Below are 66,538 nucleotides of genomic sequence, written 5' to 3' on the forward strand. Positions count from 1 at the left end.
GAGCCTTTCAAATTTGAAGAAATCCATAACAAAAATCTTTGTAGTTTTATCTCTTTAAGTTCAAAAAGTTCAAAAAAGTAAATTCTGGTATCAGGCTTTCACTTCCAAATATGAAGAGACATTTTACAACCAAAACTTCTTGCAGTTAACAATTTTAGTTCAAACAAGCATCTCTGCAACTTTCATTCTTGAGTCAGAGACCTTCTTAGGTACAGTATTATTCTAAACCACACCGTTTTTTATGTTAGCTCAGGTTTTTCTGTGTTGCATTGATTTTCCATGGATCTCAGCTGCGGATGCCTTGTACTGGTTCTGGTGTCCACCATTCTTAGCTTCTTAGCGGTTTCTGAAGCATTTGAAACCATTCAGACTGCCTACTTTGCAGTCTACCGGGACACTACCTTCTGTGTCTCAGGTTCTTTCACCATATACATTAAGAATAGACTCACATTTGACATTTACACTTTTTTACAAACTCACATATAACATTAACATCTACTTATTTATACTTCTTAAGAAAACTATAGAAGTACTTTAGCAAATATATTTCTTATTTACTTCTTATATTCATTCCATCTTCTTTCTTAAACTTACATTTACAACTAGCATCTTTACTTCTTACAAGCTTATTACTACATGTCTTAAAAGACTACCTTAGATAATTCTTCCAAGCTTATATTCTTAAAGGAACTCTATAGATCTATTTTACAAACTTAAATATATGCTAATGGCAGCCCTATATAACTTAGCAAACACCTAAAAATTTCTAACAAAACAGAATTTCTACAAACTCACATCTTATTTTCATTTTTCTACTTCTTATTCTTAATTATTGTCACTATCTCTATTAGAAAGATTCTCTTGACAGGATCTAAAATACATCATTTCTAAAGCTTAGAGTTTATAGTCAGCTTTGCTATACAACATTGGGATTTTGTGAGTGTTGTCATTATAGAGTTGTGATACTTGTTGCTAGAGAACTGTAACATTCTCGGGTCAAACAAAGCCACACCCCAAAACTGAGTTCTCTCAGCCATTCGGGAACCCGCAGGGATGCACTGTCAGCAGCAAACGGTTTTTAACTAGAGGCTGTCCCTTCACCCAAATTCATAATAGCTCCCTTAAGTGCTTCAATTCAGACAAACATTTTATTACAGTAATACTTTTGGTTTGTTCTACCAAAAAACTTCACTTCATGCTGATGGTGAAATTAATGTATTTAGCTGCTGTAAAGCTCTTTGCCAAATACTGCACAGCTATTAGGTGATATAAAGTATTTCTCTAAAGGAGCTAGTAAAACCAAAAGCGGCACAGCTCTGAACTCTATTTCCACAGTTTGCATTAACCAGTGACAAAACGTCAGAAACACTAATTGAACCACTTTCATTCTGGTTCCTTTATAAGAACGTCATTGGAGCTGACCTTCCTTAGTTCCACGCTTCTTACCAAACACTCCGGTAACCACCGAGCTTCATTCTCCTCTTGTGAAAAAAAAAACACAAACGAGTCCTCGACCCCATATTAAAACAGGATCGGGACCCTTCCATAATCCCGAGCAGGGATCTTTCCATTTCACTTGAGCAAAAGTCACTTGGGTGCCACTGTGCCAAAATGTATCTGCAGCAGGCTGTTCATAGACATCCACATTCAACAAGTTCAGAACAAAAAGAGCATGATTTAATGCATTATGTGGTGATTGAGGGTAAATTTCTTCCCTTTCTATTTTTATTTTTTGAAGTTGTATTTTAAGACTGCTATGAGCCTTTTCCACAATACCTTGTCCCTGAGGGTTATAAGAAATACCTGTTTTATGTACGATTTCCCATTGGGTACAAAATTGTTGAAATTCCTTACTACCATATCCAGAACCATTATCAGTTTTAATTTTTGGTATACCCATATACGAAAAACACTTCAAGCAGTGCATAATTACATGTTTTGTAGCTTCCCCAGGTTGTGCACTAGCCATTAAAAATCCTGAATAAGTGTCAATGGTCACATGTACATAATTTGCCAAATTCTGCAATATGAGTAACATCCATTTGTCATAGATGATTGGGAAGAAGACCGAGGGTTTACCCCTAAGTGAGGGACAGAAAAATATTTTGGACATACCCCACATCGTTTAACTATTTGACGAGCTGCTTCTTTGATAAGATTGAATTGCTTTCTTAAGCTTTTACTATTTTGATGATAAAAGCAGGTGACTGTTGAGCCATTTTCACTTGGGATAATGCCGCCATCTTTGTTAGCTTATCAGCCATTTCATTACCCTCAGCTCAAGGACCAGGAAGATTGGAGTGAGCTCTAATATGGCCCACAAAGCATGGCAGCTTTCTTTTGTGGAGTAGCGTCTTGAATTTGGTGAAACATTTTGACTTGATTGTTGTTAGTTCCAATATTTTCACCAAAACTGTTACTATTCAAAGGAGTCAAGAACATAGATGTTCTTTCATGAAACATATCCTTCATTAGCTTACTCTGAGAAAAAGCATTTTCAGGATTTAGTATTTTCACTTCATTAGCTTTAACTCCTGATATTATTAGCAGCTGTGATATTTAGCATTGATTTCTTATAAGGAACTTTCAGGTGAAGCAACTCTTTTGTAAGACAGCTCGATTTTCTGAAGTTTGTTTCCCATCTATAAAGCAGTCATCTTTTTGAATGCCTGTTTCCTTGTCTCCTTATTAGATTTGCAAAGGAATTACTCATTGCAGTTAGTTTGTTGAAAAGGCAAAGAATTTTTAATTTCAACATGTTTCTTCATATCTAAGGCAACGTTCAGTGTATAAACTGCTTTCTTAAGGATTTTTAAAGTGGCTTGTTTGCTCTAAAAGGTAGCTTTTTGTCATCCTACTACCATAAAAACTTTGCACAGCTATTAAGGTAAATAAGGCATTTTACCAACAGAGCCCCAAACAGCGAAGCACCTAGTTCCATATCCTTTCAATTTTTCATTGGAACTGACACTTAAACTCTTAGACGATTTTCCTCATTATTTTAAAAGCTGTATTTTAAGTTTACCATGAACGTATTTTCGAGCTGACAAGTGTTTCAGGTCAATGTCACCGTCTTAAATGGAAAAACTAACTTTCCCAGAATGCATTTCCCTTATATCAGTCCCTTATTGCAAGCTAGCTTTTGGACTTCATTTCCCATAGTTCTTTTCAGATCTGAGAGTCAACTGGTTGTTTTACCAGACTTGCTTACAAATTCTTGCCTGGGAGGTTTGAACAAAGTTTTTTGCTTTTGCAACGGGAGATTTGAACAAGCATTTTACATTTTAAACTATGGCACATTGGGAGATTTCTATTCTCTTCTCAGCTGGCTTTAACAGGTGTTTCTCCTTCATCAGACACTGGCCCCAAATCAGAACTGCATCTGCCTCATTAGCGGGCATTGAGGCTGGCATTTCTGATAGCAACTTTCCTTGGGGCTTGTGCTTGCCTTAACTAGTCAGTGAAAAACAAAAACATTTACAACAGCTTTTCCATAGCTCCTTCAGAGAGATTTTCTCCCACTGATTTTATTCTCATTTTGCTTGTTCCTTCCCCATCCACCTCCCCCCCACTCCCCCCCCCCCCCCAGATGCAGAGCTTCAGGTATCTGTCTGCGGCTCTATACTTCTGCTGGCTGCCTTTGGAGGTAGGGGCTTTTTCTCCCCTCTGCTGGCTGCCTTTGGAGGTAGGGGCTTTTTTTTTCTCCCCCCAAATCTGCGTCAAATTCTAGCAACTTTTTCAGGTCATGCATTTTCTGTGGAGGATTATGTCTCTTCTCTTTTTGTCTGTTTCTGTTTTCAGGGTCTGTGGACTTTGCCTACAGACTGAAAATCTAACAAGGGAGGTTTTTGCCATTTCTAAACTCCCATTAGGACAGGTGCTTTGCCTCATCAGGCCTTCACCTGGCCCAGCCCCCCAGTGGCTTGTATTTGCTTGTCTGGGTGCTCAAGGAGAGAGCTTATGCCTGAGGCAATCACCCCTTAGGGCTACACTCCCTCATCTCACTGGGAGTCAGTTGAAACAAAGCTTTTCTCAAAGAGATGCTTTCTCTGACAGCAAAGAAAGCTTTACTCCTGGATAGTTCTGTTTTGCCCTGGCTGGGCTCTTTCCCCAGACAGCGTTCTGACTCAGCAGCACAACTGCTTCAGACACAGTAAAGTTTAGCTTTACTGTTTTCCCAGAAAGGCCCTTTCTCTGATAGGAAAGCTTTTTCTCAGATTTCTTTTTGCAGCTATGGACCTATCAGCCCGGGACTTGTAGGAAAGCGGACAACTGTGCCGTTGCCACCGGCTTTAGCTTTGTTTGTTCATTAGTAATCTTTTCCCCGGTCCTGTATCTTCCTGCCTCAGCTCTGTGCTCCAGGAAGTTTACAACTGCAGGAACCCTAGTATCCCCGAAATGCACTCCAACTCAGATGCTGGCCAGTCACCTCTGGGTTTTTGGTCAGAAGCGAGGATACAATGCTTCAGGGGATCTTTGCATTAGGACGATTAGGAGCACCTTTTCATAGCTCACTCAAACAAAACCCTTGATGCCTCAGCTCGGCTGTAACTGAAAAGTCTTGACTTTTTTGCTTTTCCTACAAATAGTTTTCCTGTCCCTTTGGGCTCTGTAGCTCTTCACCCACACTCTCCCAAGCGTTTCCCTCAGGGGACTTTGACCCACTGTCTTTTACTAGCTTGAAGAGACAGAGCTTAAAGAGGTTTTTAGGAACTTGTCCCTGCCTCCTGTATTGCAGGAAGGATTTTTAAAGTTTGAAAGAGAACTTAGAGAGGTTTTGCTGTCTTAAGAGGTTTGTTGTTTTCCCTTAGAGCTAATCACAGGTGGCCCCCATACTAATATCTTCAGGTGATTCTAATTTTGTCCTTCTGAGAGAGTTAAAGGCTTTAGTTTTTAAGTTTGAGAGCTTTTGAGAAAGATTAAGGCTTTTTAGAGATCCCCCCGCCAAGTTTTCCAAGAAAAGCTTTGTTTAAGAGAGAGATATTTTTCCCCCAAGAGAGAAAGACCAACTTTTCCCAAAACTTTTGAATTTTAACCTTTTTGGCTTCTTACACCCACATTTTTTCCTCAGGGAGAAATCACTTTCTCCTTCCACTTGGACTTAGCATTTCAGCTGTCCCCAGGTCAAAAGCTTCCACAGGAAACTTTTTCATCCCCATAAGCTCAAAGAGCTTTTTTACTACCCGTGAAGCTCAAAGAAATATTTTCCCCAGTTTGTGTTCATAGCCCCCAAGTTAGAAAATTGAAGAGTTTTTCTGTCTAGTTGCCTTACTTGTTTTTTCTTCTACACAATCTTACACTTCTAAGTTTTTACTACGCTATGTTACTACACTATGCCTTACTTATTTTTCAGATAGAAATTGAGAAAGGGATAGAAGACAGAAAATTTTGACAGAAGAGAATTTTACGCTGCAGCATCGGACATCCTTCCAGTCCGTTTTCCTTTTCTCTCAAGGATAAAACCCCTGCCCCTCAATAATATGGAATATACATATATATATATATATATATATATATATATGTATATTCCATAACACTGGCATGCCACTTTCCACTGGCAGGGCTGACTCACATTTTTGCCAAAAACTGTAATAAAACTTTTTTGCCTTTAGTCCCCCCTTTTTTCTCTTTTGCCTTTAGTCCCCCCTTTTTTCTCTTTTGCCTTTAGTCCCCCCCTTTTTCTCTTGTCTTTAGTCCCCCCCTTTTTCTCTTGTCTTTAGTCCCCCCCTTTTTCTCTTGTCTTTAGTCCCCCCTTTTTCTCTTGTCTTTAGTCCCCCCTTTTTCTCTTTTGTCTTTAGTCCCCCCTTTTTCTCTTTTGTCTTTAGTCCCCCCTTTTTCTCTTTTGTCTTTAGTCCCCCCTTTTTCTTTAGTCCCCCCTTTTTCTTTAGTCCCCCTTTTTTCTTTTTTAGTCCCTGTTCATGGCACCATTCTGTGGGGCATTTACCCACCAACCCCACAACTCCCCAGAGTTTTCTTGAGTTCGAGCAGCAGGAAATATTAGATAGAAGGATTTAGATTGTGGAGATGAAGAGATAGAAAATAAAGGATAGCCTTGAGAGGGCCTGGAACCTATTCCAATGGGCCCCAACTGTCTCTGCCCTAGGGTATTTATAAAGATGCCAAGGGGTGGAGCAAAAGACCTCCTCCCCCAGCACAGCCCAGTGCAGATCATCTCAGACACCTGCACTCAGGCCCGTGGCCCTAATCATCCTCTATGTAGACCTGCTGGGTAAAGCCACGAGGAACCTGAAAACGGGCTCCCACACACAGCACACAAACAGCTCCATTTTTCTATCTTTCCCACCTCTCCATCGCATATTTGTTCATCATAGTGCCCCCCCCCACACACACACACACACACTTTGAGGCCTGGCTGACTTCTGCCGCCTGTCCGTTTGTGTTGTCCTAGCACTCATAATTAATAATAGAAATACACATCTTTATTACTACCTCTATGCTCACAAATTAAAAAAGTCTATCTTTTTTCTGTAAGCAAAAGTTAGTCATGTCCTGGTCTACAGTTATCCATAAAGTGCTGGAGCACTGGTTCTCAACCTTGCTAATGAGGTGACCTTTTAATACAGTTCCTCATGCTGTGCTGACCCCCAATCATAAAATTATTTTTCTTGCTACTTCATAAGTGTAATTTTGCTACTGTTATGAATCAGAATGTAGATATCTGATATGTGACTCCCATGAAAAGGTCATTTGACCTTTCATGCCAGCCTGTTCTTCAAGATTTTTCTTTAAGACATCATGGGAAAAACTTCCAGGTGCACATGAAGAAGATAAGACATGATCACAGAATGAAAATACCACAATTAGAAGCATTGATGTCTGTCAGGTAATGTTGAAACTGAAGCTTGGGGAATTTGGCATGATACAGGAGAATGGATTGGGCTAGACAGTGGTGATGCACACCTTTAACCCCGTGGGAGACAGAAGCAGGCAATCTCTTTGAGTTCAAGGTCAGCCAAGGCTACACACAAAAAAACCCTGTCTTGAAAAACCAAACACCAAAGAGAGAGAGAGAGAAAGAGAGAGAGAGAGAGAGAGAGAGAGAGAGAGAGAGAGAGAGAGAGAGAATGGATAGCTAGATATCCTCTCCTTCTTTCCCACCCTCTCCTTCAACAGAATCCACACCAACCTCATTGTTCTTCTCTATGGCAGCCATGTCCTCACAGGCCTCAGAGAACTTCCCCTCTTCCATGCATTCACCCACATACCAATGAACAAAGGCACACTTGGCATACATCAGATTAAACTTGTGTTCTAGGTGAGCCCAGGTCTCAGCTATGGCTGTATTGTTACTCAGCATGCACACAGCTCTCTGGACCTTGGTCGGGTCTCCACTAGGTACTAGAGTGAGAGGCTAGTAATTAATGGCAACCTTGAAGCCAGTGAGGCACGAGTCCACGAACTGGATGCTGTGCTTGGTCTTGATGGTGACAATAGCAGCATTGACATCTTTGGGAACCACATCATCTTGGTACAGCAGGCAGCAAGCCATGTGTTTACTATGACAAGTATCACATTTCAACATCTGGTTGGCTGGCTCAAAGCAGGCATTGGTGATTTCTGCTACAGAAAGCTGCTCATGGTAGCCTTTTTCAGCAGAGAAGACAAGGGTCTATGTGGCCATAGAGAAGCAGGTGTGGAGTTATGGCACCAGGTTTGTTTGGAATTCTGTCAGGTCAACATTTAGGGCCCCATCAAATCTCAGAGAAGCAGTGGTGGAAGACACAGCCTGGCTAATAAGGTAGTTAAGGTTAGTGTAGTTTGGGTGCTCAATATGGAGGTTTCTATGACAGATGTCATATATGACCTCATTGTCTACTATGAAGGCACAATCAGGGTGCTCCAGAGTGGTGTGGGTGGTGAGGGTGGAATTGTGGGTCTCAACCACATCAATGGAAACCTGGGGTCTGAGTAAATAGAGAACTCCAGCTTGGACTTCCCTCCATAATCAACAGAAGGCCGCTCTATCTGCAGGGAGGTAAACCCAGTTCTCCCATATCAGTTGTGGAAAAACAAGAACCCCTGAAAACCTGTGCACTTGTCAGCCAATCTTTGAATTCAGTCCAAAACAAGGTCAATAACCTCCTTGCCAATGGTGTAGTGACCACAGGTATAGTTAGTGGCAGCATCTTCATTGATTGCGATGAGCTGCTCAGGGTAGAAGAGCTGGCAGCATCCAGTGCCAACTTTATCAGTAACTGTGGGTTCCAGGTCTATGAACACTGCCCAGGGCACTTGCTTGCCAACAATGGTCTCACTTAAGAAGGTGCTGAAGGAGTCATGTCCTCCCCCAATGATCTTGTCACCTGCATCTGGCCATCAGCTTGGATGCCATGTTCCAGGCAGTAGATCTTCCAGCAGGCATTGCCAATCAGAACACTAGCCTGGCCAACGTGCATGGACATGTACTCCTGTGTAGTGGTATTGTGTTCCCCAAAATATTGTGCACTCTAATAAACTTATCTGGGGTCAGAGACAGAAGAGCCACAATATTAAACATAGAGGTTAGGCAGTGGTAGCACACGCCTTTAATCCTAGCATTCTAAAGGCAGAGATCTACCTGGATCTCTGTGTGTTCAAGGATACAGCCAAGCATGGTGACTCACACCTTTAATCCCAGAAAGTGAGACTTTAATCCCAGGAAGTGATGTCATAAAGCAGAAAGGCATATAAGACGTGAAAACCAGGAACTAGAAGCATTTGGCTGGATAAGCCTTTAGGCTTTGAGCAGCAGTTCAGCTGAGACACATTTGGATGAGGACTCAGAAGCTTCCAGTCTGAGGAAACAGGATCAGCTGAGGAACTGGTGAGGTGAGGTAGCTGTAGCTTGTTCTGCTTCTCTGATCTTCCAGCATTCACCCTAACAACTGGCCTCAGGTTTGATTTTATTAATAAGACCTGTTAAGATTCCTGCTACACTCCTGCATGGTAGCTTTGGGTTAGAAGGTGAGGGTGACAGAAGCAGACACTGGGTCCCCAGTTACCATTCCCAACAGCCAAGAGTCGGGGTAAGTAATACAATGAAACCTAGATAATTTCTTAAAATAGTAACTCTTCAAATTTACCGCTTATCCCTTACCAGATCTCCCATCTTTCTGTTCTTATACTCCCTTGTCTAGCTAAGCTTTCTTCTTTGGGAATGTGTATGTAGGTAGGTAGACAGACAGATTTTTCCCACACAGCAGATTGAACTGCCTCTGACAGTTCTTTGCTATCTTGAAAGAGAGGTGTTAAGCATGGTCATGCTGTTTTGTTTCATACAACCTACAAAGCTGTGACAGATCCTTGACTTTCTTGGAGGCAGCATCCTGGAGTGTGGGCTCTGTGACTGACTATGAAGTGTGGAACTTGTCCCTGAGTCCCTCCCATTCACCGAGCCACTTTTGGGCTAACCATGGGGCAATTGAAGGCAAGAAGCCACCACAAGTGCTGTCTTCATTCCTAGGCAGTCAGTGTTTAGCTATGTTTTTCTCTTGTGTTTGGTCTCAGATTCCAGGTTGTTTGTCCAACTGTTTAAAAGAAAAGAAATCAAGCTAGGCATGGTGGTACACGCCTTTAACCCCAGCACTCGGGAGGCAGAGGCAGGCAGATCTCTAAATTCAAGGCCAGCCTGGCCTACTGAGTGAGTTCCAGGACAGCCAGGGCTATTACACAGAGAAACTCTGTCTCAAAAAAAAAATAATAATAATAATAATAATTGAATTCCTTGATCAGTAGCAGAGGAAGCCATGAAAAGAAAAACCAGCGTTGTGTGGTACTGTTGTGCTGGCAGTGGAGACAGACTTAGGCATCAGCCTGCATCGCCTCAGCTGTCAGACCTGTTACTCCCACCTCCAGCCCCTTCAGCCAAGCCTTGTCAATCTGTTTCGTCCCAATTCCTGATTAAAACTCACATGATTCTTGAACTGACTGGGTTTGTGTGTCAGCTTGACACAAGCTAGAGTCATCTGAAAGGAGGAAAACTCATTTGAGAAAATACCTATGTCAACTCCAGCTGTGAGGTATTTTCTTAATTAGTGATCAATGAGGGAGGGTCCAGCCCACTGTAGGTGGTGCCACCCCTGAGCTGTTGGTCCTGGGTTCTATAAGGTAGACTGAGCAAACAATGGTAAGCAAGCCAGTTAGCAGCTCCCCTTCATGGCCTCTGTATCAGCTCCTACCTGCAGGATCATACCCTGCTTGGGTTCCTGTCCTGACTTCCTTCAGGGGTGAACAGTGATGATGAAGTATCAGCCCTTTCCTCCCCAACTTGCTTTTTGGTCATGGTGTTTCATCGCAGCAATAGAAACCCTAACAAAAACTTTTTTTTTATTTAACCTGTCTTTTATTACTTCCCGAATACATCTCTCTCTTCTCTCCAATCTACTTTCCCTTCTCTTTGTAATTATGAACTTATAGTATTACTAATATCATTCTTCAATTTCATTTCCCTATTTCTTCCTTAACACCTTTGTCCATACTTGGCCAATCAAAGTAAATATATACTTAATAAATAAATGATATAGAAATGTAATGCACTGGATCTTTCAGAGTTTATTATTATTATTATTAAGATAAAAGTTAAGGGAAGTAATTTTAGTGGGGGTGAGGAAACTGTCTTATTACGAAGGGGCACAATAATAGCAGAGTGGTGGCACAGGCCCTTAATTCCAGCATGGGGAGGCAGGTTGATTTCTGAGTTCAAGGACAGCCTGGTTGACAGAGTGAGTTCCAGGATAGCCAGGGCAACACAGAGAAACCCTGTCTCAAAAAACAAAAGCAAAAGCAAAGCAAAGTATTGTTGGTTGAGGTTTTTTTTTTTTTTTTTTTTTTTTCTTTTTGGTTTGGGGACTTTGTTTGTTTGTTTGGCTTGGGTTTTTTTGTTTGTTTTTTGTTTTTTGTTTTTTTTTTGTTTTTGTTTTTTTACTCTTTTGGGGGGCCTACCACCCAGCTCCCAAATAAACCACACACAAAGCTTATTCTTAATTATAAACGCCCAGCCTTAGCTTGGCTTGTTTCTTGCCAGCTTTCCTTACTTTCAATTATCCCATCTACCTTTTGCCTCTAGGATTTTTCCTTTTTTTTACCTCTGTTTATCTTACTTTTACTCTTACTCCATGGCTGGCTGTGTGGCTGTGTGGCTGGCCTCTAGCATCCTCTTCTGTGGTGATATATTGTGTCCCCTAATATGTTGTGCACAATAAAGCTTATCTGAGGAGCAGAGGAAAAAGATAGCCACTATATTAAACATAGAAGTCAGACAGTGATAGCACACACCTTTAAGAGGCAGAGATCCATCCAGTGAGTTCAGGACCACACTGGAAACAGAGCCAGGCATGGTAGCATATGCCTTTAATCCCAGCACAAACCATAGAGGTCTGGAGGTCTGTACAGACAGATGGGAAGTGATGTAACTGAGCAGAGACAGGAAGTGAGATGCAGAACAGAAAAGCATATAGGTGTGGGTATACAAGAAGTAGGTCTCTTTGGAAGCTGAGGGTTGGTAAGGTCAGGTTGGCTGTGGCTTATCCTATTCCTCTGATCTCTCAGTTTTAACCCCAATATCCAGCTCCATGTTTTTATTAATAAGACCATTTAGCAATTTGTCTTACACTCCTCTCCTTATTCTCTTGCTCTTTCTTCTTTTCCTCCCAGATTTCTCCTTCTATTTATTCTTTCTGCCTGCTAGCCCCACCTATCCTTCCTCCTATTGGCTGTTTGTGGTGATATTGTGTTCCCCAAAATATCGTGCACCCTAATAAACTTATCTGGGGTCAGAGAACAGAACAGCCACTAGATAGACATAGAGGCCAGAAAATGGTGGCACACAGGCCTTTAATCCTATCACTTGGGAGGCAGAGATCCCTCTGGGAACAGCCAGGCATGGTGACTCACGCCTTCAATCCCAGGAAGTGATGGCAAAAAGCAGAAAGGAATATAAGGTATAAAAACCAGGAACTAGAGCAGTTTAAGCTTTTAGGCTTTTTTTTTTTTTTTTTTTTTTTTGGTTTTGGTTTTGGTTTTTTTGGGGGGGGGGTGTCTCGAGACAAGGTTTCTCTGTGTAGCTTTGTGCCTTTCCTAGATCTCGCTCTGTAGACCAGCTTTTAGGCTTTTGAGCAGCAGTTCAGCTGAGATTCATTTTTTGGATGAAGACTCAGAGGCTTCCAGTCTAAGGAAACAGGATCAGCTGAGGAATTGGCAAGATGAGATGGCTGTGGCTTATTCTGTTTCTCTGATCTTCCAGCGTTTACCCCAATACCTGGCTCCAGATTTGTTTTTATTAATAAGAACTTTTAAGATTTGTGCTACAGCTGTTCAGCTTTGTTTGTTTGTTTGTTTGTTTGTTTGTTTGTTGAGACAGGGTTTCTCTGTGTAGTTTTGGTGCCTGTCCTGGATCTCACTCTGTAGATCAGGCTGGCCTGGAACTCACAGAGATCCACCTGGCTCTACCTCCCCAGTGCTGGGATTCAAGGCATGTGCCACTGCTGCCGCTCGGCGCCTGTTCAGCTCCTTATTAGACCATCAGGCACTTTAGACAGGCAAAGAATCACAGCTTCACAGAGTTAAACAAATGCACCATAAAAAAAAAAAAAGGCAACACATCTTTGCTCCATTAAAGCAAATGTTCCACAACATAAATGAATGTAACACCTCTTAAAGTAATATTCTACAACAGCAAAGGGGCACAATGAACTGTGGTGTTACACACTTTTACTCCCATCACTCAGGCAGAAGTAGGCAGATTTTTGTGAGTTCAAGGCTAGCCTGGTCTACAAAGTGAGGTTCAGGATATGCAGGGCTACATAGTAAGATCCCGTCTCAAAAGCAAAGAAGAGAGGTTATCCAGTGCTGTGCTCTATTGTACTTAACAATCTAACCAACGCTCCCAAATGCCAGTGAAGTTTGGAATTCATCTTGATTTCTCCTTGGGATCATAAAAGGTACAATTATTCATCAGGGCACACTCCATTTCGAAGCATAGACATTTGTCTAATTGGTTTTCAAGAATTGTTTGTGGTGATGAGCCATAACCCAGAATTGACAGTTGTCTCTTAGTACTATTTTAGAGTCTTTTTTTTAACTATTGTGTATAATGTTGTGAATATCTTTTGACACACACACCACCCTTATAACATTCTCTGGAAAAAAAGATTGCCATTGTAACCAAGTTGTTACCAGTCCAGTCAATATATGAATGCTGTGAGAGAGGAAAAAAAAGTATGGATAGATATAAAAGGTGACATTTATGGTGTTTTGTGAACAATGAAATTTCATAACTTATACCATATTCTTTGCTTGGCTTTTTTACTAAACTGTATTTTAAAACATGACATAAATGTGTATTGTTTATTTCTAATAAAGATTTGAATTCTATATGAATATACTATAGTCTATTGATATTTTACTTATTTGTTTGTTTGTTTATTTATTTTTGAGACACAGTCTTCCTCTGTAAGCCAAGCTAGCCTTAAACTCAGAGATCCTCCTGCCTCTTCTGTCAACATGCTGGGATTCCTGGGAGGCCTGCTCTTTTCTGAAGGGAAAGAGAAGAGGAGGTGTGAATCTGGGGGAGAGGAAGAGTGGAGTGGGCTGGGAAAGACAAGAGGACTGGGAGGAGTAGAGGGAGGAGAAACCAGTCAGAATATATTATATAAAATATAATATATACATATTAGATATCCTGCATATCAGAGTTAGAACATTAGAACAGGTGTGGCCTTGTTGGGAGAAGTATGTTCCTGTGGGTGGGCTTTGAGGTTTCCAAAGCTCAAGCCAGGCCCATTGACTCTCTCTTCTTGTTGCCTTCATATCCAGATGTAGAACTCTCAGCTGCTTCAGAACCATGTTTGCCTGCATGCCACCATGCTCCCCACCATAATGACAATGGAGTACACTTCTGAAACTGTAAGCCAGCCCCAATTAAATGTTCTCCTTTATAAGAGTTGCCAAGGTCATGGTGTCTCTTCACACAGACAGAACATCGATCGACTAAGACAGTTCTTAACAATTTACTTCCTTTCTGCCATAATCTGAACATTTATAATCCCTATAAATTCATATGTTGAACACCTGGTAATTGATATGCTAGTAGCCAGAGGCAGGAGCTTCCAGGGGTAATTAGATCATGGGGATGGATCCCTCATGAATGAGATCAGTGACCAAAAAGCTGTCTTGCCCCTCCACCACTAACAATGCCTCAGAAGATACCCTGTGTTCTGACTATTCTGGATTGTCAACTTGACTACATCTAGAATTAACTAAAACCCAAGCTGCTGGGTACACCTGGGAGGGGTTTTCCTTGATTGAATCATTTGGAGTGGGAAGAACTACTCAATGTCTGGATCTTTGAAGATGAGGAGATTCATCGTAAATCTGGCCCACACCTTCTGGTGGCAGCCGATGCAAAGAACACCGAAGAAGGAAGTGATTGCTTTTGGCCTGCTTGCCCTCACTCTCACAGGCAAGTTCGTTCCTTCACTGGCACTAGAGCCTACTTCTTCGGGATTCTAGCATACACAGAAGACCGGCTGAGACACTCAGCCTCTTGGGACTGAACAGCCATTCGATTCTTAGACCTCCCATCGGGAGACAGCCATTGTTGGAATAGTAGAAAACCCTGACTAACACCACGTATGAAGCAGGAAACTGGCCCTCATCAGACGTAGACTCTCGTGGTGCCTTGATGATACATTTTCCAGACTCCAGAACAGTAATAAATTCCTGTTGTTTATAAGCCAACCTGTCTCAGGAATTCTGTTGTAGCACCATGAGTGAACTAGCAGACATTGTCTCTAATGAGACCCAAAGGACAGCAGCACAGAGAGGTCCTTCTGAAGAGTTTCCTGAGGGTCCTCATATACAGTACATCCCAGCCAGGGAGGTGGAAAGACACTGAGGCTCCTTGCAAAGCTCTCTCTGGAGACCATCAGACAATGCTAAACGAATAGGCAGGAAAAGTGGAGTAGACCAGGGTATTGGCAGAGGCACAGGGCCTCACTCAGAGATATGTTAATGTTTGTCATAAGAAAGCATTTGCTTCTTCGGAAGGAGTCAGCCCTACGCACACAGATCTGAACAATGGAAGAAACTAACCATTATGCTTTCTTGAGTGCTGAGACTCTGTGGAAAAACAAATCCCACCTCTACTCAGGACCTCTGTTACATGGGCAGGTGTCAGACTAGATCTCAAAGACCCTCCCATCTCTAGTTTTTGAAGCTGAATCTCAGAAACACCAATGGCAGACCAGAACAGAGGATAGCAAATGAATGGAAGTTGAGGGTGGAAATGGACAGAGGGGAATGAGCTTCCCCCAGAGTCAGTGCTTCCTGAAAGACTTCCCTGGCCCCACCCCCATGGCTCTCTTTTAGCCTCCCTTTATCACTTACCCAGTGCCCAGAGCCAGCCCTAACCCCTGGGTAGGGGATCATGGATAACGAGAAGGAGCAAACTTCTGAGGCTGACTATTCATGGAGGATGTGAGCAGATTCTGGGTAAGCCCTATAGGTCTGGGCTGACACGGATGTGGGTTAGTCTTGTGTGAACCTAGGAGAGGGCACTGATGAAAGAGGAATCAAGACTGGGAAACTACCTTCTCAAAGCTTGGGGACAGCTGCCTGGTTCTGGAGGGGATGGCAAGGGCAAGGCCCAGAGGCAAGTTATTGAAGTGGAATCCTGAATGTACGCCAAGTGTCCCTGAGGCCCAAGTCACAACTAAGGCTTAGAAGGAAGCATGGAGAATCTGGAAAGGATAGTGGAGGGGTCTGTGGTGACTCAGTTTCCCCACAGTTCTGCCCCATGCTCATTCACCCTCCCTCGGTCAGTTGACTGCTCTGACTGCCAGCAGGAGCTTCTCTGACCTCTTAGGAGCTACCAGAGTCTTTTGGGGCCTCCCCCTCGGGGTGGTTTGAATAAGAATGGTCCCCATAGGCTCATATATTTGAAAGCTTGGTCATTAGGGAGTGACATTACTTGACAAGGATTAGGAAGTGTGGCCTTGTTGGAGAAAGTGTGTCACTGGAGGTAGGCTTTAGGGTTTCAAATGCTCAAGCCAGGCCCAGTCTCAGTCTCTCTCTTCCTGCCACCTGCAGATTTTAATGGAGAGCTCTCAGCTACTTCTCCAGCACCATGTCTGCCTGTGTGCCACCGTGCTTCCTACCATGCCAATAATGAACTAAACCTCTGAAAGTAAGCAAGTCCCAATGAAATGCCTTCTTTTATAAGAATTGCTGTGGTCATGGCATCTCTCCACAGCAATAGAGCAGTGACTAAAACACCTCCTTCCATCACAGTTTTAGTTAGATGATTTTATTACTCCATATGACCTATGAGGGCAGAGACAGTTCCTGGTCACAGAATGGCCAGGGTCAGCTCTGGACCTGGCACATACACTTGGGAACTATGCATCAGTGCAGGCATGAATGAATGATATTCCAGAAGTCGACCGGAGGCCAAGTGTTCCTTTCAGGGCCCCTCGGGGTCAACTGGCTGAGACTGGGAGGGTGGGGAGAAAGGACAGGCCCCCTCCTTCCCTGACGCCGTTGTCTCTATCTTCCACGTGGATTCTGTAATTTAGATCCTGATCCACCAGAGAGTGAAACTTACACTCCAAGCAGCCGTGACTTCCAGTGATCCTCCCTCTGGCTTTAGGGCCAAGCTGCCATTGAGAAAAGCCCATGAGATATTTCAGCCAGTCTGCCTTGCTTTGTGTCATACCAGGCCCATCCTCTGTGGCTAAGTGATCATCAGGGAGCTTGCCCATGGCTCATTACCCATCCCAGGCACCCAGATGAGCTGCATTCTTCCTCCAGCTCGCACAAGGAGACAAAACATCCCCAGCCTGGTTTTACTTTCTCTCCTAAGCCCTTACCCTTTCCCAACTGGGGGTCCTTCTGAAATCCTAGAGGTCTGCTCCCAAGTGGAATGTTCCACACAGCGCCTGAACTGAGATTACAGTAGAGATAAATAAAAGATTAGCTTCCGAGTTTCAGGACTAAATAAAGGATCAGATTCTTGGTGATTGGAAGATAAAAGAAATGTGGGGGTCTGTTCATGGATGAACCTGTTCAGAAGCAGTTTGGGGCAGTGGGTGGGATCAGAAGCTCAACTTTCCCTAGGTCCCTCTAAGCTACCCTCACTGCCTACCCCATCCATCTGGTTTCCCTGGTGAAAAAGGAAGCACTGGCTAGGGTGGCAAAAAGCCCTAAAGGAGTCTGGGTCTAGTATGCAGACAGCTGGATACTGAGGGTGGGAGGCACTTCCATGTGTGATATCCAGGGAACACTTCTCTTCAGCAAGAGCATTCTCCAGAACATTCCCAGCCACCTAAGATCAAGCAAAAGCAGGCATGTGTCTCAGGCTAGGCTTCCTTTAACCCAAGTTTGATGGTGTCTTGCTTGTCCTAGGTCCTGGTGAACTTGTCATGAGTTAGCAAGGTTTGAAGACTCTCTGAGGCAGACACAATGGGGTACCTGAATGGGGGGAGGGGGACTATAGAAGAACTCAGGGAGAGAAAGAAACCAAGATACTATCACAGGGATGGGGGCTATATAGCAACCCGAGAACCACCAGCCAGTGTTCTGAATTCAGTGCTAAGAGACCAGAGGAATAGCAGGCCGTGCCCACCGAGCCCTGTTTCTGAAAGTAGAGAGTTGGTGTGGGTTCCTGTGATGGGAGTCACATACAAGCTACATTAGCACACTGAAGCATCAGGTTAAGAAACTTTCATTTGTACCTAACACATGGGACTTTGCAAAGATCTCTATTTGTTGAATGCAGAGAAGAAAAAAAGCCAGGACATTACATTGCTTTTTACTTTCTACTTCTTGTTTTAGGAGCCATGTAGACAGCCAAATCAGCGCGCGCGCGCACGCACACACACACACACACACACACACACACACACACACACACACACACACACACCAGCCAGTCTCTTCTTGATTGTTTCTTCACAAGGAACATGATTTGGACTTGTGGCTCAAGTTGGGGAAAGTTATGCAGAACCCTCACAAGACAGCTGAGAATGAGCCTAGATCCTGGTGCTCTCATTAGACTTGTGACCTTTCTGAGTGTGTCTCTCGGGCCTGAGTGTAAGAGCTAAGAGCCTCTGTCAGCTGGGGACCAGTGTTTCCGGTAGCCAGCAGAGTGGGAGAAGCAGGCACAACCATCCTTCCCTGTGTCTCCCTCCCTGGTGCAGAGGCTCAGAACTCCAAATCACTGTCTGATCCAACTCCTAGAAAGCAATGGGCACAAAGAGAGGCCCATTGTGTTAGCTTCCACTCTAATCCTGAGCCCACGCTTCCAAAAGACTGGCTGCAGCAGGATTCCCAGGATGGCCTGTTGAAAATAGGATATACCCAGGCCCCACCTCAGCCATACAGATGATCCCCTTGGAAAATTGGAATGTATATGCTGCAAGGGCTCCAGTCACTAGCCTGATACTCCAGAAAGACTGAGTACCTCTTCATTAGACATTCTGCATGGGTCTGTAGTTCCGTCTCTTTCTGCAGACTTAAAATTCTCTGTTGCTCTAGACCAGGCAGGCCCTGTTCTAAATGCAGAGGGCGTAGCTGTAACGTGGAGGCCCCACCTACAAAAAGCTACAGTGATTTTGGTCTCACGGCAATGCTGAGGAAGAGAGCATGTGTGAAAACGCCCATTTTACAACCTAGGAAGTAGAGCTCAGGGAATGTAAGCCACGTGCCCAAGGTGGCAAAGCTGTTACATACCCCTGTAGCTAGGGTCAGTCGGACTTCCGCCCCCTGCCCTTCTCTCAGAGCACCACCAGGTCTGGTAATAGAGCCACAGTGGCAGGGCTAAAAGGGTCCTTAGACAGCAAATAGCTCCAGAAATATCCAAGAGGCTCTAACTGTCACTTCAGTGCTAAGTGGTTGACAGTGATTGCCTCCATGTGTGAGGGAGGACTCCGTGCCACATTCAGGATCACGAACGAAGATGCTGCAATTGATTAATCATGGTCTACGGTGGATGTAGAATCAGGAAGTGGCTGCATATGCACCACATATGCACACTAGCCCAGTGTATGGACAACTCTCCTGTCTCACGGATGAGGAAACTGAGTCTCAGAGAGACTGGACTGGGGGCAAGACTTCTGAAATTCTAGTTCAAAGCTCTTCACACTAAACAGCACTGCCTTTTCTATGCAGCCCAGCTGATTAGATGAGGAAATGAACCATGGGGTCAAGGAACTCTCGGAGTTAATACCAAAAGTTTTTTGGAGTTGAAAGGAGGAAGAAGAGGCTTAAAAGGTAGAGGGACCAACCAGGAAGGTGAGCCCCCCCACTTCTGCCCTTCCAAACCAAAGGGAAGATCCACCTTCTGAGCCCTCACCTGTCTCAGGCACTGTACTATACAGACATGCTCATTTGATCCTTTCTGCTCCCCTGTGAGGAAGCTCCACTTTGACGTGAGGTGACTTGAGTGTAGCTAATCCAGGACAGACTCCCAGGTCTGTAGCTCCAGGGCCTACCCTCCAGGGCTGTGCAGGGGGCCAGGAGGAGGTGGTAGAACACGGGTTTTCAATTTAGAAAAACCTTATTTTTGAATTCCAACTCTATCACAAATTTGCTTCAAGGTTTTGAGCTTTAATGTCTCCATGCCTTGGTTTCTTCATCTATAAATGGAGGAAACAGGCCAGGTTGGTGGCACACACCTTTAATCCAAGCATTTGGGGGAGGGGGCAGAAGCAGGTGATCTCTGTGAGTTCAAGGCCAGCCTGACCTACATATCAAGTTCTAAGCTAAATAGGGCTACATGGTAAGAGCCTGTCAGGGGTGGGGGTGAAAAGCAGGGTGTCGCTCAGTAGGTTGTTGTTAGGAGTAAATAGACTCATACAGGAAGTGCTCGGCCGTGTAAGAGGTAACTCCCACTCCTGCGGGCACCATGCTGCCCCGGACACATCACCTGGTCACCCCGCAACTACTGCTGGCCTGAATGACCTACATGGAGGAACCCCATTCTGGAGTTGTCTGTTCATTCTGCTTTTTCTCCAGAGGAGGTTAAGACTCGGAGCCCCATGTGTCAAAACATGCTAGAGCTGTGTAAGACACCAAGGAGGGCCGCCTTTGAAGACATTAGAACTGGCCAGCAGAACTGGACTAAGAGCGGTTGCCACAAGATGGCAGCCTAAGGAGTAGGCTGGGGCTCCTGAGTCAGCCATCTCTCTAGTCACGCTCACACCAGGCAGAGCAACCCCTTCAGAGCAGAACACTGCCTCTGCTCTATTGACCTCATTAGCGGTCAGCTGTATGGGGAGGTTGGAGTTTTAGCCCAAGACTAAGTGGGTCTTCCTGCTCTGTACTCTCTAGCGGCCGCGAACAACCGATGAGCCTCTGTTACATGCCTCTTTGATGAAAGAAGAGTCCCAAAGAAAGTAGGTACGGTGACACACAAAGTCTCAGATACTCAGGAGACTGAGATGGGAAGATCAGGCGTTCCAAGCTATCTTAGGCAATGTAACAAGTCCTTGCCTCAGGAGAAACAAAAATGGAGAGTTGGGATGTGGCACATGCCTAGCATGTTTAAGGTTCTGGGTTTGAGCGCTAGTTTAAGAAAATATCTGCTTAAATAAACTTAAATAAAGAATAAAGGAGACAACAAACAGCATTAAGTGCTGCAATCTATAATATATATACAAATAAGGGGCTGCTGGAGGCTAGGGATGTTATGTTCTAGTTCATGTCTCCTGATGACATTTAGTCTGCCAAATACGTGGGTTCTAAACTGAGGCTTTGTTTCATAAGACAGCAGAAAAGGGAAGCAGTCTCTATTTTTCTTTCTTTCTTTTTTTATTATTATTTTTTGAGACAAGATTTCTCCACATAGTTTTGGTGCCTGTCCTGAATCTTGCTCTGTAGACCAAGCTGGCCTCAAACTCACAGAGATCTGCCTGCCTCTGCCTCTGGAGTGCTAGGATTAAAGGCGTGGGCCACTACTGCCTGGCCATTTTTCTTTCTTTCTTTCTTTTTCTCTTTCTTTTCCTTTAATCCAAATGAGTAGTGAACTTGGGAGGCCTGAGAACTTAGTTCTAGTGGATTCCACACACAGGAATTCCTGGTGCATCTCCTGTTGCTAGGTACTGAGCCAGTGACTCCAACTCACAAAACCTTATATAATATCATGACTAGAATCATCAGCCCATCCCACAGGTAAAAAAACAGGCTGAATCTTAAGGAAATTGCCCCTAAATTCTCACCCAGGAAGTGGCAGATCCAGGAAGTAAACTTAGTTTCTCTAATTCCAGACTTAATTCCTAACAACTTCTCCTCTGCCCTCACTGTAGTACGAATCTTAAAAGGTCTTATTAATAAAAACAAACCTGGAGCCAGGTATTGGGGTGAACGCTGAAAGATCAGAGAAACAGAACCAGCCACAGCTAACCTCACCTTGCCAGTTGATCTGGTTTCCTCAAACTAGAAGCCTCCGTGTCCTTATTTGAATGGATCTCAGCTAAACTGCTGTTCAAAAGCCTTAAAAGCTTAACAGGACCTTAGTTCCTGGTCTTCATGCCTTATATACCTTTCTGCTTCCTGCCATCACTTCCTGGGATTAAAGGTGTGTGTCACCATGCTTGACTGTTTCCAGTGTGGCTTTGAACTCACAGAGATCCAGATGGATCTCTGCCTTTGGAATGCTAGGATTAAAGGTGTGTGCTACCACTGCCTAAACCTATGTTTAATATAGTGGCTGTTCTGTTCTCTGACCCCCAGATAAGTTTTTACTGGGGTGCACAATATATCAACCACACCTCACCAAGCAAGTCCTGAGTACCCTGGCAGGCCAGGCAGGTAAGTGGAGTGGAACTCCTGTGATTTCTGCCTTAGGGAAACTTGGCTTCCCCTTGACAGTAAGAAAAGCAATCAGTTGCCATTCTGACACTGGGGAGTTTCCTTGGGGATGCACCTTAGGATAGGAAGATCTGAAAGAGGACCTGGCATCAAGAGCCTTCCCTTCAAGTCTTCTCCATCTCCCACTCTGCTAGAATCCCAAGGACTTCTTTTCATGACCTTTCTCTGGAAGAAGGGGTATGCTAAGACTGGGCTGTTCTGATGACGGAGGCAGCATGATGTAGTAATCTTGACTTGACCCATGAAGCCATGGTCCAGAGTTAGCACAATTTGTCACCCTCAGCAGGAGCCAATATGGAGTAGGTTTGGAATCATCATGTTTCTCCCTATGAACTGCTCTGACCAAGAGAAGCACTTTCAAAGGGCAGTTAATGAAAATGCTGTTTTCTATTTTCCCTTTGCCAGAAAGCCAGGTGTCATCAAATTAGTTTTCCCTTTTTGTTAGCTCCATTATTGCAGAAATAATGCAAAACTGGTTTTATAATTCATTCCCCAAATAAAGATGCCTACCAAGTAAGTAAACAAGAGCTTGTCAGGGACACACACAAGTGTGTGTGCACATGTGCATGCCCTGCTGTGTGGCTGGCTCTCATCTCAGAGCATTTTGTTTCCTCAAATCCCCTTTTTCAACCTTTACAGACAACTGTCTGCACCCCTCGACTGTGTGGGACACACAGTCATCTGAGCACATTGCCACCAATTTCAGCTTGAAAAGCAGAAGTCCGGCTGGGCGGTGGTGGCACACGGCTTTAATCCCAGCACTCGGGAGGCAGAGGCAGGAGGATCTCTGTGAGTTCGAGGCCAGCCTGGGCTACAGAGTGAGTTCCAGGAAAGGCACAAAAGCTACACAGAGAAACCCTGTCTCAGAAAAAGAAAAAAAAAGAAAGAAAGAAATGAAAAGAAAAAGAAAAAAGAAAAGAAAAGCAGCAGTCCGTATGGGAGACAGCACCATATTGATAACCCTCAAATCAACTGAAAATGGAAAATCAAGTTATTGATTCAGGCATTCAGCACATATTTACTGAGTGTGAGGTAAGATGCTGAGAATATGTAGCTTCTAGTCCCTGCCCTTACACAAAATATAAACTAATGGGATGACAGACATAAGCCATCATGTAAGCATGAATGAACTGCCAAATATATAATTCATAAACAGAGATGGTGGTGGCTTTAGCTAGAGGCATGGCAATTCAGGCAAGAGCGAAGAGGACAAGGATGAACATGATTGTTTTGTTTGGTTTTGGTTTTTTTTTTCGAGACAGGGTTTCTCTGTGTAGTTTTGGTGCCTGGCCTGGATCTTTCTCTGTAGATCAGGCTGGCCTTGAACTCACAGAGATCCGCCTGCCTCTGCCTCCTGGGTGCTGGGATTAAAGGTGTGCACTACCACTGCCCGGCTGGATGGACATGTGTTTGACGGGTGCCAAGAGAACAGGTACTGAGAGCCATTGGTGACAGACAGGACAGTGAGGGAGAAGGAAGGGTCCAGCATGAGTCCTGCTGGTATTCACCAGGCCCTGGCTGGGCTGGAGACATTCTGCAAGGACACTGGATGCTTGGGTGCCACCCAAATAAAGATGTCAGATGAGTCACAGTATGAATAGATTGAGGTTCCAAGGGAACTTGCAAGCTAAAAATGGGAACCTGGAAGTCAGGTGCTGATAGAAGTCCTTGCCGTGGCTGAGTCCAGTTGAGGAGAAGATGGAATAAGCCGGTGGTCCTCAACGCATGGGTTGTGACCCCTTTGGGGATCCTTTCACAGGGGTTGCATATCAGATACCTTGCATATCAGATATCTACATTATGGTTCAAAACAGTAGCAAAATTACAGTTATGAAGTAGCAAAGAAATTATTTTATGGTGGGGAGGGTCACCACAACATGAGCAACTGTATTAAAGGGATACAGCATGAGAAAGGTTGGGAACTGTGGTTGATATATTGTGTACCCTAATAAACTTATCTGGGGGTCAGAGAACAGAACAGCCACTAGATTAGACATAGAGGCTAGACTGTAGTGGCACACACACCTTAAATCCTATCACTCGGGAAGCAGAGATCTATGGGATCTCTGTGAGTTCAAGGCCACACTATGAACAGAGCCAGGCATGGTGGCACACACCTTTAATCCCAGCACTTGAGATCTCATGTCTTTGTTTTGGAAGAACACGCACCTTTAATCCCAGGAAGTGATGGCAGGAAGCAGTAAGGTATATAAGGCATGAGGACCAGGAACTAGGGCTTTTAGGCAGTTCAGCTGAGATCACTTCCAGGTGAGGACTCAGCGGCTTTTAGTCTGAGGATTTAGGATCAGCTGAGGAGTTAGCAAGGTGTGGTTGGCTGTGGCTTATTCTGTTTCTCCGATCTTTCGGCTTTCACCCCAATATCTGGCCCCAGGTTTTTTATTAATAAGACCAAAGATTCATGTCACAGGGAACCACTGGGTTAATCAAAGCATCAGGTACAGAACTGAGTCTTAGAAAACTTCACCAGTGAGATGCTAATGGCATCTCCCAGCAACCCCACTCACTTGCCTTCAGTCGTTGCTGTGATTCCCAGCTCTGCTGTTGCCTTGTGTGCATCGTGACCTGGACACCTAGGCTGTCTGTGCCTTGGTCTCATACATCCCTCTGCGGTATTCGATCTCTCCCCTTTTACCACTTTCCTACCCTTGCATAATCCTTGCCTCAGCATATCCTCCACTTCCAACCCACAGCACCCTCTCCCGCTCTGTGAGTGGGAACAGAACAGTTTCAGTACCAGCTGGTTGTCTTATGAGGGGTTCTCAGGCCTGGGTGCTCTTTGAACCAGCCAAAGTATTTAACAAGGTGCTGGTTCCCTGGCCTCAGCTGGAGATGCTGATGGAATGAAACTGGGAGGCCTACACCGCAGGGGATTTCTCAAAGCTCTCCTGTAGCGTGCACGGGGCAACAGGGTACACACAATCACAAGTTTATTGCCAGGAAAGCTGGAGTCACCAAAACTGGCCACATGTTTCCCTGAGTTTGTCCACAGCTCTGTGACAGGAAGAACCTCTCCAACAGTGTCATCAGCAGCTCCAGCTGGACTCTTCCCAGAAAGAGATGCCTGTTCCAAAACCTTAGTGGAAGGGCATCCCTTGCCTCCGAACTAGAGATCTATGAGAGGCTGAGAGCCAGGATGTGGCATCAAGCAACCTGTCTCAATTCCTCCTTTCCAGGCCTTGGGTTTGGACCACCACTGAAAGCCCCTGAGCCTCAATTTCCCTTCTTTGTGATGGGTAGTGCGGAAGTGTCACAAGAGGTACTTGCTGCAGTCTCTACCTGCAATACCTGTACATAGGAAACTATCAATACATTGTTACAAATAGAAGTCTTTTTAAGGTATATTTATTTTTATTTTATGTGTATGGATGTTGCACCTGCATATGTCTGGGTATCACATGCATGCAGTGCCCACAGCAGCCAGAAGAGGGCATCAGATTACCAGGAATGGGAATTACAGATGATTGTTAAGCACCGCATAGGTGCTGGGAACTGAACCCTGATCCTCTGCAAGAGCAACAAGCTCTCTTAACTGCTGAGCCATCTCCCTGGGCCTATAAATTGAATTTGTATCGGCGTCAAGGTTTCCCCTATGGGCTATGGGCTCCCTCTTTCTTCTTCTCTTCCTTTCTTCTCTGGACACTCCTTGCCTCCCTAAAATGTTGAATAAACAAATGTAATAGACATGTTCAATAGTAAAAGTAACAATAGGGTGAGCAGCAGCAAGGCTTAGCAGGAAAAGGCGCTTGCTGACAAACCTGACAAACTGACTTGCCTGGAGTTTGATCCCTCATTGGAGAGAGAGAATCAACTCCTTCAAACTGTCTGTCCTCTGACCTCCACCACATATACACTGTGACATAGACCACCTTCACACACACACACACACACACACACACACACACACACACACACACACTCATATTTTAAGCGGGGGGTGGGGGGGTGGGGGGGGTGGGGGGTGGGGGGGTGGGGGGGTGGGGGGTGGATATACAATAAGTATACTCATGTATCACAGTCTTGGCTAGCTGTTTAGATCCTGGTACAGATGCTCACACCAAAGGCTGGAGGCAGTGATTATATCATCCTGTTCTTGGAGTGATGGTTTAGGAAATAAAGATGCCCAAAATAACACAAGAGGCAATGACAACCAAAGATCTTTGAGATAGAATCTTTTCTTCCCTTTTTAACTTACCAGTCCTCTTGTGTACTCAGAAAAACAGAATCTTGCTTCACCTCACAGGAGAAAATTGTATAATGCCACTATTCCCACAGGATCCATAAGGGTACCTGTTTTAATTTGCATATGAAGTGTCTCTAGTTCCCAAATGATGACAACATTTTGGAAGGTTCTGGAAACCTTGGGAGTGGGACCCTGCTGAAGAAAGCAAATTACTGGGGGGAGGCCCTTGGGGTTCCTGGCCACTTCCTGTCTTCCTTCCTGCTTCCTGGTTAGCCCAGTAGTAAAGAGCTCTCCTCAGGCACACCTTCCTGCCACCATGATGTTCTTCTCAAGTGCACATAGACAGGCAACCAAGGACTAAATTCTCTGAAACCATGAACTAAAATAAATTGTTCCTCCCCTAAGTTGAGAGAAATAAATAACACAATACCCAAAACATGCTTTGGGCCAACCTCTAAGAATCATGAGTCCAACTCCAGCCCAAGAACTCTCACCCCCATCTACTGAAAAAAAAAAAATCACCAGTTTCACAGATGAAAAATTTCCAATTAGTTGGAGGTAAAACCCTCCCCTCCTCTCAGAAACGCACAAAGACCCATGGCCTTTCCAATTCAGAGCTCACTCCCCTACAGCAAACCACCATTTCTACAGCCCAGGGGTGCTTCCTCTGCCTGGTGGGCCACTATTAGGGTACAAAGAGGAGGTCCAAACCCCATAGACTAAGAGGTCTCAATGCCCTGTGTGTCCTCCGTCCCTGGGTCATCCTCATCGACCCGACGGGCCACAGTGTCACAGAATGCGTGCTCGCACTGCGAGCCAGGTCACCTCAGGCTGTGTGTTTATTTTCCTTCCTAGACACACGGGTGACTCGGTGTTTGAAAAGCTCCACCGAGGCTGGAATGAGAGTACATAAGAGAATGGACAGTCACCTCGAGGAGGCCTGCTGGTGATTTGGAATGTCCTTTTAGGAGGCTTTTTAATAAACTTTGTTTGTATCTGCCTTGATGAGGAACACATTTGCCGGGGACCATGCAGGGATGTTTGGCTTCGAGGCTTCCCTTTCTTGGCCTTAGAAGTTCTTGGTGGCAGTGGCTGCCTGCAGGCCCTTGGGACTCCCCTGTGGAGCACTGACCTGCCTACAGCTTTGTCTCAGTAACTTTAGTCCTCCTATACTCCCGGCCCTGATGTCTCTGATAAACTCCAGAGCAAAAAAAAAAAAAGTCCAGGGCGAGATGGTTTGAGAGGTCAACAGGAAAAAAGGTCCCGTTACCTTTTTCAGAAGCTTCCAGACCCAACACTGGAATTTGTTTTCTCAATGTACCCAGCAATGCATTTGGCTCCTGTTCTTCCAGTCTCCCTTGTCCAGACTCTTAGCAATTCTGGGAATTAATTTTAGTATCTTACACACATATACACAGCAGTTCCTGGCCAGGGATCCTCGTTATAAAGGAGAAGACAAGAATCAGATGAGCATGCATGTAAGTTTAGCACACCGTAGACTGGGATGGAAGGACTGTGAGTCTAAGGCCAGCAAGATGTGGGGGAGGGAGGAGAGAGAGAGAGAGAGAGAGAGAGAGAGAGAGAGAGAGAGAGAGAGAGAGAACAATAACTGAATGTCTTTTTCAGACTCTCCACTTGAGATAGTTGCCCCTCAATGTCTGCTGCTGTTCATAATATTCTGTTTGGAACAAAAGAAAAAAAAAAATAAGGACGAACACTCTGTCCCCAGCGCTCACAGTCTGGGGAATGAAAATAGCGACCGACTGTACTCTGGGGAAAGGGTGGCCACCCTCCTGTGCTGACTCACTCCCATCTGGCTCTGGGGTGCCCAAGGCAGAACGTCGTGTAAGTAAAACAGTTCAGCTGGCTGAGATTGTAGTTAGAGAAGGGCAGAGGCAGCCGGGCACAGCTCCAGCGCCTTTATTCACGGTGACATCCATTTGGTCCAAATGTTCTGAGTGTCCATCTCGACGGACACATTTGATATAAATAATTGCACCTGGAGAAGAGTGACTAGCGGGGAACAGTCAGGAGCACGCGACCTTGGTCTTGTTCACTAAGACCAAAGTCTGAACCTGGCTGGGGTCAGGAAAGTGCCAGGAAGACAGAGTCTGCCCGCTTCTGCCTATCATACTCTGCAGTCATACAGGCTCGCGCTTTACACTCACCTCTGCTCCTTCCAGGATGTGTGACCGGGGAGGTAGGGGTGGGGGCGTGTTACCGAACCTCTCCTTCACCTCAGTTTCCTCATCTGGAAAATGGGAGTGCTTTTCTTGTTAATGCTTTTCCTTGGTTTTATGGTTAAAATAATACATGATGGATGCATCAATGCCATGAAGAGAATCTGGGTAATTTGGGGGTGGGGTGAAGAGGAAAGGTTGGGAAGTAGGAGAGGCATGTTCACTGTCCCCAAGTATGGAAGGGTAACAGGCTAGGAAAAGACAGAGGTAGAGAGGAGATAGAAAAGAATATAACTCACCGCATTGTAAGCAGTGAGCTGTTAGTAAATAGCGAATATCAATTCTTTCTTGAGACAGGGTCTTACTGTGTAGCTCTGGCTGGTTTTAAACTCATGATCCTCTTGCCTCAGCGCATGCACACGAGCACACACACACACACACACACACACACACACAGTGCTGGAATTACAGATGTGTGCCACCACATCTGACTACCTTTTTCCTCTAATCATCTTCACTATCCATGGATGTAGTTAATAGATTGTCTCCTTAAATTCTGAGAAAGAAAGGGAGTAAAGAATTTTGGTCAGATGTTCATAATCCTTTCTTTCCATTCAAAAGTGCCAAGAGGAGAGAAAGCTGGGTATGTGAACCCTCTGTGGTCATTTTCATGTTATGAAATCCGAGAGAGTACTGCCATGCTGGTAGACATGGAGCCTTGCTTCCGGCTCTGCGGGAGCCCCCTCCCAGGCTGTAGCCTACAGCACCTCCCTCCTGATGCCATCCTGGAGGGGCGGCCAGATATGTGGTATAAAAACACAGCAGTTGCTCATTTCATAACATCACGTGTCCAAATAAATGAAGCTGTTGACTCAGGCTGATTAGATGAGGAGCCCTTCCTAAAAAGCAATCCACGTGAGGCTAAGAAAAACAGGATTCTTGGAGGAATTAGGCCACTAATCCCCTGCTTCCCCAGCCGTGGTCCAGCGGAGCTGGGGCCTCCAGAGATGGTGTCAGGAGCTGGCTAAAGACTGCATTTCTCTCCTGCTGCCTGCCTCCAGGCTGGTGAATCTTGCCAGGGCTGGAGGACTCTGATCTCTATGAGGCTTCAATGAGGCCAGGAACCCTGAACTGCAGCCAGGGTTAGTGAAGGAACCCCCAAAGCCTCTCATCACCCCAGTGAGCTTTTTATTAGATCTCAGAAGGTGCAAGCTGTAGCTGCTTGGCTTTATGCTCCTAGTGAAAACTAACAGATTGAGCTGGATTTACAGGATACATGTCTTCACTCATGGCTACACAGAGCATGCAAAAGAAAGAACAGAAAAAGCAAAAATGGGCATACAGTAAGGCGCCTTCAGAGTGTCACCAAGGCCCAAACAATGTCCTGCACTCACAGCTCCCATTGCAGGTACAATGTCCTGCACACACGGCTCTTACTCAGATACCTGGGAGCAGGGACCTGGCTCTCACCATGTGTACGCCAGGGATAGTGTTGATCTAATGCTTGCCCAGGCTTCACAGACGCTAAAGCCAAGGCAAGTGAGCAAAAAGCATGATAGGCTCTGGAGGGAGACCTATTCGAAGGTGGAATCCCCTGGGCATACTGCCCAGCCTCTCCGAGTCTCAAGCTGCCTCTTCTTTACATGGGAAGAGTTATCTTTCGTTGTTGCTTCATGCGAGTTGCTCTCAAGACTGAATCAGGAACCACATGAACAGGACTCGACCCCTCGCTGTGTCCATTGCCCATGATGCTTGTAGGGCTAGCCAAGAGTAGGGAGGGCTGGGGCCCCACTTGAGCTAGGGAAACTTACCAACTACAGAGGTGAGGCAGTCTGTGGGAAGAGGCCCGAGAACTTTCAACTAAAAACGCACGCAATTATATTGTTCAAGGAAGACTTCCAGGAGGCACTAAAATTCCCGTGGATATGAAAGGGATCTGGATAATGGAGGCAGAGGACAATAGGAAGCAGGGACAGCAAAAGCAAGGTGGGAGCCAGAAAAGAACTTAGCGATGACAGAAAAAAAAAAAAGCCAGAGACCACAGAGTCTGCAGGCAGGGCCAGCCGGAGAAGAGTCTATCCTGGTGGGGAAGACAGGCAGGACAAGTAGCTGCGTACCCATCGAGAGAACCAAACGGGGTCCCCAGTACCAAGGCTGAACAGGAAGTTGTGCATCAAACTTCCGCCTCATTGACTCCATTCATAGCCAGCTTGGTCCAGCTCCTTGCTCTTGTCTATTCAGTTCCTACTATTTCCAGGGCTGGCTAAGGGCTCCCTATCTTGTGCCCCTGGACATACCCACCAACTCACCTTCCCCAAAGAACCCTCTCAGTGGGAAAATGACTTTAGAGCCAGAGAGGACTTAAGCAAGCCACTGACTTCAATGCATCTGGATATGCATATTGGCACCTGTGTAGAATGAGAAACTATCTGCTCCCAAGACTGTGATGAGGATAAGGCAAGACAAGGCATCTGGATACCTACCTCATCCACAGCTCTCAGTGAATTTAAAGCCATTTTTCACAGAAAGGCCTTCTCTCCATCCTATGAAACCCTGACTGCCTTCCTTCTTCCTTACACTTACAGGTAGAGATGCCCCATTGAGATGACCTCTGGCTTCACCTAAGCGCTCACGGAGACCCTCAGACCTGACATCACATGGCTTGGTGGTCTTTCCAGCACCACAGGTTGCACTCTTGGAAGGCATGTCCGGCCATCCACTCTTGGGGACAGAGAACACTCCACCTTCTCCCACACATCCTTTGCCCATAAGGGAAGCTGAGCACTCTGCCAGAAGTCACTGCTCAAATACCTTCCAGGGCCCAACAGGTCATATGAATGAGGCAGAAAGGTTTGCCCGTGCACTAGAGGATGGTAGCACCTAAGGCAAGCTGGAGAAACAAGCTGTGTGTCACTTGGCCTGTTGAGTGACAAGGGGGAGGGGCTCTGCAGAGACAGAAGTCCCAGATCACTTTCTCAACAGGTCACCACAGCCAGCCAGCTCCCCTTCTCTGCACTGCGGGGGTACTGTCGGCAAAGGACAGCAAGCCCATCCAGGCGGCTGGCAAACTCTGATGAAGATCAAACACATCAGCTCTCAGGAGAGCACTTTGAAAGCCCGGGGCTCCACAGAGGCCTGGGGGACTGTAGTCAGAAGTTCTGACGTTTTCCCAAACCAGCCCCCAAATCTCAGATGATCATGAACAGGTGTATGAGGAGGGGAGCTTAAAAGGCCCCTGCTGCCCTGCTGGGAGCTGCCTCCTATCTCCTCGGGATCTCCCACGGCCCTGGCTCTGCAAAGGGATGGTAATTGGGTCCCTCTGGAAAACAGCAGAAGGGGCTTAGGGCAGCTGGAGGCGGCAGAAACCCTATCCCCTCCAGAGCCCTGACATTCTCACATCAGCGGAGCCTGTGCCTGCAGCCTCCTAAGACCACCTGGCCTCTCTGTCCTCCCTGTTCCCATGGCTCCCTACAGCCTCCCCCCCTACACCACAGTGGCTGGCAGAGGCCAGTGGCTGGAGATGCCACCTTCTCTCCAAGGTCCTGGTGGCTGCTGCCAAGTGGCACAATGACCTCTTCCAACGGAAGATCCAGCGTCACCCTCACCTCCTAGGGCAGGGGGACACTGCGCTCCCCCACCTGTGCTCCCGTCTGACCTCAGACAGTGAAGCCAGGTGTCCCGGTCACCAGGACCACGGGCTGCTTGTGATCAAGGGTGATTGCTGGCTTCACATCAAAGATCATGTGATTATTGCCAAGGCTCACGCACCTGCTCCTCACCCAACACTTTCCAAGATCCCCCAGCAACTTTGGGAGACAGTGTTTTCATTCCTGCCTTTTAGATGGGGACGCTGAAGTGCAGAGAGGCCAAGGGAACAGAAACAGAGTCCACTCTTGATCTACTGTAAACGACATGTTTTTGCTAAGGAAAAAAAAAAGCCTCATGTGCTAGAACTTACACATTTCCTTTAATTGTTTTAATTTTAAAAAAAAAAAAAAAGCCTGCTTGAAAGGTTCAGGTCAGAGAGAGAGACCCTGTCTCAAAAAAGAAATGGTGGAGAGCAGCATTTAACTCTGCCATTCTGTGAGCTGAGCTGAGTGCATATTCTCCTGAAGGGTATCTCCCCATCGATGTGTGAAATGGGAACGCCACTGTTTTTGTAGACCACAAACGGCTCAGCAGGTAAAAGCACAGGCTGCACAACCCTGCCGACTTCCAAAACCCACGTAAAGGTGGAAGAAAAGCAACTCCACAGGGTACATGTGACAACACACAACAACAACAATAATAAAGAACACTAGACAGTCCTGAAGAACAGCGTTCATGGTTTTTCTCTGGCCTTCACACACATGCATACACACCCAAAAACAGCCAGAGAAATACCTGCATGAGACAAATGAATGGTGGCAAGACTGTAAGAGAGCCATGTCAGGAGCCATGTCATGCCTGATCCTGGGTCAGAAAAGACTTCCGGGGAAGTGTCCGTTAAGCCCTAAGTCTCTGCCTCTAAGAGTCAGGGGGCAGCCTCAGGCCCTGGGGTCAGATCATTCCCATTGGGGATATGTATCATCCCTGATCACTAGCCATCCTTTCTCTCCTGACCACCGTTCACCTACTTATCATTTTAAATAAATGTATTCTGTGTACCTCTTTATCCCACCCAATTAGCTGCAGGGTAGCCGTTACACCTCCACCCTTAACCCCATGTCAAAAACAATAAAAATGTTCCTATCAGCTCTAGGGTAATATGCACCCAAAGACTGAACATAGCTCAGGTGTTCAACAGCAGGAAATGGATAAACTAGGTGCTTTGTAGCCCAATAATGGAGTACTATTCAACAGTAAAAACAACTACTGATTGGTATACACATAGCACATATTAATCATTATTCTTCAAAATCCAGCTGAAGGGAAGAAACCTTGCCAAAGGGAGTGGACCTGGTGAGAGACTGTTTATGTGATTTTTCTATTGCAGAAAAAAACTAACCTGTGGGCAAATATCAAGAGTGATTTTCTCCAGGATGGTACAGAGACTTGTCTACAAAAACAGTGACATTTCCATTTCACACATCGATGAGGAGATACACTTCATAAGAATATGAATTCATCTCGGCTCACAGAATGGCAGAATTAAGATGGATTCATTTGTGCCTAGAGAACCACTAGACAGATATTGACTCCAGTCACCAGTATTCATGATGAACCATTTAGGAGGACAGTGCCTGAAGTTTACAATGGACTGTATCGTGAAAGGCAGAGGGATTGGCCTGGGAAGGTGAAGGCTCTCACTGTACAGGCCTGGCAGCTTTAGTTTGGGGAACAGATTAACAGAAGGCTAGGCAAAGAATACATCTACGATAAAGCGAATTTAGCAAAATGATGATTGGAGGTTTGATGTGTGTTTGACATGTGATGGATTGTGTTTGGAGATGTCCATGATGAACATCTGGAGCTATCACTGTTTAAGGACTCCCTAAGTGCTACATTCAGGGGAGTCAGGGACGCCTGCGTTCAAATCCTAACAAGGCCATTTCCTCCTTGTGTGATCTGGGATGAGATTTAAACTTGTGAAGCCTTGGTATCTGAATACATGGAAGGAAGTTGATAAATGACATCTCTGTCCAGAGAGCTTGTGGGGATGACAGACCAGCATACACAGAGGGCTTGCAAAAGTTCAGCATGACCTGAAACTGTAAAAGAAATAGTCTTCCATTATAGACTCAAGAATGACTAAACTGATCTCTCAATGTCTCCCTTCCTTCCTCCCTCTTTTCCTTCCTTCTTCCTTCCCTCCCTTTCTCTCTCTGGGTATGTGATGTATGAGTGTGTGTGCGTGTGTGAGTGCACATGTACATGCGTGCATGCGTGCATGCGTGCATGCGTGCGTGTGCGTGTGCGTGTGCGTGTGTGTGTGTGTGTGTGTGTGTGTGCATTGACAGGTACATTTCCCTGTGCATGAATACATGGAAGCCAGTGGTCAATGCCAGATATTCGCCCCTAGCTCTCTTCACTTTTTTTTTGAGACATCTTATTTCTCTCACTGAGCCTGGAGTAGTGTTGTTTCAAATGGGCTGGCTGGCCACCATGCCTCCCTGGGTCCCACACTGACCCCAGTGTTGGGGTTACAGACCATGCTAGGGATCTGAACTCACATGATCATGTTTGTGCAGCAAGCATTTTTACCCACTGAGACATCTCCTTAGTTAGTTTAAAACAAACAAACAAACAAACAAACAAGATTTCTAATATTCGATAATTCAATAGGATAACATTTCACGAAAGAATGCTTCAGAATACCTAATAAACAGGATTTTGGCTGTGTCCAATACAAATGAACGGTAGATGTCTAATGTGATAAATATGCCAGTTACCCAGACACAATTACCTTATATTCATGTGTTGCAGTGTCATGGTGTCCCATAAATGTACCTAATTACTATGTGTCAACCAAAACTAAAATACATTTGCATAGCATGCACAGTGCCATGGAATCAATCTGAATCATCAAAGTAATTAATTTACTTACTTTTCTTTTTTTTTTTTTTTTTTTTTTTTTTTTTCGAGACAGGGTTTCTCTGTGTAGCTTTGCGCCTTTCCTGGAACTCGCTTTGGAGACCAGGCTGGCCTCGAACTCACAGAGATCTGCCTGGCTCTGCCTCCCGAGTGCTGGCATTAAAGGCGTACACCACCACTGCCCGGCTACTTTTCTAAAAACCAGGATTGGATCTAGAGAGTTGGTTCCGTGGTTAAGAGCACATACTGCTCTTGCAAAGCTCTGGTTTCTTGTTTGCTTTTTGTTTGTCTGGTTTTGTTTTGTCTTTCAAGACAGGGTTTCTTTTCTCTGTGTAACAGTCCTGGCTGTCCTAGAACTCACTCTGCAGACCAGGCTGGCCTGGAACTCACAGAGATCTGCCTGCCTCTGCCTCCTGAGTGCTGGGATTAAAGGCGTGCACCACCACCCGCCTGATTTCAGAGTTCTGTTTTCAACATCCAGGTGTGGCAGTTCACAGCCACCTGTGACTCCAGCTCCAGGGAATCTGACACCCTCTTCTGGCCTCCACAGGCATTGCATGCAAATCCCAAACAACCCTTCCCCCACCCATTCATATATATGTATCCTTAGAAAAAAACTTGAGGATGTTGATGTAGCTCAGTGATAGAGCACTTGCCTGGTAATTGCAAGATCCTGGATCCAATAACTCAGGAATTTTAGAGACCTACACCCTCTGTAGAAAAGAGGGGTTTGGAATTACGGCTCCCACCCCACCCCTCCCCTTCATCAGACCAGTGATGTAGCTCAGAAGCTGTCTCTTCCAAGTGCCCCAGGAGAAATCAAAGTACTCAGCAGCGGGAGGGGGTTTCAGAGTTGGACTTACAACATCCTGTGCACTGATCCAACACCAAAATATCAGCAAAGAAATGAAAAGGACACCTCACAAAACCAGAATAAAGCTCTGTGAGCCTAACCCTACAATCCGGGCAATGCAGCATTCCTTCAGGTAAAGAAATTACCCATGAGAGTCTAGAGAGATGGCTCAGCGGGTAACAGCACTTGCTGCTCTTCCAGAGGACCGGAGTTCGAGTCCCAGATCCCATATGGTGGTGCACAACTGTCTGTAACTCCAGTCCCAGGGGACCCAACACTCTCTTCTGACCTCTGTGGGCTCCAGGCACACATGTGGTACACAGACATGTATGAAGACAAAACACCCATACACATAAATAGATAAATGCCAGGAATTTCTTTAAAGAACCAAATAAAGCTTCTGGAAATTAAAAATCCATGGTCATCATGCTCACGTTGTCAGCACATAGACCGACACTGAGATGACACAGAGATTTGCACACCCCGTGCAGAAGGACAATACAAATCCTTGAGCACCCTAGACTTCTGTCTTTGAGGTGGGATTACAGTGACTATTTGGAAATATCTTGTTCAGAGTCCCCATTTTATGCTTATACTAGCCTAATTAATTGCTTTTAACAGTGAGATTAAAACATTGTACACAGATCTCTCTCTCACACACACACACACAAAACACACACAAGAGAAGTCGGTCATCAATGGATGTGGTGGCAAACACCTATGATCCCAGCACTTGGGAGGCTGTGGCAGGAGGATCACAAATTTAAGACCAGTCTGGACTATATAGCAAAAGCTTTGTTTCAAAAAACATTAATATTAAAATTTGTGAAAGTAGGTAAATTTTTAGGTCAAGTGAAGCCAAGAGATGTGTAAACTAGGAAATGACTGTGGGATTTATCCAGAGGGTTGGGCAGCATGGTGCAGCAATGGGAGTCGAGGAAGACAGTTAGGAGGGGAGACACTAGTGACGAAAAGATCCAGTGAATCTGGAGTAAGAAAACATGAGAGAGACCATCGTAAAGGATCCAGTCATCGTGAGCTTCCAGTAGCAATGAAAAAGATGAATCTTCATAAGGACGAAGCATTTCAACCTCCAAGCAAATTAAATGCAAACAACCTCATGCCTGGACACATCATAGCAAACATTAAAAAAAAAAAAAAAAAAAAAAAAACCTAAAAGCATTAGAGAAGAAACATGTCTCCTACAAAGGAATGATTAGACTTCTTGACAGCAACCACAGATGCCAGATGCCAGAAAATAATGCAACACTGTGCATCTTCTACATGCCGAGGAGAAATACCTCTTCTTCCTGTGTTCTGTGTTCAGCAGCTACACTACCGTTTGAGTTGTCAGTCAAAAGGTTCTAACTCACAGACCCTAGTGGGCACACACACACCGCGAGAAGACGAGATTGGACTCAGAAGAGAGGAAGGGAGGTGTAAAGAGCACGCAGGCACATGGCTGGCTCGAGGGAGCAGCAACTGAAAACGCACAAGTAGTAGTTATGCGTGCTTAGCACATACGTGCTGGACAAACACTCACTGTTCGGTCACTTTGGACTGTACGTGCCTCCTCTGAGACACAGCTCTCCATGTGTTTGGGGCATGCAGCTCAGAAGCTCTTCTGCTTATTATGGCTGTCACATCATATTGACTTCTTCATTTCTGGAATATTTCACTATTTCTGGTCTAATGAGAATATCCCTTCCTGGTTTAAGCACAATTCCACACTATCTTTTTTCGTTTTTCACCATCTTTAGTTGGTAAGGGAGGAGAATCCTAGTTCTGTATACTGTTTAGAAACTCCACGGAATAATATTTTATTCCACTGGGAAATTTTATTTGCATTCCTTTGACGGTGCTTCAGGAATAATGAGTGCTCATGAGAAGGCTCAGCAGGTAAGAGTGACCGCCACCAAGCCTGGTTGCACTGTGAACTGGATCCCCAGGACCCACTTACTTGGTGGAAGGAAAGAACCAACTCCCAAAAGTTGCCCTCTGACCTCCACACATGTGCACATAAACATATGCATACACCATACACACACAGTACACACACGCATACATGTGCACACATATACACATGCACACGTATGCACATGAGCACACAAAATAAGTAAATGTTATCTTTTCAGAAAGAACTATTCTTGTCTGCCAGATCCTAGAGGAGACACTTTGGTGGTGACCGTGGTTGAAGGTTAAGGGTCTGGCCACACAAAGCCTGGGAAGTTACCCCGGATGATTTCCACTATAACACATTGCTCCAGGCAGTCACAAGCCCAGTGAGATTCAAGGAAGGGGACAGAGACCCCACCTCAAAGAGAAGAGAACACAGAGTTTGGAAGCCACAGTCTCACCTATCATCTGTATTTGCAGCAAGGCTGAAATCAGGTACACTTCACAGTGGGAGAGGAGGGATAAGACCTATAACTGATGCAGACACACGGTGTTCTGATCGCCTTCCATATTCTGTCTATCTCGATGTCACAGAGAAGGAATGTGTACTCATACTGCTGTAAATGTCCACGGTCCAACAGCTAATGAGTGGCCACATTCAGATCAAGGGTAGCGAGGCTGGAAGATGTGTGACACTTTGCTGCTGTTTTGAACCCGTTCTCTTTGTAATGCTGGCTGGCCTTAAACTCACGTTCCTCATGCATCAGCCTCTGGTGTGCTGGGGTTATGGGTTGGTGCCATCATACCAGGTAAGGCTACCCTTTCACTCTGCTATCAAACAAAAGTAACTGAGTTTAGTCACACTCATTGAAGCAGCCTATGAGGAGTACAAGGTTCGAGCCAGCCATCAAGAGAGGGAGGTGGTATCCAGGAGTGAGGAGCAGGCTTCCTGTGTAAACAGGAGGTGCATGGGAAGCAGTACTGTGGTGCTGGGACAATGGGCAGTGAGCAGGCAGGGCTTCCAGTCTCCGGTGGGTGATGAGGACTGTAAGGGACTGGGCAGGAACAGCTGGGGCCCAGTTCTCGGCTGCCTGGCCCTGGAGAGGAACTGGCCTGCTCCTGGCTTTCCCAGGAGGAAGTTCCCCACTGCTTCTCGGGAAGCCCTTCCCATCCCAGGCCTCCCTGTGCCTCAGCTTTCTTCTTCGGGAGTCTGTTGTCTTTGGGGCTAATCTGGGAGACAGGCCTCTTGTGAAGTCCCTGTGGCCTGGGGGTGGGGGTGTGGGCACTGGCAGGCCAGGCCCAGATGCCAATCCAGGAGGCATCCCCTGCTGAATGTTCACTAAAGAAACACACACACACACACACCCTGAGGCAGAGAGAGAGAGGACATGCAAAAAAGACCCATCTGTAATCCCAGTCCAGTTGTGAATAGCTTTGTGATCAAGGCAAGACGCTTACCTTTCCAGAGTTACAATTTCCTCATTTGCAAAGTCAGGAAAATCATGTCTATCTGAAAAGCCTTGCTTGAAGATAAAACAAAAGCAACAGGCACCCAACATTGTCTGAATGGTAACATGAATATAAAGTACATAAGAACCTGAACGCTGAACCACATCTAATAAGTGTTCTAGGTAGGTGGTTTTCCTGAGACCCTAGAGAGGAGGAATATGTTTAACTATGTGTGTGCATTCTTAGTGCGTGCACGGGCACTCAAGGGTGCAGCACATACTGCAGGACATGCAACATCCTCAATATGTTTCCGGGTTGATACGTACTTTTGTGATCACCGATGCTGAGAATGCTACATCACATAAACACTTAGTGCACAATGGAGGAAGCATGTTCAGGATCATTTCAGGAGGTCATTCCAGTTTCAGAACTGGAAATTCTGTCCTGATCTCAAGCCAGAGGTTATGGGAGAATATGTGTTTTAATGTGTATGAGTGTTCCGCCTGAATGTTTGCCTGTGCCCCACCACATATGTGCCTCGCACCTTTAGAGTCCAGAAGAGGACGGACAAAGGAACCCTTGAAACTGGAGTTGAAGGCAGTTGTAAACCACCAAGTAGGTGCTGTGGTCCTCCAGAAAAGCAGCCAGTGCTCTTAACCACGGAGCCATCTCTCCAGTCATAACCCTCCCCTCTTTCAAACAGGGCCTCGCTGTGTACTTCTGGCTGACCTGCTGCTCTCTTAAGTGGACCAGACTGGCCTCAAATTCACAAAGACCCAACTGCCTCTGCTCCAAGTGCTGAGATTAAAGGAGTGTGCCACCATGGCTGGCTCATGGAATAATTTCTTATGTAACTGGAACCAGCAACTCAAACAAAAAAAATTTTTTTTTTAATTTTAAAGACCAAATATTCTAACAAAATACTGTCCAAGGTCAGGCTAATTTGATGCTTACATGGTGAGGGCTGACAATAAGAAAACAGTCTAAAATTATCTCTATAGTGTGCGTAGGGCTGTTTTGCCTGCATGGATGTCTGTGCCTGTTGCCTGCAGAGACCAGAAGAGGCCATCAGCTCCCCTGGAACTGGAGTTAGACTGTTGTGAGTCACTGTGAGGGTGCTGGAAGTCCAACCCAGTCAGATGGAAGAGCAATAAGAGCTCTTAACCACTGAGCCATCCCTCCAGCCCTGGGAAAACATCCATGAAGTCCTTTATTTTCCATAGTTAAATCGTGGTATTTCTTTAAGAGCGGAAAACTCCCCTTGTACAGTAAAAACACTGCTTCATAATTCGGCAGTCTCCAATCTGAATTCATGGATTCCAGCAAGCATACCTGCGTGCTCAGAATTGAGGCAACCTGTGGACTCGCCCCACATGCTTCAGGCAAGCTCTGTCAAAAACACCTGAATTATGCATTTGATTTTTTTTTTTTTCCGAGACAGGGTTTCTCTGTGCAGCTTTGTGCCTTTCCTGGAACTCACTTGGTAGCCCAGGCTGGCCTCAAACTCACAGAGATCCGCCTGCCTCTGCCTCCTGAGTGCTGGGATTAAAGGCGTGCGCCACCACCGCCCGGTGCATTTGATTTTTTAACTCCTTGTTTTTTGTTTTTGTTTTTTTAATCCTTGCCTGTCAGAAAGCTTTTGGTGTTGCCCATTTTTTCCTAGGCCTGGGGGTCTGTTATGGTGACCCACAGTTGAAGAAGCAGGGTCTTAAAGCCCAGTTCCATACCAAGTTACAACCAGGCAGTCCCATCTGTCCTTAATGACTGTGCACAAGCCTCCATGGGGACTTCAGCTGGTCCTTAAAATTGTCCCTGCCTGGGCAAGGGCTGCCCTGGGCCTTCCTGGCCTGTAGGCCTACCTGTACTCCTGTGCTGCATCCTGGGTGTCTAAAGTGAGGAAGCTCACACTCTAAGAGCCCTACTGCTGACCAAGAGAGATGTCCGCATGCATCACTGCACCAGCTGGCTTGGCACACAGGGAGGTGGTGGCCTCCTCCTCAGTCCTCCACCCAAGAGCCCTCCCCATTTCCATTATTCTGCTCCTTCCTGTGGACACCACTGTTTCCATGAGGACACTAATGAGAGCCACAAACACTGTGCCAGATTCCCTCCGTTTCTACCTCTCACCTACCTGTCATTAAAGTGAGACTGGTTAGGACCACAGACATGACTCTGCGATTAAGAGCACTGACTTCTTTTTCAGAGAACCCAGGTTCAATTCCCAGCACCCACACGGCAGCCCACAACTATCTGTTATTCCAGACCCAGGGGATCTGAAGCCCTCTTCTGGGCTCTTTAGGAACCAAGCATGTACCCTGTGCACAGATAATGCATTCAGGCAAAACACACATACACATTAAAAAATAAATAACTTATTTTTTTAATGGGACTGGTTCATACTAACGAGTCAATGGCTGGCCGGGCGGTGGTGGTGCACGCCTTTAATCCCAGCACTCAGGAGGCAGAGCCAGGCAGATCTCTGTGAGTTCGAGGCCAGCCTGGGCTACCAAGTGAGTTCCAGGAAAGGCGCAAAGTTACACAGAGAAACCCTGTCTCGAAAAACCAAAAAAGAAAAAAAAAAAAAAAGAGTCAATGGCCAGTTGATTATCTAATCCCTTCCCAGATTAACATTCTCTGTCAGATATTATACAAGTACTTAAAAATATAAGTAGCTGGGTGGTGGTGGTGGTGGTGGTGGTGGTGGCGGCGGCGGCGGCGGCGGCAGCGGCAGGGCACGCCTTTAATCCCAGCACTCCGGAGGTAGAGGCAGGCGCATCTCTGTGAGTTCGAGGCCAGCCTGGTCTGCAGAGCTAGTTCCAAGACAGCCAGGGCTACACAAAGAAACTCCATTTCTAAAAAACAAAAATCAAACAAGCAAACAAAGAATATAAGGATGGGACTGGAGATATGGCTCGCTGCTGAGAGCACAGGATGTTCTTGCAGAGGATTCTGGTTTGGTTCCTAGTATCCTAAAGGTGGCTCACAACCATTTATAGGCACACGGGAGCTACACATACATACACACATGCAGGCAAAACTCATGCATATAAATGAATCTTATAAACAAATAAAAGAATATAAAGATGAGTAAGAGGCCGGTGTGGCAGGAGTCTTATTGAATACCTAGGGTCCCAAGGGTTTAGCTGCATCCAGTGTGGGATATCTGAGGGGGAAAAAAATCTATGTATACTATGCTTTTATGTCTGTTAACTTTATTCCTCTAAGACAAAACTCTATCTTTACAGCTATAGCTCCGTCAGGAATAACTCTAGATACACCAAGCTCTATATCTGTCTACTTTATTTCTCTGGGATGAATCCTGTCTCCATAGCTTCAGTTCTGTCCAGTTCCCTAGCTCATAGTCCTGCTAACAACTAACTCCTATCTTCATCCTCTGTATCCTCTTTCTCCATCTCTGCTACTCTTGGCACTCAGAAAACTCTACCCCAGATTTGCTTACCCTCTATGGAACACCCCTCTTCTCTCTCACCATGCCATTCTGTCCTTCTACAGAAGAATGCCTTTTTTAAAATTTTTTTTAAGATTTATTTATTTATTATGTATACAGTATTCTGTCTGCATGTGTCCTTGCAGGCCAGAAGAGGGCACCAGATCTCATTACAGGAAGCTGTGAGCCACCATGTGGTTGCTGGGAATTGAACTCAGGACCTCTGAAAGACAAGCCAGTGCTCTTAACCATTGAGCCATCTCTCCCACCTCGTGTACCTGCCTTTTCTTTCCCTGGTTCTCTGCCTCCTCAAGAATGTTCCTCCACCCTACCTTCCACCTTGATATGTAAAAACCTCTGGCCTCACGGCAGGAGATGGTCTGAGCTTCATTTACACAAGAAGTAAAGCTATGTGTCTCCAGCCTTCTTGTCTCCTAGGCTCAGAGAGGGAGTTAGTAACCTAGAAGTTCAGCAGCTCTGAAAATATTTGGGCACGCAAGAATGTCATAGTAGAAGACAGCTGAAATGTTAAAGGCTGGATAGCACCAAATATTCATAATAAATGGCTTGCCTCTTGACAGACCCTTGGCCGGTCCAAGTATAGCTTTATTACACAGCTAGATCTCTATACTATACTCTTGTGACCCACAAGAGAGTCTGTAATCGCAGCTACTGTAAAATGAGGCAGGAAGGTCACTAGAGTGCAAAAGTTTCAGGACAGTATGGGCAACACAGCAAGGAAAGGTGGAAATGGGGGATGCTGAGATTGGAGAGAGCTAGCCGCCCTTGTCCTCTGGGGGACCACAGTCCAGTGGAAGGAGACATACAAATAACAAGTAAATGGTACCATAGTATAGCAACTGCTCAGGTAGGAGGAAGCAGAGGCAAGGTGCCTAGGAGCCCAGAGAGGGCTTAGCCTGCTGCCATTCAAGAATGGGCCAATGAGGCCCAAGAGGTGCTGTGAGACCGAGCATGGGTGGGAAGCTGGACAACAGGGGAAAGGCTTGCCAGGCAGGCAAGCCTGGCAACCTGTATGATCCCTGGAACCCACCTAAGAGTGTAAGGAGAAAACCAACTCCATAAGGTTATCATCTGACCTCCACACATGCCCAGTGGTGCATGTGCCCACACACATCATGCATATACACGTGCTAAAAATACCTTTTTTTTTTTGGTTTTTCGAGAGAGGGTTTGTAGTTTTGGTGCCTGTCCAGGATCTCATTCTGTAGACCAGGCTGACCTTGAACTCACAGAGATCCTCCTGGCTCTGCCTCCCAAGTGCTGGGATTAAAGGCGTGTGCCACCACCGCCCAGCTAAAAATACTTTTTAAAAAATGAGCTTGTGGGAAGATCCTGAGATCAATTCAACTCTGTCATGTCCATGGAATGCGACCAGAAGAATGCAGCCCTATTTCAAGGTGACAAGAGGGATGTAGACAAGAAGGATATATAAATGCAGAACACCTAGAATGTGGATATCCTGAGACAGCCAAGAGGCCATACCCACTCATCCTCCTGACACATGGACACCTTGTTAAACCATACGGAACAAGTGGGTAGCATAGGCACGATTAGACTTTTGCTTACACCTCCCAGAGCACACAGTACCTACTTTGGCACCTGCCAGGGTGTGGTTGATAGTCTCCCTGGACTTGGGCACTAGCACCTGCAAGACATTGGGGGTGACTAAAGCCCCACTGCGTTCTCCCCTTGAGTCCTGGACCCATACCTATGAAGCCATCTCAGATTGCCCAATCTCAGGTGCCCCCCCCCCTTTTTTTTCATCTTCTTGCATACAGCACTAGACCGTGAGCTTGGGGAGCTGCAGGTGGTGGGGTCCTCTCACCTGGAACTCTGCTGGGCAAATATCCCATATCCTGCCACAGCCAGGCAGCACATGTCACGGGGGGGGGGGGGGGGGGGGGGGGACACGACACGGGACGACACACAGTAATGTGGAGAAGTTGGCGTGGTTGACAATTCTTTTTCTTTCCCTTTCTTCTCTGGTGGAAGACTGTGCCAAACCTTTTAGAACCCATGACATCAGTGATTTCCCAAGTGACTACTTGGAATCTCATTGTCATTGTTATAAACAAGAAAAATCCCCCATTTGCCTGCCTATCATCCACAGCCCCAGATAGTTATTGGTTTTCTTTTTCTTTTTTTTTTTCTTTTCTTTTCTTTTTTTTTTTAAGTTTCTCTCTGTGAAACAATTTAGTTAATTCCTGGAGAATGATAGAATTAAATTACCACTGTCTTTGCAATCCCTAATGAACAATGTCTCTCGGCAGTGATCGTCAGTGATTGTTAAAACATAAAAGAAAAACAGTTCAGACACTACTGCTGTCTGCCATCCCCGCCCCCGTGGAACTGCACACGTGAGGGAGTGTTCTTAATCCCTACACTCATCTGAGGGAGCCTCTGGCCCTGCTATAATAGCCTTCCATCACTATGCACTCAGGTATTCCAGGGAATACCATAGGCAAACCATCTTTAAAGGAGGCAGGGTTTATTTGGCTCCTGGTTTTGAGGGTTTCCATCCACGGTCTTTAGCCCTGTTGCTGCGAGACTGTGGTAGCCCTGCATCATGGCAGGGACTTATGGTAGAGAAGGTCTAAACCTCTAGACAGCAGAAATAGAAAGGGACCAGGTCTGACATTCCCTTCACAGGCACACTCCCTGTATTACTTACTTATTTTCTGTTGCTGTGATAAAATGCCATGACAAAAAGCAATTTAAGGAAGAAAGAGTTTATTTTGGCTTTCAGCTCATGGCTCCAGAGGCATAGAATCCATCATGACATTGCAGCAAGATCAGAAAGTGTCTACACACAGGAAGGAGGGGGAGGGGGGAGAGGAAGGGAGGGAGGGAGGGAGGGAGGGAGGAGAGGGAGGGAGGAAAAAAAGAAGAGGGGGAGGAGAGAGGGAGGGAGGAAGGAGAGAGGGGGAGAGAGAAGGAAGGAGGGAAAGAGGGAGGGAGAGGGAAGGAGGGAGAGAGAGAAGGAGAGGGAGGGAGGGAGGGAGAGAAGATAGGGAGAGAGAGGGAAGGAGAGGGAGAGAGAGAGAACAGGAAGTGTGGCAAGACTATAAACCATCAAAGCCTAGCCCCCAGATGAGGTATTTCCTCCAGCAAGGCTCTCCTAAAGGTTCCATAACCTCCTGAAAAGTGTTTAAATACATGAGCTTATGGAAGACATATCTCAGGCAACCCCTACCCTTCCCCACAACAACCTAGCTTTCCTCCATTAAGGCTGTGCCTACTAAGAGTTCTACCATCACCCAGTAGGACTACAGGCTGGGCTTTTGGGGAGATACCTCTAACCCAAACTATAGCATCTACCAATGTACAGGAACTACAAAGGTCAGAGGAGATGCCATGGGGTACAACCAGCAAGAGCCAGTTGTGCTGAGCTACAGAGCAACTGGCTACTGCCTTTAGCAGACACATTATAAGAAGAAAGAGGGGCTATAGCAATGGTTCACTTGGTGAAGTGCTTAATGTCCAAGCATGGGGACCTTAGTCTGACTGCCAGAATCCATATTTTAAAAGCTGGGCACAGTGGCACATGCTTGTAATCCCAATAGGGCAAGGCAGAGACAAGTGGATCTTTGGGACTCACAGACTGGCCAGCCTAGACTAATTGGTATGTCCCAGGTCCCGGTGAGAGACCATGTCTCTAAACACAAGGTAGATAGTTCCTGAAGACCACCACCCAAGGCTGACCTCCAGCCTACACACACACACACACACACACACACACACACACACACACACAGAGAGAGAGAGAGAGAGAGAGAGAGAGAGTTGTTAAAAAAAAAAAGGAAGAGATGAGTGTTTTCAATAGCCAAAAAAAGACAAGTTTGAACTTACTGACTCAAACAAATCAACTATAAATTGCCCGACTGAATGGAGCAGATATGAATCCTGAACGTGTGTGCATTATACCAAAACAGTCGCTCTCAGCTTTTAGATGCAGTCGTGCTGTGAAAACTATGTTTTCTTAAGTGCTTATATTTTAGGGCTATTACTTGAAATTCTTGCAAATGAAGTGATGGATCTATCTGTAGCTGGATCCAAGTAGTCTCCTGCAAAGTGATAGAGCATGGTGGTACACAACCAGAATCCCAGCATTCCAGAGGCTGAGACAGGAGGATCAAGAGTTTAAGGCCAGTCCGCACTATGTAATGAATCCCAGGCCAGCTGCTACATAGGGAAACCCTGGAGAAACAGAGAGAAACACAGGCAGAACACAACCATGCTAATAATAATCATTATTTGTACAAGGTTTTCTTTTAGTTCCAAATCACGACACAGAGACTTCTTATTAGTTATGAATGATTGGCCTTAGCTTATGCTCGTTTGGGGCTTTTTTTCTTTAACTTAAACCAACCTGTTTCTCTTCATCTACATCTTGCCTCAGGGCTTTTTAACTTTTCTTTCTGTGTGTCCTAATCCGTGTTTGTTGGCTGGAAGCTGCCTGGCTGGCCCCAGGTGTCTCCCTCTCTTTCTTCCCCTTCTCTCCTCTTTTCTTCCCCCTATTCTCTCCTGAACCTAGATTTCTCCTCCTATTTACTCTCTCTGCCTGCCAGCCCCACCTATCCCTCTCCTGCCTAGCTATTGGCTGTTCAGCTTTTTATTAGACCAATCAGGTGCCTTAGGTAGGCAAGGTGAAACAGCAACACATCTTTACATAGTTAAATATTTCACAACAATTATTGATGCTATTGGTATATTCACAATATATTTATATTACGAATAATAATTGCTGAGATCTTTCTGTGCTTTCTCCATGCCAGACTCTATACTAAATATTTCCATACAGTACCTCAATTTGTCTACTTAGGAACCCCACTGGATGCTGGCATCACCTTTTGCATTTGAGAGAATCAAGTCACAGAGAGGCTGAGTAACCATTCCAAAGCCACGCAGCAAATACATCACAGAGCCAGGATGTCACTGATATCGCTGAAACCCAAGCTCACACCTTCTCCCACTGCTCTATTCTTGCCTTGCTGGCTCAGGCAAGATGGAGGCTCCACTCACAGCCGCTGAAGCTCTGCTTGCTGGTAACTGGGCAGCTTACAGATGCCTGTCCCCTTTGACCCAGCACTCCGAGTCACCCTTGGCACGCTGCAGCCCATGCCCAGTAGCAGCCATGTATAAGAAAGCCCAAAGCAGGGCTGTGGGTAACAGTAAAGACTAGGAAATGATCCAATGCCTCTCAACAGGAACATGGATAAATAAACCACAGCGTGTTCGTACAATGGAACGGTGCCACACAGGGGTAATGAACAGCGCTTGTCTTTGTGTATCGACCAGGAACTTTTTCACAAACATATGGTTGAATAAAAAAAAAGCAAGCACGTGTCTTTTAGAGCAACTGGATGCCAGTTATATAAAGCTACGAAATCCCAGAGCTTAGTGTATCGCCTAGGAGTACATACACATGTCACACACATGGCCTAACAGGTACAGGGATATTAAACATCAAATTCACCATGATGTTCCCTCCCGGAGAGAAACATGTGGAAAGAAACCCGAGAAAGATGCAGGTGAGTCCTGAACTAATCTGTAAGATTTCTGTGTTGAAAAGAAATGATGTAGTGGGCTGTGGGGGCCCACACCTGCCATCTCAGCACTTGGGAGAAGAATCACATGTTTGAGATCAGCCTGGGCTACCTGGTGAGCCCCACTCTGTCCCCTAAAGCATGCCCTGAAATGGCGGAGAAACAGGAATCTAATTCATTGTTGGTGGGAGCCCATACTGGTTCTTCCTAGGAAGACTGCTTTGCATCGTCTGTCAAACTTATAAATGGACATGCCATTTGACCCCAACTGCTAGAAACTTTGCTTTCAAATATATGGATATGTCTACAAAGTTAAGTACAAAGATCATACAATCAAAAGTATTGCTTTTGATAACAAAGGCTTGGAAACAACCTAGACACCACTATGGAATCTACTTTTAAAAAGGAACTACTTGTTTTAAATAAGATAAGTAATGAAATTTTTTGGTCTGAGTTTATCAGATGTTACTGGACTGGACATTGTTAATATATATAATGGAGTTTTTATCTGATTCTGTCAAATGTTAATGGACTAGATGTCGTTAATGTAATCTTGACTGTATATTGTATATATTTACTGGATATAATTTTTCTTGTATTAGTTATAAGCTTTTTTAAATTTTAGACAAAAAGAGAGGACATGTGGTATTGTACTCCCCCAAATACTGTGCATGCTAATAAACTTATCTGGGGTCAGAGACAGAGCAGCTACAATATTAAACATAAAGGATAGGCAGTGGTAGCACACACCTTTAATCCTAGCATTCCAGAGGCAAAAATCCATGTGTTCAAGGATACAGACAGGCATGGTGACTCATCACACCTTTAATCTCAGAAAGCAAGCCTTTAATCCCAGGGAGTGGTGGTAGAAAGCAGAAAGGTATGTAAGGTGTGGGGACCAGAAACTAGCAGCGTTTGGCTGGTTAAGCATTCAGGCTTTTGAGCAGCAATTCAGCTGAGACCCATTCTGGATAAGGACTCGGTGGCCTCCAGTCTGAGGAGACAAGACCAGCTGAGGATCTGGCAAGGTGAGGTAGCTGTGGCTTGTTCTGTCTCTCTGATCTACCAGCATTGACCCCAATAACTGGCCTAGGGTTTGTTTTATTAATAAGAACTTTTAAGGTTCATGCTACACACCACTCTATTCATTAAATTTTCTGTTGCTATGATAAAATATCTGAGAGAAAAGGCTGTAAAGAGCTTAGCAAGTAAGAAAATTGAGTGTTCTTGCAGGGCACCCAAGTTCAGTCCCAGCATCCACACAGGGCAGTTCACAGCTGCTTGTAACTAACTCCAGCTCCAGGGAATCTAACACCCTCTTCTGGAATCCTCAGGTACCCTCACACACTTGGCATACAACACACACACACACACACACACACACACACACACACACACACACGGGGGGGGGGGGGGGCACGTACATGCAAGAATAAACAATAAAAACAATTCTTAAAAGAACTTGTTTTGTGTATCTGACAAAAGCCGCTTTGGGTTCACAGGCCATCGAGGTGGGAGGGCAGGACAGTAAAAGCTTGAGGCAGATGGTCACACTGTATCCACAGTCGGGAAGCTATGAGCTAAACGCTGCTGCTCTGCTCATTTTCTTCTTACTCACTCCAGGACTCCAGTCCCTGGGATGGAAACTCCGGCACAGACATGCTCACAGGTGTGTTTCCCAGGTGATTCCACATCCAATCACGGTGACAGTGAAGACAAACCAGCTCAGCCACTCAGCTCTGTAAAGAAAATGCATGAAGATGGGGTGTCATGATGCAGATTTGAAATCCGAGAGGTGAGCCCCTAAAGGAGGAGTATCTCAAGTTCCAGGGCAGCCTGAGCTAAGAGAGACACCACAGGGTGGAGGATGAGGGGGGACTGATACAGAAGGATTTCTAAGGTGCTGAACGTGGCATACTAGTTGCCACCATGTACAGAAAGTGGCAGTATGCAGGAGAAAATGAGTGTTCATGTTTGTATATGCATAAAATATGTCATAAAACCAGGGTCCTGGCTGCCTGCGAGAGGGGTAACTTGGGAACAGATTTTGTACTGCAAACCTTCTGAATTTTATTTTGCTTCAGGTGAATATACTGCTATTCACAAAGTGATAAAAACATAAAACTCTGAAGCAAGACAAGGTCCCTTAATTAATTTCCCAGGCTGATATCACCGAGAATCAAGGGGAACCCTTGTCACCTGCTCCACTGTGGTGACTCCCAGCCTGTCAGTGGTATGTACCGGTAACAGAACCCGGCATGCCCGGTGTGGTGGCACACACCTTTAGTCCCAGCGCTCAACAGGCAGAGGCAGGCGGATCTCAGCCAAGGCCAGCCTGGTCTACAAAGAGAATTTACAGGCCGGCCAGGACTACACAGTGAGACCCTGTCTTAAAACAAAAAGCTAGGCATGAGTACCCCAATTCTGTCTGCACCAGGTACCTCTGTGGGCTAACAGAGACCCTGCATGTTTCTGGACTTCAGTTTCCATCATCCACACAACAGTACCTTTTCTGTTCAGACCTGCTACTGATCCTTCACTCCACCAAGCCAAATGCCAAAGCCAAAAAGTACCGGGAACAGGGCACACCAGGATCTTCAATTATCCATTCCCAAAGACCCTAAATTCAGACTATTACCTCCCCCAACAAAAGCCTGCTTGTACCACCACAGCAGTCTGCCAGTAATTATGCCCAATCACAAACCCAGAGCCCAGCAAGGCCTCAATTAGTCCACAAAGGAGCCTAAGGAAGGGTGGGATCCGCGGAGGGCAAAGCCCATATATGACCTCTGTGGAGCCCTGGTACCAAGTGGTCCTGAGCAGAAGGCTGTTGGCTGTCTGCCCCCCACCCCACCCCACCCCCAAGACCATCTCCAGAAACCCACTTTCTGTTCTCTCTCTGTCCGCAAATTCTCCCCAGCTCCCACTTTCCAGGTCAAGGTGCACCATCTTCAAGCCTTACCATCTTCAAGCCTTCGCCTCGTTCTAGAACACGTGACCATCCCTGGACAAACACTGGAGAGAGATGCTCAGGCCAGGCCTAAAGAGGGCATCTTCTTTGTGGTATCCAGAAACAAAGGGGCCGCTGGCCTATTCTGCAAATGTCCTGAGAACACCATTAAGTCTCCAAACCCACGGTCTGGCGGGTTTTCATGAAGTGGAATCCCCCTCGCACCGACTAGGAAGCCATGAGAGGGGAGGGATTGCTGGGAGTGTAAGGAAGGGATTGGTGTCCAAAGGCCGATTTAATACACTTCTACCAAAAAGTGCAGAATCTGAACTAGTATGTGCAACAGGTGAGTGTGGGGGAGTAGTGAGGCAGAGAGGATTTGGAGTTGATGGAGAGAGGTCGACAGGGGTCAATGTGAGTGTATCGGAGTTATGTAGATGCCTCAGATGTGGGGGTGAGGCTGGAGGTCGGTTGTTATGTGTGGAGTTGGGTAGGGAGGGGTAAGCCCCACCGAAGCTCTCTTTCCAATGAGCTGCAGAGGCAGCTTGTGTCTAAGAGCGCTTCAACCTCCTGGGTTCTTCTCTCCTGGCGCAGGAACGGGAAGCCGGGACTGTTCGGACTGATAAGAAAGGGGACCCGAGGAGCCGGCCGGGTGGCTGTGCGTCCGACCTGAATGGTGCTGGGAAAACGCAGCCTGCCTCGCACGGCCGGCCGCAGTACTTCTGCGGCAGCTGCCGGAAACCCAGCCAGGGAGAGAAACGTCTTCATCGGGGACCAGCGACTTGCTCACGCCTGCGGTCTAGACGTCAGAGCGCCAAACCGGCTTGCTGAGAGGCTGCTGCGTCCGCGGCTTCCTAGCACGGCGTTTGCAGGCATTTCTCAAGCGGCACAAGGAGCTGGATGGAGGTGTTGGGGGCTCCTGTAAACCTCGGCCAGAGAAACATGGAGCTCCGGCTGGCTAAAGACCATGGCCGCTGGATTTGGGCGCAGGCCGGAGGTCACTAAGTGGACGCCCGGCTTTGTCAGAATTAACCGGCGAAACGCGGTAGCCCACACAACCTCTGCAAACAGGCCTAGAGGAACGGAATCCCACTCTTGCCAGGACGTAGGGCCCTATCCAGCCTGCTAAGGGAGTGGGGTAGGAGTGGGAAGAAAATCAAAGTTCCTCCCACAGCTTCTGGGCGCTCCTGCTGCATCCACATCCCGCTGAAGCGCGGTGCAAACAAGCTGCTTCTCCCGAGTCTCCTCCAACCCTTACAGCTCTGGCGGCTTACCGCTGGCCAGACGCGGCCCGGGAGGTGATCCCCGCGGCGCCTGAAGTTCTGTTTCCCAGCCTTGTACACGCCCGAGGTACCCTTTCTCCACCTGGGATTAGGGTGCTGATCCTGCAAAAGACAGCAAGCAAGAAATTAATTCCCAGGGATGCGTGACTCCTATTTCCACTCAAAAAATCCCATAGAGACTGTCCTACACCCCCAACACACACACACACACACACACACACACACACACACACACACACACACACTCCTTAAAGACTGAAAAGGGAGCCGACGGAGGAATTTGGGGAAGTGATGACATACACAACAATGCTGTCACACCTGGCTGCTGAGGAACTGAGCAGCGGAAATGGAGTCGTTTGGGAGGTGGGGGGGGGGGGAGAAGGACCCAGGGTCAGCTTGGGTGGTCAAAAAAAAAAAAAGAAAAGAAAAGAAAGAAAAAAGAAAAGAAAAAGAAAAAGGGGAGTAGAGCGACCCCCACCAGAATGAGACCCTAGCCAGATGTTTTGCCCCTGCCCAGACCAGCCAGACTCATCACTTCTACCCATAGCTGGGCATGCCTGACGTTGAGGAAGAAGACAAGCACCTGGAGGCCTGCTCAGAAAACAGTCGGATTTTGAAGAAGGGCTGTTTGTCCCACGTGTGCTCAGGGCAGCGACAGACAGCCTAGAAGAACACCCAAGCCATTTGGGAATATTTAAGGGCTGGAAGTAGGTATCTCCCAGGGAAATTAAGAGGACTCCAGCTCCCACTCACCCTGGTGGTTAGACCAGGTTTGCCCTGTTGACCTCTCTGGAGTCATCTTCAAGATACTGGATTCCAGACACACACACACACACACACACACACACACACACACACACACACACACACACACACACACACACACTGTACTTTCCCTTCATCTCAAAGTGGGGAGCAATGTAGATAGGTAGTCTTCGGATTCTGGAGCCACAGGCCACTGCGGGCTCTCAGGATTCTGGAGAACTCTTGCAGACCAAACAGCCCGAGAGAAAGAAGTAAAAACAGGCACTGAGCTAGCCACCTAGCCATGCCAATCACTGATACACCTTCAGGGCGTGCTTGCAGACTACCACTCTTCACAAAGTGTACGCGCCCGCCGCACCCAGGAGCCTGGCGACTTGAAACACTTAGCTCCTCTCACACTTGAAGACTGCGGACTTGCGTTAAGGCTGAGTTAAAAGGCACACCTGATTTTGTGCTGGCGCATATTTCCTCTGATTCTTCTTCTGTTCTTGCGGGTATAACTGGATATCCATCAGACTTCTGTTATCATCTCAAAACCTTTTCGAGAAAGAAGATCAGAACCACTGTTCATCATGATAGAGATGCGAGCAAGCGCTTCCCCAGCCTGCTGCTTTTCTTTTGAGTCAGTAACAGAATTACCGACGCTGGGAGGGGAGGAGGCAGGTAAAGATTGTGGAGGTGGGGAAGGAAAAAGAAAGAAAAAGAAGAGGCTATATTCACGAGCCGTGTTTAATCAGATGCTTGATCCACACACCTCACTAATGAGCAAATACAACTCCCAGACCTTGTACATGAGCATACCTGTGTTTCTGAACAGCACATTTTGCACTTGCGCAGTATTTCACATATATCACAGATCGTCCCCCATGGGACACCTGTGCACACAACAGTCCTCAAAGTCCCTCAGGGCCATCCTCATCGGTATCCAAGCCTGAGTACAGGGCACACGACTTGGTCTTTAAAACACACACACCCAATTCGTGGGGTTGCAAGGCGAATTCCGAGGAGAAAACTGGTCCCTACATCCACCCGCAGCACAGGGAAGCGAAGTGTCCATGCAAGCAGTACTCCTGGGTGCCTCTTCCTAGCGATCCTTTCCCGGGTCCCAATCCGGCCCAGAGAGCTTGAGGGACAAAGCAGGCCGAAGCTTCTGCTTTCCGTGACACGAGCTCTGGGCTGGTTTACCTCCAGCTGCCGCAAAGTTCTGCCACTCCACCCCGGTCCGGCCCCCTCGCCATCTCGCCCCTCCCTAAGCCTCAAGTCTAGCCGCCGCACAGCCCCAAGCAGAAGCAAAGGAGTCGTTTTCTGTCACCTGAAAGCTGCCAGGAGGCTTGGATGACCCTTCCTCGCTGGAGACTGCTCCGGGGACACTGGCTGGGTGCAGCTAGCCCCCATGCGGGCCTTCTGCGAAGTAAGCACCCGCAGATTCCAAGGACTCGTGAGAACGTGAGCCCGGGGCTGTCGGCGGGCCCCCTAGACTCCCGAGGCCGGGCCAGGCGGGTCCAAGCTGTGCCGGCCGTTTAAAAAAAGAGACTTAGAGATGAACTCGCCCGTGCGCTGCTGGCTGCCCCGCTATAGGGGCGAAGGCCCCTGACGCAAGCGGAACTCGGCGGAGCCCATACGAATCAGAACGGAGCAAGGCTCCTGGCGCACTAGGGACTCCAGGAGGCAGCTGCGCCAGAGACGCGGGTCGCGCCTCGGGAAACCGGGCGGTGGGGGGAGGGGAAAGCTCAACCAAGAAAACCCACCGAGGCGGGGACTGGCCTGGGCGGGGAGGGGCGGCGGGGCCGGAGCCCCTCGCTGTTGGGCAGACTCCCGATGGCCAGAGGCTGACTTCCACTCCCGCCGACCGCTCCCCGGGGGGAAAGAGAAGAGAGCGAGAGCGGCGCGAGGCCTCCGGCCCCCGCAGCCTGCAGAAGTTGGAGGCTCGGCCGCAAGCGCACGCTCCTGCGTCCGCCTGCAAGGCGAGCCTGTGCCCGGAGAGCACAGCCCCGGGGCGGCCGGGCCAAGGAGCTCCGGGCTTTTTTTTTTTTGTCATGATGGCCAGCTACCCCGAGCAGGAGGACTCCGCGGGGGCCCTGCTGACCCCGGAGAGCGGGCGGGCAGTCAAAGAGCCCGAGGCGCCTCCGGCGAGTCCCGGCAAGGGCGGCGGGACAGCACCCGAGAAGCCGGACCCCGCGCAGAAGCCCCCATACTCGTACGTGGCGCTCATCGCCATGGCGATCCGCGAGAGCGCCGAGAAGAGGCTCACCCTGTCGGGCATCTACCAGTACATCATCGCCAAGTTCCCGTTCTACGAGAAGAACAAGAAGGGTTGGCAGAATAGCATCCGCCACAACCTCAGCCTCAACGAGTGCTTCATCAAGGTGCCGCGCGAGGGCGGCGGCGAGCGCAAGGGCAACTACTGGACGCTCGACCCGGCCTGCGAGGACATGTTCGAGAAGGGCAACTACCGGCGCCGCCGCCGCATGAAGCGGCCCTTCCGGCCGCCGCCCGCTCACTTCCAGCCGGGCAAGGGGCTCTTCGGGTCCGGAGGAGCGGCGGGTGGCTGCGGCGTGGCGGGCGCGGGGGCCGACGGCTACGGCTACCTGGCGCCGCCCAAGTACCTGCAGTCGGGTTTCCTCAACAACTCCTGGCCCCTGCCGCAGCCGCCCTCGCCCATGCCCTACGCCTCCTGCCAGATGGCGGCGGCCGCGGCAGCAGCTGCGGCGGCCGCCGCCGCCGCCGGTCCGGGCAGCCCCGGTGCAGCCGCGGTGGTCAAGGGGCTGGCGGGCCCCGCCGCCTCCTACGGGCCGTACTCGCGCGTGCAGAGCATGGCGCTGCCGCCGGGCGTCGTGAACTCCTACAACGGCCTGGGAGGCCCTCCCGCCGCGCCCCCGCCGCCGCCGCCGCACCCCCACCCGCACCCTCACGCACATCATCTGCACGCGGCCGCCGCACCCCCGCCAGCTCCGCCACACCACGGGGCTGCCGCGCCGCCCCCGGGTCAGCTCAGCCCGGCCAGCCCGGCCACCGCCGCGCCCCCGGCACCCGCGCCCACGAGCGCGCCCGGCCTGCAGTTCGCCTGCGCCCGGCAACCCGAGCTCGCCATGATGCATTGCTCTTACTGGGACCACGACAGCAAGACGGGCGCGCTGCACTCGCGCCTGGATCTCTGAGAGCCACCGTGTGCGGGCGCGGCCCCCGGGGTGCAGGAGCGGAGCTCGGGTCGCAGCCGCAGGGTCGCAGCCTCAGCAGCCGGCCGGGACAGCGCACACTCTGGGACAGCCTCTTGAGCCAGAGCCCTCGAGCCTTCTGCGCCTCCTCGTTCGGCCCGGCTCCTGCGGCTCCGCTTTGTCGCCTCCGCTGCTCCTCCGGTGCTCTTCCCCACCGCGGCCTCTGCCTTCGCGCGCTCCGGGCCCGAGGCCGCCCCCTCCGCGCTTTCCGCAGGCCTCCTCTCCTCCGGGCGTCCCAGAGTCACCGCAGGGAGTGTGTCCCCGGCCGAGGTGCAGCCGAAAGTGTCGGCGGCGCTGACTTCTTGGCCTTCTCTTGCAGGTCGGTGGACTCACGCTTGACTTTCTCCCCCCACACCCTGACTGCCGAGCTGTCTGCGGCTAGAAGCGCTGGGCTGCTGGGGTCGCGGGACCCACGCTGCCGGAGGAAGGGAAGAACATGTCTGGTCGCTCCGCGATCCCGCCTGGAACTGATCAGAAGCCGCTCGCAAAAGGGGCCCACTGGGCGGGGCGGGGGTTGAGCCCCAGGCTGGAGCAGGGACAGCCTCGTTCCGCGGCCTGTAATCGGGTTCACATCCCCGCGCCTAGCGAGGCCGCCGTGCCTCCGCTCTTCAGCGCACGGCTTCGAGCACCTCCAGGCCGGGGTGGCTGGCTAACGTCTTGCTAAAAAGATCGGTGAGGTTTTTAAAGATATTAAAAAATACTTTTCAAGGGGGGGAAAAGGAGAGAGAGAAAAAAAACTTTCATAGGGAAAAACGGTGAAGTGTTATGGCCTTCGAGTTTGCTAAAACCAAACAACAAAACCAAAAGCTTTACTTTCTTCATCGTCCCTGCTGGGAGGTTTGTGTAGAATTCCCGTAGTGATTTCAGGAAGCTGTGTTCAGAGCCGAGAGAAAATAACTAGCTAAAAGAAGGTTTTCACTACAAACCGGGAGTTTTCCTCTCTATTTTAAAAAATAAATCCAAAACAAATTTTCCCGGATCTTCCGATTCTAGCCCGGGATGCCAGGAGATCACTGCCTGGCTGGGCCACACTTCGGGGATGACACTCCCCTCCCTGATTTTTGTTTTTCAAATGTCTTGCTTCTTCCACCTTCGGAAGGTGAAATGTGAAACCGGCCAAGGCCGGACCACACGGGGTTGTGGCCCCAGCCGGCTGGCCCGAAATTTCCGCGACCTGGTGGTTGAATAATGTCATTCGGGGACCAAATTTTCTAGAGGGAACTAGAGCACTTTTGTTGTATTTGTATGTGTGTGCGCGCGTCCCTTGTCAATTCCCAAATAAATTCTTTGTTTTTTCTTTTAACACGGACTTACATTGTTTCTTTTACGTGGTAGTTCAACAGCTAGCTAGCTAAAAGAACGAGCCCTTTGGCAAAGTTGTGTCCTTTTAAAAAAGTGACACAAACAAGGGTTGAGAGCAGCCAGGGTGGCAGTCGCTTTGGGCTGTCGCTACTGCTTTGTTTTTCTGGAGATGTTTGTTTTTCCTGTGTCATCGCTCGTCCGTGGCGGCTGTTTAACAGCGGCAAAGATACCGGTCCTTCGCTGGAGGCTACTGGAGGCATGGCTTGTTCTATTCTTGGGCCCGTGTAAGTTTGTATTTTGCCTCTTACATAATTGTACTAGGTGTATGCACGGTGTTCTCATTATTATCCTCATACTTCTAAGGGTTTTTTCGAGTCAGATATATCACATTATGTGAGGGTTTTTTTTTCCATATAAAATCCCGATTTCAGAAACACACTGCAAGCTGCAAGCTTTTCTACAACGTACTAGCTGATTTGTTGTACTGTTGTTTTTAGCAATCGGCATTCATTGATTTTGAGATAAGGGTAGAAAACTTGGTGCTTTTCCTGAAGTTGAGTGCACTGTATTCTACAGTGATGAACTTTGTTTTTTTTTTTTCTTTACTGAGCGCATCAAATAACGAATTAAGATCCATGCTTTCATTAAGATACAAAAGGTGTTTGAGCTGGTTGCAGTCTAAATCTCTCCGATGGATTAGAGGAGGCTGGCTTTCAGTTTTCAGAAGGAGTGGCAGATACTGGATCTCTTACAGTGGTTGGGAGCTGATGCAAGGACTAGATCCCATGCCCAGCCATACATCTTATGCCTCCCTTCCTCCCTCCTTTGCTAAGAGACAGGTCCAGAGAAGTCAGTTGGGAGCAGCAGTGAGCTTGGGGAATAAACTTAATAGGTCCTCATTTCCGCTAACCGAACATCTAATGTTGGAAATGTCAGGGTGGTATTTAGGTTGTTATGTTGCTGGGACCAAGGGGAAGTCCTTCCCACTCAAAATACCCTCTCCTCCCACAAGTATCTCAGAAGGAGGATACAGGGTGAAAGAGGAGGTTCTGTGGATTCTCAAAGGTAGAGAATAAAGCCTGTCCAACCACCATACAGGCTGAAAGGAGAATCTCAGTGGCAGTGGGAAACAGGAGAGTCCCATCAGGCCCGAGGGTGCTTCTGATTAAGTAGTCTCAACTGTCTGATTAAGGGGGGTCCCAGAAAAGACAGCAGCATGCTGTGTGTGCTCCTCCATGATTTCTGTTTCAAATATGTATCCTACGGATAGTGGTGTAGTCTGTGGCTGATAGAAATGTGTCTCTGGTGTCTGTTATTTAACAGTGGTAGGGTAGGGAGGTGTATCTATCATTCACTTGCAGAGAGGATGAATGACGTATTCAGGACACCGTAATAACTATATGACTAACATTAGCGAGTACTTATTGTTGCATCCATACCTCATGCTGACATCAGCAGTTGTGTTCTGGGTGTGTATTTCTGTCTTGCTGAACGATAACCAAGTACATACACCCTTCGCTTCGTCTGGCAGAGGCTCCCTGTTCTGGGACTAGTTGTCAGCACCCCTTCAAACTGCTATCCAGAGCAGAAAACAGGGGGACAGCTACCGAGGCAGGGCTCTTGGTGGCCGGGTCGTTGCCCACGTCCAGTGAAGTGGAGACGCTGAGCAGAGCCTGCACCGCGGACTCTCTCATTGCACCCACGAACTAACCAGCAAGAGGCATCGCAGCTGGAAAGGCTTTGCCAAGTAAGGAAAATTAGATGAAGGAATCACGGAGGGTTTCCCAAGAGTTTACGCCGCGGTTGGAGGAGGTAAGAGAAGGGAGCCACCTCCCCAGGGATGCCTCCAGAAAGACATCTGTCTCTAATTCCAGCCCTGAGGGGTTCTCCAAAGCGCTGAAAGTTGGTCGTCTTCCCTAGTTGGGGACAATAACAGACTTTGTTCATCTCAAATTTCCTTTCTCTCTCTCCTCTCTCTCTTTGCACTTTTGAATTTGTTAGAGAATCTGATTCAGATAACTTCCTAAGTGAGAGCAAAGGTGTGTAAGAGAGTTCCTGACACAGAATGGTTATTCCTTCCCATACACAGTCTGACTTGGATAGCTAGCAGCCCATGTGGGTCTGTGCATATATGTTTGTAGTGTGCTCTATCATGTGACATAAATAGAGTTTGATGCTAATATCCTACCAGTTTCTGAAGGTTCTGGGTAATGAGTTGTTAAACATGGTGAATGATGTGGTGTGTGTGTGTGTGTGTGTGTGTGTGTGTGTGTGTGGTGGCAGCGGCGGTGGCGTGTGTGTGTGTGTGTGTGTGTGTTGGCAGCGGCGGTGGCGCGCGTGGTGGGGGTGTTGTGTGTCTAAACATTCCCAAATACTGACAGAATACAGCATTTTCTCACCTTTACATCCAGACTCTTACAGCTACCTTTCCTTTCCCTAAAAGCCTAAAGTAAGTGAGTTGGTGGGGGGATATCCAGTTCTCTTATGGGACTAAGTCGTCATCAGCATAGTTCCACATTCCATTCCAGTGTGTGGAGGGGTATTTGCTCTTGGGTATCAGTAGAGAGTTCTCAGCTCTATACCCTGCTTGGAGGCACCCAGACTTTGTTGTCTTTTGCAAGCCAAGATTGAAAAGTCAGCCATGTAGAGCCCCCTGGTGGTGGGTAGAAACTGGGGGCAAACCCAGGCTTCATTGGGAAGTACTTTGGTGAAGACTTGGAGCTTGCCAACTGCGGACTAAAAATCTTGCCCTCCCCACAAAGGGGTCCCAAGACCAGAAAGTGATCTGGTCGAGCTCAAGATTCCCAAAGTGCCCCCCACTTTATTTAAATAGCAATTAACTATGCCCTGTGGGCTGTGGCACCACTGTATGGCAGCCGGCTCAGAGTAGCCCATGGAACCTGAAGGAAGGGCTGAAATCAGGAGCCAGAACCTCTCTGTCATAGGATAGGATGTCCCTACCAGGGGCAAGCAGCTGACAGGGGCAGTATTTATGCCCCGCCTTCTCCCCCTGATGATTCTTTAAACCAAGTGGGCCAGTGACTATGTGCCTTCTGGACAAAGAGGGCTCCAAGCCGTACCAGAGGAGTGTCTGGGTCCCAGGAACCAAGCTCACACTATTGAGTACTTGAAGATCTGACCACAGAAGTGATCAGCTGCAGGTCACTAGCCCCAGAAATCCTCAGAGGAGACCCGAAAAAACAGGTGGCACGAGCTGCCACCTGACTCTGTGGGTCACTCGGCTCTGAGACAAAGCGCAGCCCTGAGCGTGAGCTTGGGCAGGCCATTCAGCAGGAACTGGTTTGTGGACCAGGTTCTGGCTTGAAATGAAGTCATGACAGTTTTTTCTGAGTCTGTGTTACCCCAGAGAGGTGGTTCATGCAGGATGAGACACGGACAGGAGCCTGTACACTGGGAAGAACTGGCAAGGGAACCAGGTGTCTTGCTTTAATGACTATATTCTTGGCAAAATGCTGATTTCAGGTTTCAGTTTTCTCACCTATAGAACAGTGATCTACCAGAGTGATTACAATAGTTAAATACTCTGATTCAAAATACCTAGTTTATTGTTGAGTAAGTTTCCAGTTCAAGGGAGAAGGAGAAGGGTCAAGCCTTTAGTAATAACTCCAGAGGGGACCACCAGCTGTCATTGCCTGGGCACCCCAGGAACCCAGACAAGCCAGCACCCACCAGGGTCCAGGCACAGCTAATGGTATCTGTCTTGCCCAGTCCATTGACATCAGGAATGAGGCACCAATGGCACTGAACACTTGACCCCTAAGGGCACAGGTGATGAAGTCTTGGACTTACCCTGGAAATCTCCCTATTGCTTCTTTCAAGGCCATTTTCTCTGATATTCGAGGTTTTTCTCTGAGAAAGATGCTTTTCCCATAGGTCACCCTCCTCACTGATGCAGGAATGTTTGGGTTTTTCTTTACCCTTTTCAGAAGAGCAGAAGGTGGCCACCCTCTGTGGGAGATGGGGGGAGGGCATGTTAGCCTGTGGGTGAGTCTCCCTGGGCCTTTGGGTAGAAACAGGGAAGGAGGAGCAAACGCAGGATGCGGGCTGAACTGAGAGTCTGTGGAAGACGCTGGACTGTGGAGGGCGGCCGGGCGGGGGGTGCGAGGTAGTGCGGGACCAGCTTCTGGGGGTGGGGGGGGAGAACGGGTCCTAGGCCTCCAGGGAAGAGGGCACCCTCTTGTGGGCAGCCTGCAAGCTGAGACCCTTTGGCTTGGGCTGAAACTCTCCAGCTAGTCTTAGTCATACTTTGGGTATCGGGGAATGAAACTGTTCAGTAGGCAGGTCTGAGCGTAATGTAGTCTGCACTGCAAGGCAAGGGGAGGAATCCTCAGAGAGCGGGAAAGCCCGCAGCGGGACTGCAGCAATCCGACCCCGGCACAAGGGAGACCAAACTGAGACCACAGCCTGATTAGCTGTCTTTGGTAATACTGCTAGCACATCAAACAACGCAAGCCTTTCCCTGGATCCACATCTGTATAAAAGGAACATTGGGCAGACAAACAAAAGGAAAAAGCAGGGTCCCAGGAAACGTTCATCCCTGTGGACTAGGGGGAAGAAGCATTGGCCATTTACTTTTTTGTTGTTTGCTTCTAGAAGAGAAAAAAAAGGAAATTCTCCACGTATTTTTGAAAAATCTTTCCCAACTACCACTAAAGGCTGTTAGAGTGAGCAGAGAGTCAGGAAACGGGGCCCCCGCCCGCGGTGACATGGGGCCTTTGTCCTCTTTCCTGAAGCCCCCGCGACTGCTGACCGCGCTGAGATAAAGGCCGGGTCAGGGCCCTGTGGAATCCCGGGGGAGGGGGCAGCGGGTCGTCCTGATGGCCCCTTTCAACTCCGTGTGGAGAGTTGACAATTCCAACTCCGCTGACCTCGTGGGTCTACCAAACAGGGGCCACAGCCTGCCTGGGTCCCCAAACCCGTTTGCCCTGAGAGATTTCTGCCGGTCCCCATTCTCACCAGCGCTTTTATTTTCTATTTAGAGACTTGGACGGGGAAGAGCTGCGCTCCCTGTGGACCTGCTTCTCACAGGAGGAATAGTGTGCAGCCTTTGCAGCCTTTGCTAGGCTTGGCTGTCCCTATCCGATTCTGTCTGGTGTCTGTACTGCCTTAACTATGTGCCTGCTGTTCTTTGTCCCCCTCCTGCTGAATTTCAAATTGTCTGGACAGTGTCTTCTGTTCCCCAAAACCCTCTGCAAAGAAGGCCCTAGAGAAGCTGTGAGCCTAGGCTATCTACTGCTGTGCTGGGTATCTGCAGAACTTAAATCTGCTTGAGCAACTTTTGTGACAATGGCCTTGAGCTCCCCATGGCCCCCTAGACACTCCTGAGTGCCCTGCTGCTCCGAACCCCCTTGAAGGAACAGAGATGGAGAGTCATCCAGCGGCCACCCCGAGCATTGTTCATTCAAGCCTTGTAGTGCCCTGAGATTCCTCAGCTCCAAAGGACCCTAGGGCCACATATTCTCCCAAGTTACCAAGTTAGCTCTACTTCCTCCAAGGAAACGTATGGGGTGGAGGCTCCATGCCATCATCCCTAAGCTGAACACTGTATCCCCGGGATGGTTATACCTGGAGAGGTCGACCGACACAAGAAGTAAAGCCCAGGGCACCCACCCTCTACCACCTACCTCCTTCTCTGGCTCCCTTCCCCCATTAACCAGCTCTGGGGTCTCTGTCCCCAGTGAAACTGGAGCTGCCCACCGCCCGCCGGCAGATGAGAGATAAAGGAACCCAGTGGCGCCAAGTCGCGCTGACCTACAGACCCGGATCCAGCCTTTTCCGCACCCCAGAGCAGTACAGAAGACCCTACTTCCCCGGAGCCATTGACCTAGCTAGGGAGAAATAGGGCCAGTTGAACAATGTATGCACCCTGCCTCCAAACACAGACCTTCGGTTGGCCTGCTAAGTGCTGTGTGTATGCTCGAGCCTGTAGGAGGATGTCCTGTATCAGTGTCCTTGGTCAAGCATCCTTGTCCATGTGTTTGCCGTGTTTGCACAGAGACAAACCCGCCCATTGAAAGCAGGGCCGATGCAGATGCGTGTGCACATGAATGAATGATTCTAGCATCTAACCTGTTGTCCAGCGGCCACAACACAGGTAGTAAACACTGGCTAATCTTGAGTCACAATGATGACTTACACTTAGGCTTTTACAGTTTTCAAACATGGTTTTCACAACAACCCCGGGAAATGCTCTCCTTTCCAATTTTTCAGAAGGAGAAAGGAGCCAAGAGCAATCAAATAGGGGCCGTTTTACAACCAACCTGTGAGAGACAGAAACTAGCCAAAGCTCTTGAGATCCTGGCTGCTGCCCAAAGCTCTCCAAAGTGCGTTTATTTAGTGTTTGCAAGGGATCCCAGCCAGGTAGGACCTTTGGGCCTTTTGACAGGCTTCCTTGGAGACCCACCAGAGCAAGCACAGATTTTTTTCTTTCATTCCTTTGCAAACGATCCTTTCCAGATCTGGGTGACCCAAATACTCATTACAGAAGAGTTCCAGGCTGGTCCGAAAGCTGGTAGGGCGCTCCCTGGTGCATTCAGGCAGTGGCCTGACCTTGTGTAAAGGGATTCCAAATTCCACCTGGGTTCTGAGGCAGCATCTCAGGCACGGAGAAAAGATCGTTTCCCCCAGAGTCAAACCTGGCAGCTCTGCGTTGAGCCAAACCAGAGCAGCAAAGAAACCTGAGTTCATTTAGCTCCTGCTGTCTGGCATCCCTAACTTAAGACCCAGGGCTGACCATGCCAATTTCACAGTAGTGGTTACTAGGAGAATAGAGCAGAGCAGTGAGTAGTTCCTTCAGCTCAACACCCGGAAAACGGCCAGGGAAAGGCTGGAATCCCCAGTTAGGTTTGTCTGGCCCCCAGAGCGGATCACCTGGTTACTGACAACTCCGTGTCTCCACGTCGGAGCTATCCCACTGTTAGCCTCTGGCTTCCCCTGCCAAGGACGCGAAGTTTTCCCTATCGTTCACTAACATCATTAGGTTTCCAGATGCTTGGACTCTCTACTGCAGGGTAGAACCTTCCTGGGGGCAGAACCTTTGCTTTCTTTCCTCAGGCAATTAGTCCCCTTCCCTGCAAGCCCTCATTGCCGCAGAGTGAGGTTATCCGAGGACTATAGATGAACCGCCTCTCACAGGGTGCCGCCCTTGAGCCTCCGCGTCTGGCTTCTCCGACAGAGGTGGCTGCTCTCAGAGCTCCAAGGCCACCTCTACTCTGCAGGGTCGGGTCGTTGGAACCCAGCCCGAGGTTCGGCAAGGTCGTTGTTCAACCTGACGACCTACAGGCTGCCCTCTGCTGGCACCAAACGACATCACCGCCAACCCCTTCGCCACTCAGGAGCTGCAGCCTTAAAAAAAAAAAAAAAAAAAAAAAAAAAAAAAAAAAGTGCAGAAAAAGACGTCCCCACTGTCGCTCGATCTCCAAAGTGAATGTCGCCCCTTCAACTACCGAACCTTCCCATATTCAGCAGCCACCTATACTAGCTCCCCAAGGTTGCTCGAGACTCTAGGTGGTCAAACTAGAAGTTTTGAAGTCAACTGCAATTCTGCGCTGGCAACTGCTGCATTGCGGTTTCCGCGGGACCCGGGAACGATCAGCCCTCCCCAAGGCAAGCCGTCGGCGGCGCGGCTGGGAAGCAGCAACCCAGCCGCGCCAGCCAGACCCTTAGCTGCAGGCCACTGGCGGACTCAAGGGACCCCAGGGAGAGCCCCAGGCTGTGCTTAGGCCTTTGAGCCACCGGAGCACCGATCTGATGAGGCTTAGGCATCCAGACGCGCGCCCCCAAAACCTGCCTCTGGCGTACTCTTAACGCCCCTTGGACATTGCCTCGGCTCTGGGCGCCTCCTAATTCCTGCAATGCATTTGTCTCCCCTCAACAAATGGGCAGCGCCGCGTGACTGGAAGGGCTTCTCTCTCTGCCCGCACACCACAGGCCCTCCTCCGGGTTTGCTGACGGAACCGATTTCAGATGTCTCACCCTGGCTCTGGAAGGACTTTGGCAGTGAGGCGGAGAATGTTCCACCGACTGCAATCCACTCTGCGGTAGAAATCAGTAACCACACCTGTGCGTTTCCAGCAGGACTCCGCACATTTTCACTTTTTCCTCTGGTTTCAAAAATAACTCAAACTGGAAATAGAGAAAGTAAAGTATTAAGATTCTCTCTCCCCCTCACAGTCTCGCAACCCATCCCCCACACCACCAAAATTACAGTCATTCCAGCCATTCTCTGATGAAGGTAACCACAGCTAATACCTTGTTAACATTTCTCTTGTCATTTATTCATATGTTGTAATAAAAACAAGTCCAATTCCCTAGTTAACAGACTGTAATGTCCATAGAATTTACAGGGTCTTGGTATATATGTAGCACAGGTGGCTTCCTCCTGCCTCAGCTCCCAAGTAAGACTTTTCAGTTTTGTGTCCTGCTTATCTTAAACTTTGTCTATATGGATTTCTCCAGATCTTGTTGAAAAAAAAAATGCAATGACTGTTTAATAACGCATCCAATGGATGAACTACCAATTCTATTTCCCGACCAAGAATATTTCCTTGGCTACACAATTAGTAGTTAATTAGTAAATATTAATTCTTTTACTAATCTAATAAGGAGAGCTAGGGTCCCATTCTCAGGACACAAAGAATCCAACCAAAAATGTATGGCTGCTTTGCTCTAGATTAGAAGAGGACCTTCTAGACCCTTCTGACAGCTGCCTCCCTCTGCTGGAGACCCAGGGAGCAGGGCTGATAGGAAGGATGGTTTGAAAACCATCAGCAATCAGTACAGCAGAGGAACAACCATCCTCTGCTCCCTCTAGGACCAAAGCCAGGCAAACTGAAAACAAAACAGTATTAGTGACCTGAGTTTGTGCAATGCCTTGTAAGGGTAGGGGGTCAAACATGCATTCACTTGACCCTCAGAAAAACTGCTTATGTTCTCTGAACTGCTGCCTACAAATTTCGAGAATAATGCCTTCTACGTGGAGTGAATAATTACGTCCTCAGCCTGGTCCCTATACAAAGAAAGCTCCAACATG

General features: G+C 47.6%; 2 protein-coding genes and 1 pseudogene across 2 annotated transcripts; 1 reads left to right on the forward strand and 2 right to left on the reverse strand.

Annotated features, from left to right (window-relative positions):
- Positions 1-7,093: 7,093 nt before the first annotated feature.
- LOC102918957 (tubulin alpha-1B chain-like) lies at positions 7,094-51,689 on the reverse strand (annotated as a pseudogene).
- Positions 49,420-54,267, reverse strand: LOC121830952 (uncharacterized). The gene is made up of 5 exons (XM_076576882.1): positions 53,413-54,267; positions 52,788-52,867; positions 52,196-52,306; positions 50,934-51,817; positions 49,420-49,710 (listed from the first exon to the last, which is right to left on the reverse strand). Exons 1-4 carry the CDS (start codon positions 53,479-53,481, stop codon positions 51,721-51,723), a joined length of 357 nt encoding a protein of 118 aa, XP_076432997.1. The 5' UTR covers positions 53,482-54,267; the 3' UTR covers positions 49,420-49,710; positions 50,934-51,720.
- Positions 54,268-54,517: 250 nt separating this feature from the next.
- Positions 54,518-56,237, forward strand: Foxl2 (forkhead box L2). The gene has a single exon (XM_076576881.1). It carries the CDS (start codon positions 55,006-55,008, stop codon positions 56,125-56,127), a length of 1,122 nt encoding a protein of 373 aa, XP_076432996.1. The 5' UTR covers positions 54,518-55,005; the 3' UTR covers positions 56,128-56,237.
- The last annotated feature ends 10,301 nt before the right edge of the window (positions 56,238-66,538 follow it).

This window comes from Peromyscus maniculatus, chromosome 7 (assembly GCF_049852395.1).
Source record: "Peromyscus maniculatus bairdii isolate BWxNUB_F1_BW_parent chromosome 7, HU_Pman_BW_mat_3.1, whole genome shotgun sequence".
NCBI classification, from domain to species: Eukaryota; Metazoa; Chordata; class Mammalia; order Rodentia; family Cricetidae; genus Peromyscus; species Peromyscus maniculatus.

Excerpts from the sequence above, each read along its gene's own strand:
- LOC121830952 (XM_076576882.1), bottom strand. The coding sequence starts at position 53,481 with ATGGATATCCAGTTATACCCGCAAGAACAGAAGAAGAATCAGAGGAAA. Across the intron at positions 52,868-53,412 it reads ATGCGCCAGCACAAAATCAG|GCTGTCTGTCGCTGCCCTGA; the intron begins GTGTGCCTTTTA and ends GTGTTCTTCTAG. Across the intron at positions 51,818-52,195 it reads CGGGCCGCGTCTGGCCAGCG|CTCCTTGTGCCGCTTGAGAA; the intron begins GTAAGCCGCCAG and ends ACCTCCATCCAG.
- Foxl2 (XM_076576881.1), top strand. The coding sequence starts at position 55,006 with ATGATGGCCAGCTACCCCGAGCAGGAGGACTCCGCGGGGGCCCTGCTG.